Genomic DNA, 72,089 nt, shown 5'->3' with positions numbered 1-72,089 from the left:
CAATTCTGTATGAAAGATATGTGCTTTTTGGCAATTAGGAGAACACACTACATGATGCACATTACCCTTTCCAAGCACTGATGATGTCAGCACCCTATAAGTACAACCGGAGAAGTGGAACCTCCCAGTAATTCGAATAGCACGCTCCGCTAATGCGTCTCTCTCAAGTGTCCTAACATAGTTAGGTAGGAGTATGAATCCTGCAAGTGTGTGTGGGGGGTGTGTAATTGCAAGTGTGAGAGAACAGTTCCTTTTGGCAACTACTACAATACACCAGATGCTGCATATTCCTTCAGTAAACACAGGTGATGTCACCACACTATAAGTACAGCCAAACAGGGCAAATCGTCCAGTAATGCAAATAGTGCGCTCCGCTACTGGGTCTCTTACTACTGTCAGAGCACAGTTAGGTATGTTTTGGAAACCCACAACTGCCACGTGTGTTTGTGTCACACAAAATGCCCATGTGTGGGTTGTTGTTCATAACAATGCATGACATTGCTTAAACCAGCAATGGCAATGCACACATGATGTATGTGTGTGCCACATACACATATATACCTGTGACCTTCAATAGTTCCCGTGTCTGACACGTGCCTCAAGTGAATAAATGGTATTTGCACTGCCTAACATTATGACTGTGTCTTACTGTGCAGGGGCTGCATGCGGTATGTGTATATACAGTGTGAGTTCTATATAGTATCATCCTAACAGCGGGGGATACACATCTGGTCTGAGCCATATAGTCTACATGTAGTCGATGAACAGGTGCTGCATGTTCCCACCTGTTGTGGGAGTGGTAACATGTTGTTCCACTGCAATTCAGTGACTACATGCTAGGAACCTTTCAGCTAGAGTGTTGTAGCTACAGTAATGCTCACACACAATGTTCGTCTGGATGCAGTCCAGCCATATAAAGACATATGTAGAGACCGTCATATTCCCAGTGTTGTTAGGGAGGACAGGTGGGTTTCCTGTGTATGGGAGAGTTGTGTGTGCCAGGCTATGAACCAGAAGGCAGTCCAACACACTGTTAGCTGCAAATGGATAGGCCCTGATGCTTTGTGCTGTGCCAACAACCTGGAGATGTGTGTATCTCTGGTGCCTTGAGATACCACCCCCCTGTTCATGTGTGGTACATGTGTAGGGGATGACAGGCATGTTATGAGGTATAACCTGGCAGTGATGGGTTGCACCTGTGAGCCGTGAATCAGGAATCTGTTACTGCACAGATATTGCAGTTTACCGTGCTGAGGACAGTGTCCAGTGCATGCATCTTGCGGTGTACACTGCTGGTGTTGTGTATCATTACTGTTAGTGTCCTATCCCGTGTGATACCCACGGAGGTGGCTATGTAATCTGAGCCCTGCATCAAAAGGCACTATGTGTGTATCAAGAGGCTTCGCTAATATGCAATGACCCATGGGTGACAAGTGCAAGCTGCCCCTCGCAAATCATTGTGGCTTCCCTAGCATGTAAGCACACGCTGACAGCCATTGGATACCCTATGAATGACATTGGAGATTGAGCAAAATGTAGACATAGAACACCCTTCCTACATATTGTGGTAGCATACCTGGTGAGGGTATGATGGCAACCAAGGTCAGGCTCATAACAGCCCATGGCACATGCCGAGAGAGCCCTTCTATGTTCCCTATCATGTAGTCCAGGGAGGTACGTCTCAGGTCATCCATAGTGGCATGGACAATGACTGAGTCATATGTGTCCATGCCTCTGACTGACCTGTATGCATGCGTTATGTGGTGGACCATAGTGCCCCACAAGCATATCACTGTGACCTTCACCATGTACAGCCTGTTGAGCGGGACCCCACTGCACCGGCCAAGAGAGGTACCTGACACATCTGTAGCAGGTGTGTTGTGTAGCCCTACAGGCTGTGAGTGTTTGGAACACAGGATGTGAGTGCCATGTGTGGCATGTGCTCTGTTCCGACTTAACATATGCCTGTGTGCCAGCTGCGGAGGTGTGTGATGCTCAGGCAGGATGCTATTCTGAAGCTCCAAGTATGCCCCAGTGTGTTCATGTGTTTGGATTGCTGTCAGTGCAGGTCTATGTCAGACTGGTATTGTAGTCACTGTAGTATGTCATGCCACCTGACAGGGTATGCCAGTACTGGGTTCAGAGTGCTCAGTCCCCAGATTGGCTATGTGGTTGCATCTCACACATGTGTTGTACATTCCTGGCCAGGGGAGAGTGTTGACTGCATGAATGTGGCAGCTGTGACATTGCCACATGACTCACATATTCCACAACTGGACCATAGAGGTGATTCACAAGTTACCTTTGCACATGCTACCATAGTAGTGTGATTGCCATGGTGATTACCAACACATAGGGCCAATGGGGAACAACATACTGAAGGTGAGTATGTGTGGGTGTACTGCATCTGATTTCATAGTGCTGGCATTTATGACTGCACACATGGGCAAATGCCAGGTAAGTCATATGCAATGTGTCAGAAGCAACGTACATGCAAACAGGACAGACAGTGATGTTCTGTCAAGTGAGACATTGACATACGTATAGTAAGCTATGCAGATGTCACTAGGAATCCACAGAAGCTCTGTAAATCTGCATTGCAGGTAGAATCAGTGTTCCAGGGAACCTCAAGCAAACATGCATGCAAACAAAGCTACAGTAAGCAGGGCTGGAAGTAGTCCATTGTACAACAAACAAGGGGTACCACTTCCAGTAGGTAACAGTGCAAATATGCAGGCACTATAAACATGTACCCAGGAATGCACAGCTCAGATCTCCATGGTAAAACTTGAAATTATTTAAAATTTAATTTAATATAAATTAAATTGGCACTGCACACATATCAACATGCGCAAACATCCACATTGCATAGTCATTGTGGGCAACATGCCACCATTAGTGTGCATGTCCATCATTGCGTATCACTACTTGCATTACCTTCTCCCCTGTGCTATCTATGTATGTGGCTATCTGTTGACATCCTTACCACGAGTATGCAAAAATGTGCAGCTGTTACACTATGGTACTTACTATGGGTATAGATAACAATTCAGGACAGTCATACAGTTACTGCATCAGGCATGCTGGGATATACACGCAATCATATCAGCACACTGTACTGTTACCAACATGATACTATTAATACACTTCTATGTAGTCACCCTGTGCATCAGCAACATGTTAACCTGTTCCTGCACTGATGTTAGAGATTGCAGGAGGTGGCACAGTTTCATCATATGCACAGGGTGTGAACTAGGTATGCCTGAGTCTGCCACTGATACCACCAATTGACATGTATGTGTATGTGTGTTGGTGAGGAACAGCAGTACAGGGTGGGGCACAGTTGATGCAGTGTGTGCGTGTATGTGGTAGCCCTAGGTGTTAACATTTTGCATGTGTGTATGCATGCACACAGTTCCACCTCATGGCTGCCATATACTGGAGTTTGTGGACAGCCACAGACTGCACCTGCCAGGTCATACAGATCAGTGTCTGTGGCCACGGACACAGTACCTGTGCCTGGCAGGGATGCTACGGACCGTATCCGGTACTAAGCCAGACTGGGTACTGTCATCAGAAGCGGGTGTTCGTTGACTGGACACAGGTCCCTGTTGGGACTGTCCAGAACCACGTGCACGTGGTCTCCTGGGGCGGTCTGTTGACAGCACAGACCCAGCATTGCTGGGGCTGCTGCTGGCACTATGGGGGCATCCGCAGGCCTGTTGTCGTCCACGCCGACTGCCAGCTGCTGCTGTTGCTGGCATACGGCCACGTTGACACCGCAACCATCCACCATTGCCCTGGGTCATGGACATGTAGTTGTGGAACTGCTGTAATATGTCCCCACAATGTCTGTCTATGACATCGGTGAAATTACGGATAGCATCCGCAATGTCACGCATACTATCAGTCATGGATGTGCGACATGCTCTCAGCTCCCTCACACCCTGTCTGGTGTACCTTTCCATACGTGACTGTGCTTGCATGGCAGCCCAAAACATAGCTGAGGTTGACAGACCTCTTTGGGCATGTCTGCCAGAGGCAGTACGCCCATGGATGCTCCCACGAGAACCCATGGGCAACTGTCTGTGTGGTACCATCTCAGGACCCTGCCCATGGCTGCTGTGTGGGAAAGCATGTGCCATAGATACCACATTACCCTGGTCAATGCCCACTGTATCCTGTCCATCACCTAGGGACATTGGTGACATAGGATGTACTGGCAGGATGACTGTGTGCAATGATGGGGTTGACAGCTGTGTACTGTCAATTGGCTGACCAATGATGGACCCTGACACACCTTCCTGTGCCATTACACAGATATCATCATTATCAGTACCTGTGGCACCAGATTCAGGTTCCCTGCTGCAGGACACCAGAGCAGCACCAGAACCTGTGGGAGGAAGACAGGAAACACAGTTTACAATGTCTACACAATGTTACCAGTGATGCACCCATGCACACATGCACACATGCACATGTGGACACATGCACACATGCACACGTGGACACATGCACACATGCACACATGCAAACGTGCACACGTGCACACATGCACACATGCACACCCCATAGTATACACACAGAGCACTACTGAGTTACACTATTATTACTAGCACTATCAAGACTATTATAGGTATTGTTAATACACACTCACCAGCATGGATGGGCTGCCTTGCTGTAACACTGGAGGGACCTGCAGAAATGAGGGGATTAATGTCAGTGGGCACAACTGTGCCATTGATACTACGTATGATACAGTTCAGTAGTACAACAGTTGCCTTTCACATGTCAGCTGCTGATATTGGCAATATCACACCTGCACAATTACATACTATGTTGACAGCTACATACCAAGGACACACCTTACATATGCATAAACTAACAGTGTACAGAACAGTCAAGTGTACATATGGCATATTACCTGCACGCTCCATGTCGTGTTGCTGTGTGGCTCCAGCCTCCATCACAATGCAGGTGTGTTACTGTTGATGTTCCTGGGCTGGGGCCACAACACTTAGGAGTAGCCCCTCCAGTCTGGTGAGGGGGGATGTGTGGCCACCCCACCTCCTGTGGCGACCTGTTGCCTGTGGATATCTGACGCACGCTGATGGACATTTCTGATTAAATCACTGCAGTGATGTCGTACCTGCTCATATGTCCTATTATGCGTGCCAATGTCATTTACCCTACGGACAAGGTCTTCCCACAGTGCAGCCCTCTCCTGCTGATTCTGGCTGGTGCGGGAAAACAATATGTCATAATCCCGCACCAGGCTCTGGTGTATCTCTTCATCTTCTGCAGCAGAGTAGGCAGGATTTCGCTGACGCGCCATGTCCATGAAAGAGAACACAAACAGGATATCAGCAAACTATGACAGCAAAATATGACACACATACTATACATGATACTCAACTGTAGTGATATACTACTACTCCCATATGTAGCACGTGTGTGTCTCTTGGTGGATACACATGTACATGGCCAGATATCAGTGCTCAGCCAACACCTGTGCAACAATACCTGCCACATTCCGTACAACATAGTACCAAGCCCCATCAGTCAGCACACTGAGACAGGTCCAATGCACCACCTCACTCTGGGGGTTCATAACAAGGTACTGTATGTGGAACGTCATCCACTAGTGTGATCTGGACACAAACTAATCAGCCTGGATATACATATCCCACCACCACCACCAGCACAGTAGACTACTTTGAAATATATGTGACTAGACAGATTTTCACTTGTTAGGACTGAGATGGTATCCATGCAGCCCACTGGGCCAGTGGAAGCCACAACCCCCAATGCTGACCCCTTTGCAAATGCTTCCCACGGACATCCCCAAGAATGCATGGAACATGCACACACAATTCTAACTCAGACCCTATGCACAAAGGTTAAGCATCCTGTCTGGTGGACCCCAGCCAGAGACAAATTGTATAATGATAGAAGGAGGCTACTGCAAGACAGAGCAGAATCACATAAAGGGAAGGCATCTGTGGTCAGCACTAGTAAAAAGCTAAGTTCTCTCATAACAACATCCAAGGCCAACTCTGAGAGAAAAATGGCCAAGGACACTAAAGATAACCACAAGGCCTTCTTCAGTTTTGTTAGAAACATGGACCAAAAGCCTCAGATATGCTCAGAGTTAGTACACAACTACATAAAATTCACTGAACCCACAGATATTGGCAACATTCTGTCAGACAGGTTCAGTGCAAATATCCCCCTCCCTTTCCCCCAAAAGAAGAAATACTTATCACAGCTGAATGTAACCTCCCTGTCATCTCAGATGTCCAGGTGAGGGCCACCCTCAGCAAAGCAGAACACACAGCATCAATGGGACCTGATGGTATCCCTGGATGTGTGCTATGTGAACTCCAAGAGGAGCTACAACCGCATATAAAAATGATATTTAACCTTAGCCTTACTACAGGATATGTACCTGAACACTGGCGTACAGCAACAGTGGTCCCACTCCACAAAGGAGGCACCTCTACAGACCCTGGGAACTACCGCCCCATAAGCTTAACCAGCCTGGTCTGCAAAGCTATGGAAAGATTCATTATGGAACTCATATACAGCGACATTGGGGACCTACAGACATTTGATCCCACCCAGTTTGGCTTTGTGAAGGGCTGATCCTGCCTTTTGAACCTGGTTGACTTTTTCAAAACAGTCATTACAGCCATTGATGAGGGCAAAGCAGTCCATACAGCCTACCTGTACTTGCCTAAGGCCTTCAACACAATACCCCACTCAGGCATCATAGACAAGCTCATCAGCTTAAATGTGAATACATATGTCACATGATGGGTTGCAAACTGGTTAAACAACAGAATCCATAAAGTCAAAATTGCGGGAGCCATGTCAGACTCAAAGCCATTCACAAGTGGTATCCCACAGGGCTCTGTCCTAGGACCCCTCTTATTTGGCATTTACTTCTCAGATGTGAAAGCAAACATGGGTGGGTTGTGGATGACAAAGTTCCCAGATGACTGCAAACTAGGCGCCATAGTCGATACACCAGCTGACACACACATCCTACAGACAGGCCTCACTGAAACGGACAACTGGTGCCAGAATCATGGCCTAACACTGAATGGCATGAAATGTATAGTCATCCCCTTTGGGTAAAACAACGTACACACAACTTATCACATAGACATACATATAGATACAGACCAATAACACATATGGAGGGTTCACAGTATGTAGACTATTAAATTGTTACTTTACATTACCTGTGTTTGTCACAGCTGATTGCATTACCATTTGTATAGGTTCCTGCTGCTGCTAGCCTAGCTTGATACTGTCACTGATGACAGCTTCAACTTAGTTTTTCTTAAGTGTAGTTTTTGTTTGTGTTTTTATTTTCTTTTTTTCTTTCTTTCTCTCTCTCTCTCTCTCTCTGCCTCCAGACGGTACAATGAAAGTATTGCATGCGTGGACTGGGAGTACAGGATGCTTTTGTAGGTATCTGCATATGTCCATGTGATGGCCTTTGCACCAATTGTTAGCCAGCATTTGCTGATTGCATGCAGCCAGTTGTGTACTGATTGCAGTTCTCACTGTGATTTCAGGACAGTGCTATAAAAGGGTATGTGAGATAGGCGTTGCCCTTTCAGATTGTAAGGGCGGGGACCATGCTGGTATGCTGTGGACACTGTTCTGTGAGTGTAAAGGTTAGTATCTCTCTCATAATTCAGGCTGTGTTGTACATTAACATTTCTCCATTCATCTCCCCTGTTTCCTGTACTAAGTGTGTATGCAAACTGACACCTACAACTACTACTACTACTGTTAATATGGGTGTGTGTGCTTTCCTGTGGGACTTGTGGTGTGTGGCTTGCAAGGTGCTACACTGACATTATTACCTACTAGCTACCAACTAGCCTGGCTGTTTCTGTTCACACACTACTATTATAGAAATCCACTAGATTTGACAGTAAATATACATGACATGCTTTGTGTACTACACATCCTATATTCCCTTTACATTCATTCCTACCATTACATGATATATTTATTGTAGCACAATGCTCTTATATAACAGTCATGGCTTAGTGGTAAGTCATGAAGACTATGTTTCCAAGGTCCTGGGTTCGGGACTGACAGTGGGATTTTATTTTGCTTTTGAACAGACTACAGGACCTGTCATTCAGAGTGAATAAGGCACTTTTAAGCAGTTGTAACTGGGTTAGCGCTGGTTTGCGCAGAGCTCACGCGTGCGCACTGGCGTTTAGCTCCGCGCACACCCGCTTACAACCGCTTAAAAGTGCTTACTCGTGCGCACACCCGCACTATTTTCTTTGAAAGAAATGAAAATGGGGAGACAGGAAAGTGGTGAAAAAGGGGTCACAAAGAGGGTAAGACAGTAGGGAAACAAGCTTGGGTTTTGCAGGAGGGATGTAGGTAAGGCCCATAGCTGCCCATTTCTTCATCAGCAACAGCTGTGCATATGTTTGTAATTTGGTGTGACATTTGAAACCTTCCACCCCTGAGAGAGGTGTAAGGACAACAATAATATATGTTGTACAGCCAATTGTAATTGACAGTTTCCATGTCCAGCAGACATGTGTACAAAATGGGCAGCTATGTATAGGGCGTAATTTTTTTGTGGGTACAGAGTGCCCTTTTTTTTTTTTTTTTTTTTTTCAGGTGAGAGTGGTATGTCAGGTAAAGGAAGTCGGTATAGCTGGGGAGGTAGGTTGGGTAGGTCAACAGACAAGACAAACAAGACGCATACAGGGGCGGTGTATGACACGTGTGGGGGGGTTACACAATTGACGGGGACGGATGTTTGGATATCCAGAGCCCATGAGCCCACAGATGGCAACAGTGGAACTGATATCCCCATCCATGGGCAGTTGCCACTGTACCTTCACTGCCCAGGACGGGGCTGTGCTGGGGGCTGTGTAGCCCAGGCAACAGGCATGCCCGTTAGTTGTGCCACCTGTGCCTCAAGCTGGCGTAGGGGCCCAAGAACAGCTTCCTGGATCTCCCTACACACCACAAACCGGATGCTATGGAGGGTGTGTGGTGGTTCTCCTCCGGCTACACTTGCAGAGGGGGGACAAGCCCCATCCCCTGCAGTGCTTCCACCCACAGGTGGGACAGGGCCACTGGAGGAGGGTCCGGACTGGGCACTACTGCCAGGTGCACTCACCAGCTGAGATGGGAGAGGTGGGTCCGCTGGAACCCGCCTTCCCTGTCGTCCTATGTTTTGCATTATGTCATGACAGTTTGGGTTAGTAACATACAATACCATTCGCAATTAGTTGTAACAGCATGCATTAGTATTCCCATTAACCAAACACCCAGATATTCACACCATTGAACAGAGAGCATAACACATGCATAATTTGAACAGCAATACACAGTCCAACAACATGCAGGGTTGATTGATGGCAACAGGCCATCGGGTTTGAATGTATGAACAGGGCAGATGCATCAACGTACATGCAAATATGTATGACCCAACAGGACAAATGTTCAGGGGTGTTAATTGTGATTGCACATACCAATTTTACGTGGAATGGATTATATGTGGTTATAGGGTAGGGTGAAGAAAATATAATTAACACCTTCAAATACCAATACATATGCTGTACATTTCTAATAGCTGCAGATATATACACACTACAGTTCTACCTACAGTTTCCTATGTGATAACTACTTCAAGTTGGTGATAGGAATGTTACTGCTACATCAATATACATTTTCATTTTTATTCATACACATTCATATCTGGCTCTGTTCAGCTACATCATCCTGCTACATTTGCTTTATATAGCTATAGACAACTGTGGATGTTTGGTATTTCAGACAACCATACTATCTGCATATTGCAGACTGAGAGCAACATATCCAGATTTTGGGATACACATTCCAGCTGCAGGAACATTTTGAACACATTTCAGTTTGGTTCTGCTTGTCACATTCATTTCATTCTGTACTGACTGCAGTATACCTTATTCAGGAGTTATTACTACTTTATTGGTGGATTCATAACTCTTTCTCACACTCTCTCACTTGTTTTATTTTTACAATTCAGGATGGTACTTACTTCTAGGCTTTATTGACATGTTTTACCTGTAGTTATTACAATCTTTTCCAACAGTCTCACTTCTGTCATGTTTCAGTATTTCAACAGGGATATATTTCACACATGTGATTTGCTCATCTTCTGCAGCTGTACTTTTCAGCCTGCTGCAGGTTGTGTACTATTATATTACAGATGGGGCATCTTTATTTCAGACATTTTCATTTTTCTGTTTGGATTACAGACTGCAACACACTTTTGTAATCAAGCAATACTTGCAAACACTCTTACACTGTTACTTGCACATTTTATTACTTAGTGACTACACTGCACTCTTTTGCTAACTGTCATACTTTTATATTTATTTACCAGGGGCGGCTCGTGGCATCAGGCTGCCAGACTGCAGCCCCCTCAACATAAAAAATAGAAAGGAAAATAAAAAAAAAATATTTTTTAAAATTTCACGCATGCGCAGTAGTCCCGACTACTGTCGGTCTATGCGCATGCTCAAGGCAGTCCCCATAGGGGGACACAAGGAGACGTCTGTGCCCTTTCACAGACTCACTAGGATTATGGGTCACGTCCGGACTGCAAGAGCAGCAGTAGGACTCGGGAAGGAGCATTGGGATCTCGTCGGGCTTTTCTTAGGATCTCGCGGGAAGGATGTACATTAGCTGGATATATTCAGGTAAGTGTATGGTGCTTTTTACCTTTATTTTAGTGTGTATGGTGCTTATGCTTTACTGGAGAGAGAGTTTGTGTGTGTATGGTGCTTATGCTTTACTGGAGAGAGAGTTTGTGTGTGTATGGTGCTTATGCTTTACTAGAAAGAGAGAGAGTGTGTGTGTGTGTAAATGCCCCAGGTGCTTATGGTGGTGTGGTAGGGAATACCTCAGGCTTGAACCCTGTACCCTGTATGCAGGTGTTAAAGACTTGAGTTCCCTACCCACCACCATTTGTAAAAAAATTGCAGATTTTTGCCTCATATTCGATCTGATCTGTTCCTCATAATATCTGTGGTTTGTAAATGTTGCAATGCTTGATATTTGATGGTGTAGTAGTAGCATTGTTGCCTCACAGCTGCAGGTTCTTGGGTTTGATTCTTGGCTGGAGTTCCTTCTTTGTGGGGTCTGTATCTTCTCCCTGTGTTTGTGTGGGTTTGCTTTTGTGTCCTCCCATGTTACAAAGACATGCCTGAATTATTTCTTCCTGGGCCTCTGCTGAAAATTGTTTATTTGTTCCAAGTCAGACTGTCCTGATTAAAAAATGTTAAATAAAATTGACAGGCATTTGAATTTCAGACTTAAGGGTTTCTGAATGTTTAATTCCTTGCATATTTGATGGTGCGGTGGTAGTATTGTTGCCTCACAGCTATAGGTTTTCTGGTTTGATTCTTGGTTGGGGTGGCTTCTGTGTGGAATCTGCATCTCCTCCATGTGTTTGTGTGGATTTGCTCTGGTGCCCTGCCATTTTACAAAGACGTGTCTGCAGTATTAATCCCTGCGTCTCTGCTGAAAATTGTTTTTGTTCTGTCCACAGTAAAATTGACAGGCATTTGAATTTCAGACTTCAGGTTTCTGAATGTTTAATTCCTTGCATAATTGATGGTGCAATGGTAGTATTGTTGCCTCACAGCTATAGGTTTTCTGGTTTGATTCTTGGTTGGGGTGGCTTCTGTGTGGAGTCTGCATCTCCTCCCTGTGTTTGTGTGGATTTGCTCTGGTGCCCTGCCATTTTACAAAGACGTGTCTGCAGTTTTAATTCCTGCTGCTCTGCTGAAAATTGTTTTTGTTCTGTCCGCAGTAAAATTGACAGGCATTTGAATTTCAGACTTCAGGTTTCTGAATGTTTAATTCCTTGCATGATTGATGGTGCAGTGGTAGTATTGTTGCCTCACAGCTATAGGTTTTCTGGTTTGATTCTTGGTTGGGGTGGCTTCTGTCTGCATCTCCTCCCTGTATTTGTGTGGATTTGCTCTGGTGCCCTGCCATTTTACAAAGACGTGTCTGCAGTATTAATCCCTCGTCTCTGCTGAAAATTGTTTTTGTTCTGTCCAGTAAAATTGACCGCATTGAATTTCCAACTTCATGTTCTTCAGAATACATAGTAGCACAACCTTTTTTTAGCAATTTTCTAAGTTTATAAGATGAATATTTTAAATTTGTCCCTATTTTTGGGACTGTATTCCCCCATTATTGGCTTCGTCCAGGTTTTTGTGCTAAGGTTGACAGCTATGGCAAGAACTGAATTCACTGAATATGTTTGAGGGCTGTATTCCCTCATTACTGGGTTTGTCCAGGTGTTTTGTACTAAGAGGTTGACAGCTATGGTCAGAACTGAATTCACTAAATGATAGCCATTTAAGTTTCAGTCTTCCTCTCTTTTACAAAGCAGCTGATGTGGCGTAGTGGTATGTTACTCGGGACCTTGGCAGTAAAATATATGGTGGCAACACAACATTTTATTCTAGCAACTTTCCAAGATTATACAAGCAATGTTTAATGTGTCCCTGTTTTGGGCTTTTGACCCCCCCCAATACATTTTGGCTTTTTCCAGTTTTCTTGAGCTGCGAAGTTGAGATGCAGTTGAGTATTGAGTAGATTTTACAAGGAACTGAGAGCTGCAGGGGAATAGAAGTTTAGTGCTTTGCCAAGTTAATACTATAGCACAACAGGTTGTGTACTTGCTTTTGATGCAGAAGGTTGTGGGTTCTACTCCCACAAGGGGTGGATGCTGCCGTACTGAGAATGTTCTCCTTGGTGAAGATACTAACTATGAGTTCGTTATCAGTTTGCCATCCATTTCCTCTTGCAATATTATTACTAGCTTATCACTTTTTAATGTAATATAGGCAATTTATTCCTGAGGGGCAACAGACACTTTATTTTTCGATGAAACCATGAAATATAAAGGTGATTGCTAGCAGCAACTGCTTCATTAGTTACAGATTTCTTTAATGTGGAATTATTTAGATGACTGACTTCAGAGATTGTGCATATTTACTGATAATGGACTGTAGAATTGTGCATATTTACTGATAAAGGTGGACTGTAGAATTGTGCATATTTACTGATAATGGTGGACTGTGGAATTGTGCATATTTACTAATAATGGTGGACTGTAGAATTGTGTATATTTACTAATAATGGTGGACTGTGGAAGTCTGAGTAGACTTTTTTATGATAAATGTTCTCAACTGGGCAGTTTTGCCATTATGGGTGCATATGGTTTGTTTCATTGCTTACTGGAAAAAATGTTCAAAACAAATTTAAAACACCCTGTAACAAGTGTTCTGTATTGTACAAGGAATATAATTTTAGTACAATGAGGAAGGTGTATCAAAGAGCACATGTATGTTTCATATGCAAGGAGCCTATGATTCGAAAACAGCCCAAAATTAATCTTTATCTGCCACTGGCAAAATGTATTTTCTTTGAATGTGGGTTTCAATGCTGTTTCAATGAATGTGAGTTTCAAGGGCAGAGAAGTTTTAATGCTAAGTTTTCATTGTGAGACTGCATTGCTTTGTTTAACAGATGACTTAGTGTTTGTGCTGTAAAATACAAAATAAAACTTTCAAATGAAGTCCAACTCATCATAGAAGTAAAGCAGTATGCACATTAGTGTTTATGGTAAATGGAGTGAAATAGCCAAGTATAATGGTTCATTGGAATGGCTGCAGAGGCTCCATTCAACCATTATTTTGTCAGGGGGGGGAAGGGCAGCAAACTCAGACAGGCCCAGCTGAACTATACCTCCCAACTGTCCAGATTTTCAAAGAATGAATAGATTTTTGCTTCTTATTTTTGGTTTGTTGTTCATAAAATTTGTAGTTTTAATTCCTAAATGATTTGCCAGAAGTCACTCAATAAGTTTCAGACTTCATAACCTTCAGAAAAATGCATGTTAAAGTAAGAGCTGTTATATCAACTGTCTCAATTTATACAAGAGCAATTTTTAGTACTGTTTATATGTGTCCCCAATATATTTGGCCTTGTTTAGATTTACTGCATTAACAGGTTGAGAGGTACATGCAAATAAATTGCTTTATAGAATTAGGCATAGCCAACCTCTCAACTGTCCCCAATTTTTGGCTCAAAATGTTGCTCTTCCCCCTTATAATCCCTCCGCAAAATAGCAATTTTGGAAGAAAACATGGAGGGTTTACAATTAAGAAATAACTGTAATAATCAAAGTTATAGATTACTTGAAATGCATGTAGATTCTTTTATATTTTGTCAGCTGCTCAAGGTAGCAGTACTAATATTAAAGTGTCCCTTCATTGACAGGTAGCAGCTGTATTGTGTGTCTATTTTATATTTTTGCATCACATTTTTGTCCATTTTTCATAAAATTGTGTTTTTTGGCAAATTAGTGACAAATCACTAAAGACTGAAGTTAGAAAATGACAGACATTTGAGTTTCAGATTTTATACCCTTCAGAAAATTCATACTAATGCAAGACCTATTCTATTATCTTTCTAAGTTTATTAGAGCAATATTTAAATGTTGTCCTTATTGTTGGGCCTTTGTCCCACTTCTGTGTATGGCTTTGTCCAGATTTCTTGCTCTTGAGGTTGAGAAGTATGACAAATGTCAGGGCCATCACAGTCAGCCAGAGAGATTTCAAATTGTGACATGCTTGTTGCACCCCACTCCCCCATGTAGTGACTCTGGATGTGTCCAAGCAAGGCAAGGAGTAGTTGTATCTACCTTGGATGGGGAGGACACACTGCATAAGTACTACAGTGGCTTTTCATCTGTCCTTGATTTTGCAGTATGGTCTGGTTTCTGTCATATTTTTGTACTGTTGATTTATGCTTATTACTCAAAGTGCCTGTTGCTCTGTGTTTTTAAGTAGCAATGCTTTAATGACCATAAGGTAAGCTTGTCTGAGATCGTAAGATGCAAGTAAGCTTTAATAAGCATACTGTTAAAGAATTGCCAACATTGAAAGCCTTTCTGTTGTTGCCATGCAGAGAATACTTGACTAGATAATGTATAAGCCTTGGGTATTAAAGGACAGAATTCCATTATTTTAAAAAGCTCATTACACTTGTTGGAGACTTCCAGTCATCTCTACAGACTTTACCCGTAAACTAAACAGAATGCCAATCATGTGTGGTCCATAACCTGTACAGTAATCCTTTAAGCAATGTATCTTGAGCTTGTTTCTTGTTTGGTTTTCATTTTTTACTTTTATCATGTTTTCCCCATGAAACAAGTTGTCAGGCAGCAGGTCTTTTTTGGATAAGAAACATTTTTACAAGTGGGGGCATCACATAGATTTCTCCTTTCAGTATGTTACTTGGTACTTTAATAAAGCTGAATATATTATAATTAGGACTGCAGTGCAAGGAGAAGTGGTTTGAGTTGAGTGCTTCTGGTTTTTCTTATACTTGATTTTGACTGGCATTCCAGTAATGTATTTAAAAAGTAATTTATTTTTTCATGCCTCACAACCTTTTGTTTCCATCTAGATATTAAGTAAGCTGTCATGCAGCCAATGCATTGAAATATTTTATTCTTCTACACTTATTTTTGTCTTGATTGGACTTTCATAATGATGGTTTGCCACCCAGTGCAGCGTATTTAATTAAAGTTAGTTTTTTGTGGTTTTGTGCATAGCTCCTCCCCTTTCTGGTTGACCACACCCCCTCCCCTTGACCCCACCCATTCAGCTGTCTCCTGCAGCCCCCCTGTGATTTGAAGTCACCAGCCGCCACTGTTATTTACAGTTACAGGGAGAGGATTACTGACCTGCCTGGTGGCGCAACCGCACCAGCCTATCGCCATAGGCTCTGCGGTTCGCAGAACGGACACCTGCAGCTGTAATATAAATAAAGTAATATTGGAATACACATCTCCATAATATCAGCTAGGTTAATTTCTTACATACATAATTAGATGTAACTTACTCAGTAGTGGGGCGTTGGGCATTTGCCGGGCCTCCTGGATCCAAAGGTTCAGTTGGTCCTGCTTACGTCTCTTCAGGTCCGGATGGTGGTGACAGACCTGCTCACCAGTCCTTGGAATCCCTGTGGCACTGGTGAGATCATGAGCCAACCGGTCCCACGCCTCAGCCCTATATGGTCTCCACAGGACCTGGCCCTGCATGAGTTGGGCCTCATGATTGTGGACAAGGAGCCAGACCATATATCTGGACTCCTCAACGCCCCACCTCTATGCTCGGAAGCAACTACCCTCACCTACTCCTGACATTCTGGCTGCAAGTTAGTTCTACAATTGGTTATGCTGTGTATTCCCACCTATGGGGCTTATATATGCCGTTTTTTCCCACACTTATCTGTGATTGGCCATTTTGGAATTGTATCAGCTTCACAAAACCTGCTTTGTCATGCTCCTCTTTCTATTCATTCCTATATATTTGCTATTACTGCATTTCTAAGTACAGCTGTCATGGCTTAGTGGTTCAGTACCTTGACTATGGTGCATGGTATCCTGGGTTCGAACCTGGCCACTGCTTTTTATATTTTATGACTGTCTAAACAGGCTAGGGGGTGTGTCTGTGTAAAGGCAGTTTTGTTACAGCTTGCTCAACGTTGCCTGTCGGTTAGCTTGTTGGCGCGATGCGCAGCTCCGCGCAAATGGGTTACGCTGGTTTACACCTCATTTGGCTGTCAGCACACATATTACGCTCATCTCATCTAGGGGCACACAGTTTCAGTGTGTTAAACCACGGCTCACCTACGGGCACTCATTTTGCACCTGTTAAACCACTGCTCACCTTCAAGCACTCATTTTACACCTGTTAAACCACTGCTCACCTACGGGCAGATGCACTCACCTTGTTAAACTGTAGCTCATCTATAGCACATCTGGCATTTGTTATTATTTTGTTATCTCACATTTCTTCAAAATAAATGGCCTATTTCATTACATTTTACATAAAATATAATTTTATATGTGTATATATATGTCAGGGACTTGTTTCGTGCTTATTTCACTAAAAATAAAAATTGATGTTGTGGGGGCTCGAACCATGACAGCCTGCTCTTCAGCCAATGTCTCTACTGCTACGCTATTGCTTTTTGGCTTACTTTGCATAGTTAGTTCTTATATGCTTTTCCACTTACTGCTAACTGTGGCTAAGCTACGGGCATACCCGCGCAAACGAGCGCACTCACGGGCAAACATCTTTACAATTTAAAAAAATATAACATGTTCATTTATATAATTTTATGTTCATAGTCTGTGGAGGCATGTGTTGTGTTGTGTTTATTCACATTTCCATGTACTCTGTTGTGGGGGTTTACTTTAGGCACTTTTACTCTTCTGGGGGCATGTCCGCTTGCAGGGCTCGGCCTACGGACACGCCCCCTACTGTCTTCCACGGACCATGTAAGCCTTAGGTGTGATTCAGCATGCCCTCATGCATATGCATGACATGCTGACGTCACACCGTTTAACTGCAGCCTCCGTGTAAGCCTTGTAACTCTTACACGGAGGCTTCGTGAATCCTGCCCATAGTGTTTCCCCATATTTTAATGGGGATAAAGAAGGAAAGCTAGACTAGAGTACAAAGATCTTAAATAGCAGATTCTTCTCAATGCCTACAATAAACCTAGTCTCAACAGCGGGGTTAATTATAAAGTGGTTTTGCGTAGGAAAGCAAAGTATAATAAATGTAAGTAGAATTGCAGTTTTTATGTGTGTTTTAAGTCGTTATTTTATGTCATTTTTAGAATAATAGGTTAATTGAATAATTTTTTGTAGGAGGGTATTTAAGTGTTTGCTATAGGGATTATGGGGTGTTTCTGATGAAGGCCATTTTCATGGCCGAAAGCTCTTAAGCTTGTATTTTTGTCAGTAAAGAAGGTTTTGTTTTGGGTCTTACCATTTGGCAGCATTTGGAATTTATAACATCATTTTTTTATATCTATCTTAGGCTGCTCTGCATCCAAAAATGTATTCATCCTCCAGGAAAAATATTCTAAAAACAGCTGGATATAGTAACTTGAATTATACATCTGCCTCTTGACATGCTCTGATTTCAGGGATAAACATACTTCTCTTTTGAGTGGCATACAGTTAATAATCATTTTCCACAAACACTGGTGTCACCAATTTTTAATATTTTTCCCTTATACCACAATCCTGTCAAAAGCAATTGTTTTCTATATGTATGACTGCAGCTTTACTAAAATAGGTCTTAGTGTCTTTCTTCTGTCCAACTTAGAAGCATGTACATAGTGTTTCCTTTCAATTAACAAATCCTGCTGTGGATTACAGTCCAGTTGATTGTTTATACTTACATAAAATTAATGGAATGTGTTTATTCCAGTTTCTCTGGTATAACTGAAAATCTCAGGTTTCCTCTGCATGCTCTATTTTTTTAGAACTACTATTTTCAGAAACAATTCTTCCTGAGAAGCCACATATTTAGCCAGTCTTTCCTTCATTTCAGCCTCTGATTTCCGCAGTTTTATCAGCTCATCTGAATAGCTACTTAATATTTAATGTATTCTTTCCAGCCTTTTGTCATTTGACCATACACATTAATTCACTGTCTCACTTATTTTAAACACCTGTGAATGCATTTGATGTATTTTTCTTCTTAATAACTGGAAGCCCTCTTCTGTACCAAAGCTGAAAAATGAACTAATTTTTGTTGAACAGCTGCAAGTTTCTTCCTCACCAGAGCTTTTTCTACTCCTTATGTAGTGCATTTTCATAGGTTTATAGGTTCATAGGTGTTTACTAGGCTAATGACCACAAGGGCCTTTTTAAGCCTTAAGCCTAGCCATGCATCCCAAATCTCTGGCAAGTTCTGATACCTTTGATAAGTGTAAGCAGGAGTTTGGGAGATGAACCATTTACAGGTTACCTGTGTCCATTAGAGACATAGGTGCCAAACCAGGGATGAATTTCCAGTATCTCATCCAATTGTCCAAATTGCACTTGAATTGGGATAGGGAGGAACTCCGCTTCACATGGATGAGGAGCCTGTTCCATAGATGCCATAATCTCTGGGATACATACTTATTTCTCCAGCAGGACCTATTTATATCACAGGCAAGGTTTAAGTCTTTAGAATGGGTAATTCTGGTGTTGTTTATTTTGTGGATATGCAGGAGGTCCATCAGAGTGGGGTCTGACAATGCCCTGTATGCCAGGCATAGAGCTCCCCTCAAAAGGCTGTAGGCGACAGAATACAGGGATAGGGCCTTGAGGCCATCTACATAGGACATTCTCATTTACTTTCTCCAGATTTCTTCTTTGCTGACATTCAGACAGTGCAGTGACTAACCAATAACTTAATTTTAGTCAAATCGATGGCCTATCCTGACCCCACCCCAAAAAAAGTTTCTGTTTTCTGAATGTTAGAGCTCTAATTAACCTTTTGATCAGTGTTTGGAAGCACTAACTTTCCCATGGATGTTGAGAACTGCAATCATTCCAGTGTGTCCTGGATCTGTCCTGGTGCCTCTTCCCCATGGGGTATACATTGTACCCATTTTCAGAAGCACCAAGGTGGCATCTCATAAGAGGCATAAACCACCTCAACTAAATCCTCTCAGTACGAAGGAGCAATGTCTGTACCACAAAGTCCTCCTTGATTACTGAGGTCCTCGTTCTTTCATGGAGAGGGAGTCCATCTACTCTGCAAATGAACCTCAGTTCTAGTGCCTATTTCTGTGATCTTATCTTTTTGGTTACTACCCAAACTTCACAACTATAGTTGAAGATGGGGACATAGACTGATCGTAAACTGAGAGCTTTAACCTGTGATTCAGCTCTTGCTTTCCTGCCACAGTCTGGTATAAGACCCACAGCACTGCTCCGTCTACAGTAATACACAAGTCAATCTTGAGTCCTTTCTGGCATCATTGGGAATAAGATGCCAAGATTTTTACACCCCACATGGAGGAGCTGGTCTCACTTTACCTACAGGGAGAGAGAGAGAGAGCAATCCATTCTTTTCTAGCTGGCAATCATTTCTTCTGATTTAAAGGTCCTGCTTTTCATCAAAACTGCTTTACACTTGGCAGCAAATCACTTTACCACTTCCTGGCCACCATATTCACTTAGTGCTTAGAGAATATAATCATATAGAGACCAGTTGGCATATTGGTTAAGGTCTTTGTCTCCCATGCACAAGGTTTGATCCTGACCTCTGGCCATTACCTTGTTGGGGTTTGTGTGTTCTCCCTGTGTCTCTGTGTTGTTCCTTCCAGCGCCAAAAAAAAAAAAAAAACATGCTGAGTGCTTCCATCTCAGACTCATACAAAAATGCATATGGTTCTAGGTGATTTTGTCATGTTGACTAATGTCAGCAAAGGGCATGAGTATTTGCCAGTGATAAGTGGGTTGAGGACCTGGCCTACTTCAAACTATGCCAGGGACCCATGCTAACAAAAAGGCCACTTGGCTTGGGATCCAGAGTCTACTACTCAGGAGGTGGATAGGCTAGAAATATTGTGGGAACTGAAGTGAAGGAGATGCTTCAGAAGGCAGTGAGGGCAGAATCTGTGACAGATTTATGGCAATCAGACTCAAGCCTAAATATTAGACAGCATTCATAATCTCAGCCTATGCCCCACTGCAGGGTTGTGATAGTGAGGAAAAGAGTGCATTCAGAAAGCAGTTGCAGAACCTACTACATAAAGGGAGTTGATAATGGGTGACCTGAATTCACATATTGGGACAGACAGAACAGGCTATGAGGACTACCTGGATCCACATGGGTGGGGAAACAGGAATAAAAAAGGAGAGGCCTTTCTAGACTTTTGTCTGGCAATGACTTGATAGTGGTCAAGGCTTGATAGTAGCCAACACATGGTTCAGAAAGAGAGTCAGTTACAAGATCAAATACAAGAGTGGCCAACATGCAACTCAGGTAGACTTTCTCCTAGTAAGGAAAGGGCACTGGGCTAGAATTAGTGATTGCCACAATCAGCTGTAAGCTGTAGTCAGAGAAGGCTATAAGGTCAACAAACACAAGGTGGAAGATCTGGAAACTGACTGGACAGAAAGCACAACAATTTAAGGACTCGTGGCTCTATCACCTCAAGAAGAAGAGGAAATAGGTGGAGTGGAAATAAGTTATATAAATGAAGCTGGTGGTGGAATGCAGAAGTCCAGAAATTCATCAAAAGAAAGAAGGACTTCAGGAAAAAGTGCGAGATTGAAAAGACAGACCAGGCTAGGAAGGAATCCTGGTTGATCTACAAAGAGGTTAAGAAAGGAGCTGCAGTAGCAAAGAATAAGACTTCAGGGGCACTCTACCAGCTTCTGGAAAGTGACTCAGTAGATGGCACAAAGAAACTATATCAGGTTGCAAAGCAAAGAAAGAAATATAAAGAAGATAGTCAGACATCCTTCATAAGGGCTGCCAGCAACAACTTGCTTACCAGTCCACAGGAAACTGAAGGCTGATAGAAGACGTACTTCTGACAGCTTCTGAGTGAAGAAAACCCCACAGAAGCTGTGCTGCCCCACGCACAGCCTACAATAAGAGTGGAGGAGGAGCCGACCCTAGAAGAAGTATGAACAACACTAAGGAAAATGAAGTCAAGGAAAGCAGCAGGCTCAGATGAGGTCACAGCAAATATGATAAAGATGTCGGATGAGTTAGGGGAGAAATGGTTCTTGAGGGTACTCATAGTGGTATGGAGATAAAGTTGTATCCCAGATGACTGGAGAATAAGCATACTAGTGCCATATAAGAACAAAGGGGACATCCACAACTGTGGGAAGTACAGAGGTATCAGACTCCTGTCATACTGCATGAAAGTTCTGGAGATGGAGACTGATAAACAAATATGCAGAGTAGTTGAAAGTAAGATGGGAGATAAATAGCTTGGATTCAGATCAGGATGCAGTACCACTAACCTAAGGTTTGCAGTGAGACAGATAGTTGAGAAAAAGCTAGAGATGAGGAAAGAGTCCAACTGGTCATTCCCAGACACAGAGAAGGCATATGACATGGTCCCAAGAAAGCTGATTTGGGCAGTCCTGCGGTGGAAGTTCCAGAAACATTGGTAGAATTAATGCAAGCTATGCACAAAGAACCAATAACATTAGTACAAACAGTATTCAGTCTCACAGAGAGGTCCCCAGTAGGAGTGTGTGTAGCTCTGAGACCACTGCTATTCATACTGGTGATGGATTACATTAGCAAACAGGTCAGAGAGGACAGATCAACAAAGATGCTGTATGCAGATGATGTACCATTACAGGTAGACTCTGAGCAAGAACTTCAGCAAATGACAGGGGAGTGAAATGCAAAACTGAAGACACATGGGGTGAAACTGAGCACAGATAAGAAAGTTGTAATGGCAGCAAATAGGGAAATCAGAAGAATCCGAGAATTTAGATGGAAGGGAAAATGTGTAACATCTTAATAGCTTCAGGTAGGTGAAAGGGGGTGGTTGAGGAGAAGGGAAGTCTGAATGAGGAGGTCAAAGCTAGAATCAGAGGGGCTGCAGACAACCAGCACAGACTGTCAGGGGAAGTGCATGAAGAAGAATTTCAAAGAAGCTGAAAAGTAAGTTTTACAAAACAGTGGTGTGATCAGTACTACTGTATGGTACAGAATCCTGCACAGTAAAGACAGAGCAGTTGAGGAAACTACAGGTGATGGAGATGAAGCGCCTGAGATAGGTGGTAGGATGCACACAGCAGGACAGATGAAGAAATAAGGACATAAGAGTAAAAGCTAAAGTAGCTCCAATTGCAGAAAAGGTCAAAGAGAACATTTTATGATGGTTCAGGCACATGTGCAGAAAAGCAGAAGACAATCTGGAGAAGAAGATCTGGGACAGACAGAAAGAAGGCAAGAGAAAACAAGGGCATCCAGTAAAGAGGTGGATATTTTGTGTGAAGACCTGTGACAGTCAGGGATCAGTTTTGAAGAAGGTAGGAAAGTGGCATTGAATGGAGAGAGATGTTAACAGTTAACACAACACCCCAGCCTCATGTAGAAAATGGAAACATGGAGTTGAGGATGATGGTGATGATGGTGATGACTGGAGAATCTGAATGTCAGTAAGAGAATAAATGACAGCCCTGAGTTTGCAATCAACAGCAAACTTCATCAGCCTCAAGCTCTTGGTGTTGGCCTCAATGTGAAAGAAATATATACCAAAAAGGAATGGTTCTGGGATCAATCCCTACGGCACACCACTGAAAATTACTCTTTTAGATGAGAGCATACCTTCAACACTAATAGACTGGGGTCTATCACTGATCCAGTGGACAGCATAGGGAGTACTATCATTATGGCAAAATCTTCCACCTTCTGGGAATGAAACTGTAATTTGAGTTAATTTGTACAAACTATATGTGTAGGTTTTAATTCTTTATTCATGACTGTAAACTTTTGACAGAGAGAAGCAAGCTTTTGTCAAGGATATACTCCGTGCAAGTGACTGGTCATATCTGGAGGACAACCTGCTGGTTTTGCAGAGAGGTGGGAAAAGCCTCAAAGTTGACGGGTATGTTGCATGGGTGTGGATAGCTATGGGCTTGTGGGGAGTGGTGGTGTGGTGTGAATGTTATGCATTGTGAAATGGAAAGATTAAGAGTAAAACATGCTCAGTGTGGTTCCTAACAATTTCATCATTGCTTGATTAAGATAATACATTGTCTTGTGTTTGCCAGTACGTTGTCTGAGCACATTGTTTGGAGTATAGTATTACTGCTACAGCTGCTGGTACTGTTTCAATACTTGTGTGTCATGAAGTATGTACATGCCTGTGTGACTTGGGGTAGTTGCAATGGAGAACCGATGAGTAGGACTGTTGGATCGCTTACCTGCATACCCACGAGTGTCCCTAATTTTGGCTTATACTTTTGCTCTGACATACTACAATCCACAATGCTTTTTGAAAAAGGTGTTGGATTCACATGAACAAATAATGACATTCATTGCAATTAAAGAATTTTTTCCCAGAAAAATGAATGCTAATTCTTGTAGTCTTATTTTGTAATCTTACTAGATCAGTAGTATTACTGTTTTCAACAGTATCTGATTTGAAAGCTTTCTTTATGAGTCTGTTGCTGAGAGGATGTGAGAGACATTCTACAAGTATACAACTAAGACAAGTTGCTTAAAGCGATAGTAACAGAAAGTGCTAGGTCATATTAGAGGCTCAAGATGTCATTGTTAAGAAGAAACCAAGAACTATTTCATTGTTATGTAATGATTGGCATCAACTATCATAACAGAATAACTAATGTTAAGATAACTATGAGAGCAGCCAGAATGCAATTCAAAATTAATATTTTACTGTGAACATTTTAAGAAGTAGATAGATTGGCCTAAACTCTGGCTTGATTTGTGGGCATTTTATTAGAAATAATTCCTGGGAAATGCTGTTCAGAAGTGAAGAGACATACAAGGGAACAGTTTAAGTAGCACACCAGGCTGTGATTTGTTTGATGACTCTTGTCTTGCAAAGTTGACTAATTAGTTGAATCTAGCCAAGCTGGAAATGCGAGACTCAAGCTCATTGAAGCAGGGGAGATGGGGAGGAGTAACTTCACCAGGAACTGAAACTTGTCAAACTGCTCTTTGTAAAAAGTCTTTTTATCTAAGTGATTTGTTGATATTTTTTTCAAGCTTCTTTCAGAGAATGTGCAGTACATCATTAGGAACAACATTTGTAAAACTCAGTACAGACCAGTCAATGATGCATGGTCTGCAAACTTTCAAACTTGGCAGTTTTTCAGGTGTTCAATTCTGTGTGAAGGGAAGCATAGTCTGACAACAAATGGTAAGGCTACTTATTCTCACAATCTGTGCTCCCATAGTGCATTATGAGACAGATTTATTTTTTCCAAAGGAACCAGGATGTTTGCCCCTCTGAGTACAGAAAAGGCTAAAAATATAATTAGAAATGAGTGCTTATTTTGCTGCAGGCAGCTCTGGGAGGTGCAGTAATTCATGGAAAGTGTGATGACGTGAAGTATTGGCAGCTATGCCAGGAGAAGTAAGGCAGTGGATGTGTAACATATGCCAGCATAGCCAGCTGGAGTTTTGTAAAGAATTATATGCCATTTGTATTCAAACTGATTGGTACAGGTGTTTGCATTGACAATGCATTTATAAAACTGCTTGTGTTAAAAATGTACAAACAGTGAGTCCTGCTGGACAGAAACAAAATGCACCTGTATGTCAGACTATATTGTAACTGTTGAAATGAATATATTTTAACAGAGGTTACTGAAGGAGAAGAGGTTAATCTCAGTCCAATCAACTTTGCAAAATAGTCTGAAATTAAATTACCTGGATTAGGCCATAAAGATTGTATCTTACAGTTCTGATTGCAGCCAGAGACAAAATATCTGTGAAAACCAGGAGTAAGAATCCTACTGTATCATCCTTAGGAGTGAAGTAATTGGCACCCTGGAAGGGCAGAAATTTTTATAGCTTACAGATGCTATAACACATCATAGCAAAGCTCTATGTGTGTGTATGTTAACACATATGTGCTAGATTCTGGCTCCGTTTCTTTTAAAGGGGATAGTGTGGGAACCAGAGTCAAATGACTAGATGTATGTGATGTCATTCTGTAATCCAGCATGAAATGGTGTTTTAATAGTAAATGAGACAGAAGTCTCAGGGTAGTCTGTGAAACCTGTTAAAGAAGGAGCACTCACCCACTTCATCTTAGATCAGTCAGGAAAATATAGTGAGATTAGTTAAAGTACTGTTTTTCTATATCTGTGTGAATCTATCCATCTGTGTTATTTTTAATATTTTCTGTGATTGAAACTCTGGTGTTTATAGTAAATAGATATTTAATATTTTCATGTTTTTTTATTATTTATTATTAAATGTGCTTACACTTTTCACATTGGCTGGTCTTTTAGAGAATATTTTAACCTTTGAGAGAACTTGTATTTGTTGGGTAACACTGTGGCCACTTCTGAAAGCCTTGCTGTTTGCTCAGCATTACCATTGGTATTAGTGTTAATTTCACTCTATAACTGGGTACTCTTGTAAGAGCCTTAAAGTAGCTGACTGGTGGCAGTGAATCTACACTGTAGTCTGGGCAGGGGGGGCATAGCTTGTAGATCTGTGCCAGCCTTTCCCAGGTGTGTGTCTGTGTGTGTGTGTGTGTGTGTGTGTGTGTGTGTGTGTGTGTGTGTGTGTGTGTGTGTGTGTGTGTGTGTGTGTGTGTGTGTGCGTGCGCGTGTGTGTGTGTGTGTGTGTGTGTGTGTGTGTGTGTGTGTGTGTGTGTGTTTGAAAATCAAATATGAAAGTGTGACTCAGCTACTTGGAGCAGGGACACAGAGCACTGGTTTTACAGAGACGGTAGTGGAGGATTTAGCTTGAAACACTCGGCTGAGGACTCAACCCTACAGCTGTGCCAGTGGGGAATCTATCTGAGCCTGAGAGAGAGAGATCCAGCCCCATGGCTCAGTGTGTTCCCTGTGTGCTCTTAAGGGAAACTGTGCTTGGTGCAGAGAGTTGGATCTGTAAATACTGTGTGTATCTATTTTTGTTCTAAGCAAATGTCCCTTACCAGTGTCCATGGTGAGGATTGAGACTCCTTGATCACTGGCCCAGAGGAGGGGCATCACATATTGGTGAGCAGTGGTGTGGACATTAATTGGACTTCTGTAGCTGGTAAGCAGTTGTCACTGATGGTGTGTGTACTCTCAGCAGCCACAAGGTAAACATACAAAGTTTCATTTTCACAACAGTTTTATTTATTTTTTATTAGTTAAGTTTAGTCAGGGAAAGCAGGGAAAGATGTAAGCAGAGGATTATGGCAAGCTGACAAAGAACCAGTTGGCCAAGGTATGCGAAGCCAAAGGACTGGTGCATGCCAACCTAACTAAAAGGGAAATGATTTCAGCCTGAATCACAGATGCAGCATAGACCAGCAACCTTTGGTAAAAACTCTGTACTCGTGAACTACAACATAGGCGGTAGTATACTTAACACTGAAAGTGTAATAAGAGACCTTGGGACACAGGTGGACAGTAGTCTCTCCTTTGATAATCACATCACCACAGTAGTCAGGAAATCCTTCTATGTGGCACACCTCATCACAAAATGTTTCTCATCCAGAAAAAAAGAGGTCATTGTTCCCCTCTACTCATCACTCATTAGACCCATTATAGAGTACAACTCCTCTTTTGGTATGTACCTCACAAGACATCTACAACAACTGGAAAGGCCACAGAAATACCTCACAAAGAGGATTACTGGCCTCAAACAGATGCCCTATGCAGACCGTCTCAAAAACCTCCAGCTTTACTCCATCGCATATCGCCTACTCAGAGGTGATCTCTGCCTAACATACAAAGCTATGTCAAACCCAGAGCTGTTGGACATGCTCCACTTAAAGAAATCCCAATCCCTCTGAGCTACATGCTCTAGGGACCTAAACCTTGTCACCACAATAAACAGAGCATGCCAGAGGGATAGATTCCTGTTCCAGAGACTTCCCATACTCTGGAATAAACTACCTATCTATATCAAACAAAGCTCTTCATTAGCACTCTTCAAGAAAAATCTTGATGATTGGATGGGAAATATGAAATTCACCCTGGGGATCACCTCTGTGGCTCTGCTTGACAGTGGCACACAAAAATAATTTTCTTGGGTGGCAAAAGACAGGGAACCTTTTTGGCTGGGCTTGTATAGGCCCCAGGGCCAATACCCTAGTACCTACCTATGAACCTATGAACCTATGAACCAGGAAGGCAACCAGTCTGGTGATGGGGACGTGCAGCCATCAGAAACAGGACAGCTCACCTTTTCCTCAGAGGACTTAAAAACCTCCTGGAGTTAAAGAGACTTGAACTGGAGGCCAAACGTTTTGAATTAGAATCAGTGGAGAGACTTTGACAGGCAAAACAGGTGGAATTAGAATCAGCAGAAAGACTGCACTGTTTGGAGGCTGAAAAAAATGAGAGACTACGGCAGGCAAAACATATGGAATTAGAATCAGGAGAGAGAGACTGCAGCATTTGAAGGCAGGAGAAAATGAGAAACAGCACCAACATGAGAGGGAGATGCTGACTCTTCATCAGGGTCATGGACGTAATGAGGTAGGGAATAACCAAACCCCAGAAGCAATAAAGGTCAGTAATTTTCTTCCACAGATTACAGAGGGTGATAACTTTCATAGTTTTATTCATATATTTGAAAGAGTATGTAAACAGTATAATGCTGACCAAGGGCTCTGAGTACAGTTTCTGACTCCCTTACTTCATGGTAAAGCTGTAACTGCTGTTTCTAAATTGTCTGATGCTGGTTGTTTAAATTATGATGATAAAGTAAAACAATGTTTATTGGGATGTTTTAAGTTAACACCTGAAGCTTACAGAAAAAAACTTTAATGAGCATAGATGCAAGGCAGATGAAAGTGCGTGTGATTATATTGTTGAGTTAAGCACTTATTTTCATAGGTGGGTGAGTGGGTGTCAGGTCACCACTTTTGAAAAACTGGCAGAACATGAGAATCTGGTTGGCAGACTGGGAGTGTAACTTTGAAGATGAGTTGGGGAAAAAAGTGGATCTCTACTCAGCAAGCAAGGTATCACTGCACAAGAAGGCAATACCCAGTGCTGGTCATGGATATAAGGGAACACACTGTGGGCAGCCTAAACCACTCCAACATAGTCCACCAGTAACAGGGGAAGCCATTAGATAAGTTACACAGCCAGGATCAAGGCTCAGATGTTTTAAATGTACCCAGTGGGCCACGTAGCATACAGATGTCCACGAAACCAAGGTGGGGAACAAAAGCTGGGGGAGCCAGCAAGTGGGAATAACAGTATTCCAGAGGCAAGTTGTCTGGAGACAACAGGAGTACCACATTATCACAGGAGTTTATATCCTATCTTAGTGGATAGAAAACAGGCCATTGCTAAGAGAGACACAGCCTCTGACATAACCATTGTGAAGCCTGCAGTGGTTAAAGAGGAGCAGTACTTGCTTAGGTAGTCCACTCTAATCAGAGCTTTAGGAGGACTTCATTCCAAATACCTTTGGCCAGGGTTCACATTGATTGGCAGGGTGGAAAAGGAAGCTATCAAATAGGTGTGTTTGAGGATATCCCTGCAGATATCCTGATAGGGAATGATTTTGATAATTCAGTACCTCATGTGCATGCACTTCCAGCCAGGCTTGGAGACAGGCATGAGGGGTTGGTAGGCTGGGGAAGACCTAGACAGACCCCACATCTGAAGCCAGGGCTGGTGAGGTGGCTATTTCATGGAGGGAACTACCTAGTAGCAGTGAGCCTGAAAGTGAGCCACAGCTGCGGGTAGGTACTGATGTTCCCTTGGACAGAGTGACTGCAAATGCAGAGGTGAGTGGTAGTACCCAGGTTGATGGTGAGGCACTGTTGTCAGAGGATACCAGACTTCCTGTGGATGGGAAGCTCGAAACTATCACAAAACGTAGAGTCGAGACAGGTCAGCTCTTGGACCCTACATTATGAGACTTGAGGGAGGTAGCTAGGGAGGCACCTGACTCTCAAGGCAAAGGAGAGTCTGTGCACTGGATCAAAAGGTTACTGTATAGAGAGTGCACCCCTGAGGCAGGGCTAGAGGGTTACTAAAAGATGTATTATGCAGAACTGTTATTGGCCTGGGATTGCAAGGGATGTAACAGAGTACTCCAGGGCCTGTGAGCAGTGCCAACAAGTAGGCAAAGCAGGGGACAAGGTCAAAGCTCCTTTGACGCCTTTGCATGCAATTGAGGAGACATTTCAGAGGTTAGCTATGGATATTGTGGGGCCTCTGAGTACCCCAAGTTCCACAGGGAAGAAGTATATCCTGGTGGTAGACGATTATGCTATTAGATACCCTGAGGTGGTGGCTCTGTACTCCATTGAGGCAGAAAAGGTGGCAAATGCTTTGTTAGAGATTACCAGCAGTGTAGGTTTCCTGAGAGAAATACTGACTGACAGAGGTGCAAATTTCATGTCAGACCTGCTGGCTTGTCTGTGAGAATGCTGTGGGGTAAAGCACCTAAAGACCATCCCCTACCACCTCGAGACTAATGGTCTTGTGGAGAAGTTAAACTCTACACTAAAGACCATGCTACAGGAATTTGCAGACCAGTTTAACAGAGAGTGGGACAAATATTTGCCCCATGTGCTACTTGCATATAGAGAGGTACCCCAGGAATCCTCAGGCATTTTACCCTTTGAGTTGTTGTATGGGCATAGGGTAAGGGGACCTTTATATTTGATTTATGATGAGTGGGAGGGTGAGTGTAAATCCCACAAGGAGTCTGTTGCAGCATATATCATAAACATCAGGACAAGGCTTACAACAAGAACCTGGCTGGAGCCCAACAGCAGAAAAAGTTCTAGTATGACAGGAATGCTTGACCCTGAGAGTATACTGTGGGACAAAAGTTTATGGTGTTCATTCCTGTCAGACACAATAAGCTGCAGGCAGCTTGGGAGAGAGCCTTTGAAGTGGTTATGAAGGTCAGTAGATGTTAACTACATGGTAAACTTGCTAGGCAGGAGGCAGGGGAACAAACTGTACCATGTTAAGATGATGAAGCCTTACCATGATAGAGAGGCCCTGGTGCTGAGTATTTGCAGTGGATGACAGGAGGAGTCTGAGAGGTATCTATAGCTACATCAAGGAAGCCAACAAAATGCCAAGTTATGAAGGAGGAGCCTAGGGTTGCAGGCATATAACATGACAGTGCAGCACTGTAGTGGGTTCAGCAATGCCAAAGCAGATGGGTTCTCAAGACAGGGTATGGGTTAATGTGCTCCCAGACAGGCTCATGTCCCTCAAGCAATGTTTCTCCAGGGTCACTTGAGAAATTAGCTTGAGTCTTCAAAGGATGGAGAATTGTAATGATATGAGGTATTGCCAGCTATGTCAGGAGAAGTAAGACAGTGGATGTACAACATATGCCAGCTAGCTGGAGTTTTGTAAAGAATTATGTCATTTGTATATCAAACTGATGTTACAGGTACTTGTGCTGAAAATGTATTTGTAAAGCTGCTTGTGTTAAAAAATTTACCAACAGTGCATCCTACTGGGCAGTAAAGAAATACACCTGTATGTCAGACTGTATTGTAACTGTTGAAATGAATATATTGTAACAAAGGATACTAGAAGAGAAGAGGTTAATCTCAGTCCCGCTAACTTTGAAAAGTAGTCTGAAATTAAATTACCTGGTTTAGGCCATAAAGATAGTATCTTATAGTTCTGATTGCAGCCAGAGACAAAATGTCTGTGAAAACCAGGACTATGAATCCTACTGTATTATTGTCTTTAGGGGTGAACTAATTGCTACCCTGGAAGGGTGGAAGTTTTGAAATGGTGTTGTAGCTTCCAGATGCTCTAACACATCATAGCAAAGCTCTATATATGTATGATAACACATATATAGATTCTGGTTCAGTGTCTAGTAAAGGGGGTAGTGTGGGAACCAGAGTCAGATGACCAGATGTATATGATGTAATTCTGTAATCCAGCACTGAAATGATGTTTTAATAGTAGATAAGACAGAAGTCTCAGGGTAGTCTGTTTGTGAAACCTGACAAAGAATGAGCACTCACCCACTTCATCTTGCCTTGCTTTAATAAATTCTTTAGATCAGTGTAAATCAATCCATCTGTGTAATTTTTAATATTTCCTGTGATGAAACTCTGGTGTTTATTATAAATAGATATTTAATATTTTCATGTTATTTTATTATTTATTATTAAATGTATTTAAACTGTTCATTGTGGATGTTCTTTTAGAGAATATTTTAATATTTGAGAGTACTTATATTTATTGGGTAACACTGTGGTCACTTCTGAAAGCCTTGCTGTTTGGTCATCATTACCATTAGTATTAGTGTTAATTTCACTCAGTGTAATTGAGTGAATCTACCTTGTAGTCTGGGCAGACAGGGGCATAACTGGTAGATCTGTGCCAGCCTTTCCCGTGTGTGTGTGTGTGTGTGTGTGTGTGTGTGTGTGTGTGTGTGTGTGTGCGTGCATGTGTGCGTGTGTGCGTGTGTGTGTGTGTGTGTGTGTGTGTGTGTGTGTGTGTGTGTGTGTGTGTGAAAATCAAATCTCAAAGAGTGTGTGTGTCAGCTACTTGGAGCAGGGACACAGAGCACTTGTTTCACAGAGAGGGTGGTGGAGGACTTGACTTGGAAATCTCAGCTGATGACTCAACCTTACAGCTGTATCTTTGGGGAGTCTTATTTGAGGCCTGTAGAGAGAGAGAGAAATCCAGCCTCTGGGCTTAGTGTGTTCCCTGTGTGCTCTTAAGGGAAACTGTGCTTGGAGCAGAGAGCTGCATCTGTAAATACTGTGTGTATCTGTTTCTCTTCCAAGTGTATGTCCCTTACCTGTGTCTGTTGTGAGGATTGAGACTCCTTGATCACTAGCCCAGAGGAGGGGCATCACAGAAAGATAAAAAAAATTTATTTTTTTATCATTTGCTCATAGTGGTCCCTTAAGTGTCAAGTATACTGGGGGCATTGCTTCAACATATTTAATTTTGTTGTTTTTGTTTAACTCATTTAATCCTGAACAGCAGGAGGCTAATTAACACATTTGCTTCCTGAGATTTTCTAAGTCAGGAAATAACTTGCTTTCTGAGAGCTTTTCTCCAAACTCCTCTACTGAAAACACACTTCATGATTTACAATATCTGATAAATAACCGAGTTACAAAATATGTAAAATATGATATCTCTTTAGTAGACAATGAGCTATACACTGATGTTAGTATAAAGGTCTGTCTGTATATTCTGATTTTACTTTGCAGATTTATGAAAGAAAAACTGTATTTTGGTTAACACAAAATACTAGTGTCTTGGTCAAAGAAAGGGTTATATCTCTGTAAATGTGCAAGACAGATCCAAAATATCAGTGACAAAATTGTTCACCTGTTCAAGAGATTTCCAAATTTTACAAGAGGGGATAGAATAATGCTCTTTTTGATATTGTCAGAACTATGCAAATTATACATATAATCATTTTGCAATATTTCAAAACAATATTAATCTAAAAACATTTGTATTAGATGGCAAGTATCAGTGACAACATTGTGTTCCTTATTGTTTTGTATAAGATGGCACAATTTGTTCATCTATAGGTCACACAGCTTTCATGAAATGAATGCAGATATTAAATATATATAATAGTCATAATTGCTTTACCAAAAGAGCGTTTATACTTTGGAGTATCTTCATATTATCCACTATGCTTTAATGTAATTTTTTTAAACCACCCCAGCAGGACAGTATCATACAGGGTGCCTGCAGGCAGGTGCAAGGGGGGTGCACTTGCATCCCCCTGGATTTTCTTAAGCTATTGTATGATGATTTGACAGAACAACTTTTCAGCTTTTTATTCTGTAAAGCCAGGCACCGTTCGGAGAGGAGATGTTATTGGAGGTGATTTTCACATGATGCATAATTGACAAGCCTTAATTCCTCCTTAAACTGCATCTCTCAACCGTTAGTTGTATTTGTATGACTGTGGGTGGAAGTGGAAGATTCACATATCCTGATTTGACACACACAGAGAAGGAAAATATTGTTGTGTGGGAGGCTGGTGGTGTGTGCACTTAGTGTTGAAGGAAGTGGAAGGGAACTGAATGAAAGGTAGGTGAGAGGTATCTGTCACTGATTGATCAAAAACTGGGTCAGAAGGAAGAACCAAGAAAGAAGCTCCTAGTGTATGTACAGTACTCCTTCTGACTCCTGAGGTAATTTTTTTTTTTTGTACACTGTCTGAATCATAGGTTCATAGGTTCATAGGTAGGTACTAGGCTATCTGCCCGAGGGCATTTATAAGCCTAGCCAGAGTGTGTCGGCTTTCGCCGCCCCATTGATTAATTAACTGATCCTCTGTCAAGCAGAGCCAATGAAGTGATAACAGGGGTGTATTTTCTGTTACTCATCCACTCGTCAAGGTTTCTCTTGAAGAGTGTTAGTGAGGGGCTCTGCCTGATGTAATTTGGAATTTTGTTCCAAAGCATGTGGAGTCTATGTGACAGGAATCTATCCCTCCAGCATGTTCTATTTATTGCTGTGGCAAGGTTTGGCTTACTAGAGCACGTGGCTCACAGTGACTTGGATTTCTTTAGGGGAGCATGTCCATCAATTCATGGCTTCCAGCTTGGTGCTGGCGCACTTGAGATGGAGCATGGAGCTTCGATGAGTCAAGTGTGTGTATCGAGTGTATTGTATGTGTTTGAAATTGCATGTCCAGTATTTTCCCCTGGTGTCACTCACTCACTGTCCAGGTATTTTTTTTCCTTAAACTGACTGAATCATGGCTTCCAGCATGTCGTCTTGTTGAGTTGAATAGTCACTTGTGTTTTGTGTCCAGAGAGAGTATTTTCCTCTGGTGTCCAGTGCCCCTGCCCTCCCCATTCCCAATCCCATGCCACATTGGTTGCCTCACTTGCCTGTGCAGACAAAATAGAGTAACAACTTCTCCAACTCCATTGTCGCATCCACGATGCAATGCCTGATAGTGGGGCCTGCAGCCTGCCCAAGAACCATGAAAGAAGCTACTCCTCCTCCTCCTCCTGACTCTGTCCTGTGTGTGTCCTGTCCTGACCTGAGGTAATTTTTTTTTACAGTGTTGAGTCGAGAGTGTATTTGTGTCCAGTATTTTTCCCTGTGTGCCCTCCCCTCCCCATTCCCAATCCCATCTCATGCCAGTGCCTTGCCTCTACAGTGACTGAATCATGGTTTCCAGGCCAGCTTGGCACCAAAACATGAAAGAGGCGCACTTGAGATGGTCCAATGGAGAGTGTGTGTGTTTGTGTCCAGTATTTTCCCATTCCCGTGGTGTCCAGTCAGTTCCCCCTCCTGCCCCCCATTGACATTGCCTTAACTGCAGACAGAAACCTTCAGCTACTAGGCAACCCGCCTAGGGCACCATACATCATCCCATTCCCGATCACATAAAGGGTGCAATTTTAGTTATTTATTTAAATGAATTTTTTTATCCAGTCTGGGTTTGTGCAGTGCTGGAAAGTTGTCTAGTGCCAAGGAGATTTAGGAAGGATTCATAGCAGCCTTGTTATTATTTCTCTGCAAGACTATTAAGTATATTAAATGACATTTGTTTTAAACTAATGCATAACTGAATGAGATCAACCTAGTGTATGCAAATATATCATTATTGCTGCAGGATTTGTTATTACAAGAGATTATTGTGCATAAATTGTTTAGTTTTTTTTAAACTCAAATAAAACAAAAAGACAGCAGACTGGGTAAACTTCTTGCTTCAAACAAATTTAATGTAAGCGCTTTCATTCATAAAAATGCAAGGAACTTCTTTGGAATGAACAAAAACACTTACATTAAATTTGTTTGAAGCAAGAAGTTTACCCAGTCTGACGCCTTTTATTTTTTTTTAATATGAATTATTCCAGTATTTATGCAAAAGAGACCTTTTCAAACTCATACTGGACATTATTCCAGATGCCATCTTGCACCCATCTTGCACACCACAAATGTGGTTTAGCTAAAGGTCTGATGATTAGTCTCTCTGGGTTAATCACAGATGATTAGACAGTTTTAGAAGAGATAGATAAACTAAAAATTATGTTAACCAGCACTGGATATATTTCTAAGTTATTGACTAATGCAGCAGCCTTTTGCTATTACTGATAGAGATGGATTATATAAACCTATTTTACATGATCCAAAAATGGTCAACAAATAAAAGAACAGAGGATTTCTGTTTGTTTGATGTTTTTAAAACCACATTTTCCAAAGATGCTAATAACATTAGAGATAAACCTCAAAAACAACTGGAATAAAGTGTTTTCTGCTTCCATCAATATGTTTACTGGTATGGAACCAAAAGTTATTTTTAGAAAACTTTATAACATGAAACAATTGCTTGAGAGTGATATAAATATTTTTGGCAATGTTTAGGTAAAATGTCAAAATGTGGCAGGTGTAAGCAATGTAGATTTATTTTGGATACTGTGAAGTTCACTGTAAAAAAAAACGATAATGTTATGACTTGTCCTGGTAGATTTGATTGTAGCACTAAATCAGTGGTTTATTTAACACAGTGCTGTTCATGTGAAGCATTTTACATTGAGAAGACTGAGTGAGTATTCAGGTCTGAATTTATGAACAGTGCACTGGCATAAAGAATAAAGTAGATAGGAAGGCGTTATTTAAACATTCACTAGTTTGTATCAACTTTAAGAAATTTGTATTGTTGGTTATTGACAAAATCAAAAAGGCTGAAAGAGGAGTGCCCTGGAAAGAAAGGTTAGAGAAAATGGAATTAATTTGTCCATTGAAATTGTGTGCTGATAAATCATCTGGGTTGAACAATCATTTGTCTTCAGTTCTATTTTAAAACTGAAATAATGAAACCGACGTATGATAATAGTTATTTATGATATGTAAAAATACAGTTTATGAGTTTATGATGATAGTTATTTATGATATGTAAAAATTACAGCTTTATTATATAAAATTCTGTTTGTAATTTTTAAAATAAGTTGTTCATTGTTTTGAACTTTTTGCATTGGTTTTGATTGGGAGGTTTAATCACACCATATGTTAGCAAGTCTTTATTTAAGGAATGCATGTATGGAGTCAAATCAGTTTTGATGAAGGATGAAAGTGCTTAACTGGATTGAAAAATAAATAAAAACAATTGGGTTCATTTGTCCTGTAGCAGTTTTCTGGAGATTTTTTTTTTAATTTTAAATATTGGCCTAAAATTGTACAGTAGCTTGAGAAATTTCAAAATGAGTGGTATCATAAGGATATTCCAGAGGGCTGTTCCTGCAGTACCAGATGGAAAAAATAACTGCTGTATTGTTTAGTAGGTGTGTGTGTGTGTGTGTGTGTGTGTGTGTGTGTGTGTGTGTGTGTGTGTGTGTGTCTGAAATGACTTACTTAGAGTTAGCAGGTGGAATTTATTTTCAAGGATTTGTGAGCTTCAAGGAAAGAGAAGTTTACTGCTGCTCATCATGCTAGGTTTGTAAAAATGTGCAACTGTTTTGTTTAGCAAATTGTATCATTGTAGTATATAATTTTAAAGCAGTGTTAGTAGCACAGCAGGTAGCATAATTGCATCTTGATACAGAGGGCTGTAGCTTCTACTCTCACAGCATGTAAATGTGTATTTTAAGGGGGGTGGGGTGATGCAGTCCTGTCCTGAGTATGTCCTCCTTTGGTGCCTAGTAACTATGAACCTCTTTTTCAGCTTGTCGCATATTCCCTGTTGCAATATACCAGCTTACCATTTATTTTAATGTAACAATAGGTAATGTATTCTTCTAGGGCAATGGGCACTACATTTGTAGATGAAACACTGAAATATATGTTTTATAGCAACAATCTCTTCATTAGTTTCAGATCTTTTTAATGTGGAATTCAGATGACTTCTGCAGACTGCAAAGATTGTGCATATTGACTAATATTGGTGGATTATAATGATAGAAGTTTGAGTGGCCTTTTATGATTGAAATGTTCTGAACTAGGCAGTTTGTCATTACTGGTTCATATGTTTTGAATTGTTTCACTGCTTACTGGAAAATGTTCAAAACTATACATTTAAAATACACTGTAACAAGTGGTGCAGGTGCTATATTATACAAGGAATATAATTCAATTATTATCAGGAACATGAATCACCATACTTTCGCATGGGCCTAAAAATGTGTGCATTTGATATGCTTTGAAAACAACCCAAAGGTAAACTTTTTATTTATTTATTTACATTTGTTGACCGGGAGTGTCCGATTGGACGTAGGTCCATTTTCAGCGGAGGCCCGGGGAGAAAAGTTCCAGTTAAAATAAACAGACAGTAGTTACATTGGATTACTTAACCCACCACTGCCCAGATGCATTCTCTTTGAATGTGGGTTTCAATGCTGTTTCAATGAATGTGAGTTTCAAAAGCAGAGAAGTTTTAATGCTAAGTTTGTTTTCATTGCAAGACTGTTAGCCTTGTTTAGCAAATGCGCGCCTCAGTGTTTGTGCTATAAAATTTGAAATAAAAGTTGTAAATTAAATCCAAATATCTGTAACCATTGCAGAAGTAAAGCATAAAACAGTATGCACACTGACAGATTTGAACAGTGTCTATGGCAAATGGGGAGAAATAGCCAAGTAATGGGACACTAGAATGGCTGGGGGGGGCAGGAATGCGTGGGGAGAGGGGCACTGCATGGGCAGGGTTCTGGGTTTTGCACCCCCCTGCAAAAAATCCTGCGGGCTCCCAAAGAGGAGTATTTAAAATTTGTCCATGGTTTGGGGTCTGTCCCCATTAATTCTGGCTTTCTCCAGGATTTTTTTGTGATAAGAGGTTGAAAGGTATAAGCTAAAGACTGGATACAGTGTATACAAACATTTTTGGGATTAACTGCGCCACTGTGGAAGTATCTATAAGTATAACTCTTGCCACCGGCTGACACCATTCTGCCTTCGTAAATATCACTGTAGATCAACAAGTGGACGCAGTCTCTCCGCTTTGTTTACCCCTTTTCGCTAGTCATAACAGTTGCCCAATCCAATTGCAACAGCTTATAGCCCCGCCTCACTACCTTGCCGATAAGAATTATGGGTGAAGAATACTGAAGCGGTTGCTTTGGCAATGAACCATTGTGGAAAAGACGGAGATTGGATAAAAGTTGAGTAGAAAGGAAGCGTGTGCAGGTTTTGCAGAGTATTGAGGGAATGTTACTGCTATTCATTGCGCAATTGTTAGTATTTCGGAAAGAGAGTTAGCAGTATTAAAGTACCGTTTTGTACCTCTGTCAGATCTGTTCATGGCCAAGAGATTTTCTCCCTTGTCTCAAATGACTTTGAAGACGGAGCAACAGATTGCGATGGCCATACCACGGAACCTGAGTTACATATCTGGCCTGTACTGCAGTGTACGACTAGCCGAGGACTTTTGTGGTGCTCCGAAAGGAGGTATGACACAACAACCAGGCAACGACCATATTCAAAAAGGTTCTCAATCCGCAAGAAGAGGCAGGAGCTGTGATCCTGAGTTGAAACCTATAATGCAGCTTCGCCGTGCCAGATCTTTGCCTAGCTCCCCAGAGCGAAGAAATACTATTAAGCGCCGTCCTTCATGCCACCGGGTCAAGTTCGCCGACTCTTTGGGACTCGAACTGGTGGAGGTAAAGGTGTTCGATCAGAAAGTCGAGCCATCAGTTCCCCTTCATGTTCTTTCTCGACTCTCCATTAATTCCAGTTTATGTTGCAGCGATCATGATTTGGATGCTTCTATTCAGTATTTAGAGCCACAATTTGTACAGCCTGCGGAGTGCAGCGATTTTTGGGACAGGGTACGGCAGCAGCTTGTGTCCCTGGAACGAGTTACACTGTCTGATCTTGGCATCTTGGGCACTGTCCGTGTTCTTAACTTGGCATTTGAGAAAAAAATAACTGTGCGCTACTCTTTCACTGAGTGGAAAAATCATTATGATGTTCAGGCAGAATGGCAGGCAAGTGGGGATGAGCTGAACCCAGAATTCGACAAGTTTTCCTTTCAAATTTTAATTCCATCATTTGTTTTGCAGCTTTTTTCTGCTATTCAGTTTGCAGTTCGATATCGGGTACTCGGGACAGAATACTGGGATAACAACAGTGGCGATAACTATAAACTGCTATGCAAGAATCACCAACTTCATGTGCCAAGGGAATGCCAGGAAAGTTGGATACATTTCATCTGATATTCTTTTGACTGGGGAAGGAGACTGCCTTGTTACTGGGACATAATTGCATCTTTGTGAGTCAAACAACTGGTGCAGAAGAACGCCTCCGATAATGAGGTGTTAAAAACCTTAGAATGTATTAAAAAGTGCAAAGACTGCTGAATTGCGATTTTTTTTTTTTTTTTTTGGGGTGTGGGGGGCAGAATGACTGTTCACGTTCGCTGATTAAATGTGTTTTTTTGGTTCTCATTTCCAGTGCCATTTGTCTTAGCTTTCCCGAATAGCATAAGTGGTCTTATGTTAAGAATATATGTATTGCCCATGTAGCTTTTTTATTTAATGTTGATTAGGCGTTCCTGTTTCAGTAATGGAACCTCTGAACTCGGTATAAGTGATGATCATTTAAAGCAGTGGCAGCGGTTTCTGGAAATAATTGGTCAACGACGACATTACAGCTGTGTCTGCATTTATTCTCGGCACCATTTACTTGATACTGTTTTGTCTTTTTCACAATTGTTTACTCCTTGGATAGTTTACAGAATTCAGCATATGTAGTTATGTCTCACAGTTTGCACAGTGCTAAGAAGTTTATTTTCATTTGGGTATGAACCCGTAGTATACGGCTGGTTATTTATTATTTAAAAATTTGAAGATTAAAACATTTATTCTGTATTATAAATAACGTTACTAGCACACGTATAAGAAAGAAAATACTTTTTGCAGCTAAACTGTTTTGCTCTTGACCGATATATTTGCTCTGTAATATTTTAGGGCCTTTTGAAGGCTAGCTTTTCTTAATACACTAAACGGATGTAATCTAGTTATCTGAAAAGCTGCATGCTGCTAAAGTGATCCTCTATTGCAAGTACATGTGCTATGCAGATCTCCGCATCTATGCTAATTTTTAGTTGAGCCAGTTGAGGTATGGCTTGATTGCTCTCTGTTTTATGACAAAAGCTATTTTTATATAGGTGTTAAGAAAAAAGTTTTAAGACATTTTTTGAAAGAAATTTTTTATGCATTTTTTCATAGTGATTTTAGTAATGGAAACACATGTTGTGTGTGTGTGTGTTGAATAAATTAGATGGATGTAATGTGTGTTGAATAAATTAGATGGATGTAATCTAGTTGTCTGAAAAGCTGCATGCTGCTCCGCGGTTTACTCTCTCTATCATTTGATGCTAAAAAGTGTCAGGTGCCTGACAAAGGCTGCTTTATATACATGTTAAGAAAAAAATATAGTTTTAAGGTATTTTTTAAATAACTTTTTTATGCATTTTTCATTGTGTTTTAGTAATGGAAATGCGTGTTAACTACTGTGTGCGTGTGTGTGTTTTGCAGATAACCAAGGGCTGCGTGGGGGGAGGGGGAAGCTGAAGCTTCCTATGTGTGGTTGTTAGCCATTCCATTTTGTTTTTTTTGTCCCTTGTGCACTGCCTTATAATGAGCATGGACTCCTTTATGGTCTTATCAGGTGTCCATCGTTTAAATACACTGTTCACTTGCCGAATGATTAGCCGTATGACATTTTCACGTTCTTCCTCATGTTACATGCAGTCTTCATTAGACTTTATTTCAACCTCATTCTTTGGGCTCTTGTGCCATACAAACATACTACACTTCACTACCACAATTTCAGCTGTGTTGTCCATGTGCACCATATCTTCCACATAACAATTTGGTGTATACCCTACTGTGTTGTGTAGAGGTATATTGTTCCTATTTTTGTTTTAGATATGTGCCATACAATTCTTCTGTAGTTCCACCTTGTAGTTCACTCTTTCTCTCTATGCCAGCTTCTAGTGCAGTTTTCATTTTGCAATATGTTTGCTGTAATTCTAAGCATATTGCTCCCTGTGTTTATGTGTTTGTGATGTACTTTCATAGTGCAGTTTCCTCTTTGTTGTAGCTATCTGTACCATACTTTCTTTGTGCAATTTCTGAGTTGTATGTTTGCCATATTTTCCTCCATATGTTGTGTATGTATGGCATACAGTGTAGTTTCTCCTCTGTTGCAAGTAGATATGCCATACTTGCCAAATAGCCATAGTACAGAGAATCTCCACTGTTGCAAGTAGATGTTCTATGCTTGCCAAATAGCCATAGTGCAGAGAATCTCCACTTCTATGCTAATTTTAGTTAAGCCATTTTTTTATCATTGAAATGGTTGTTGAGGTATGGCTTGAGTTCTTTTTTTTTTTTTTTTTCCTAGCAACACAAAATCTTAAGCATTGCACTGTTTTCATTCTTATAGGTAGTACGAGGTAAAATGTGCAATACTGATCACTTGCACTATAACTGGACTTTTTGCTGTTGTGTACTGTATTGTACGTTTACTGTTTCTGATGTTTAATATTGATCTTCATTTCCTATGTAAATTATTTACTTCATTCTTATAGGTAGTACGAGGTAAAATGTACAATACTGATCACTTGCACTATAACTGGACTTTTTGCTGTTGTGTACTGTATTGCACATTTACTGTTTCTGATGTTTAATATTGATCTTCATTTCCTATGTAAATTATTTACTTTTCTTGTCGTGCTTGTTTGTGTGTATAGTTACAATGTTTTTTTAAGACCAACATTTGACCATAAGAGCTGACCATAATATGTTAACTTTTTAAATTAAATTTCCAAAGGCTAAACTTACCTGGCTTACAGAGGCTCCTTGCATATAGTTTTCATAGAACCAGCCAAAGCCTTCCAGTTTAGCACATTCACTACTTTATTTCCTTAACCATTAAAACATGCTATCTAAGTTGCCAGTATGGATATGTGGTAGTATTTATTTATTTGTCATTTGCAACCTAGACCACGTGGTAAAAAACACATTTGCTGACAGTAAGTTTTAATGCAGAACTGAGCAAATGATATATGTAGTAGTTTGAATACGTTTGTATGTTTGTTAAACATTTTGAAACATGTTAAAAGAAATGTTACTGACAAAAGTACATTTCAAGTTGCTACTGTGCATTCCCAACCTTCTGACATCTCACCACTGTGTAGAATGGGAAACCAAGCTCCTTGCTGTGGGTGATGCACCTCTTCTACTGCAGGTGCCACCAGTGTAGCAAGCCAGGCTGCCTCCCTATCCCCAGAATGGGCATGTCAGTGGTAGCCACTCACTTCCATCCTTTTGCACCATGGTTTTGTGGCTAATTTTTAGTTTCTTCAGACTAGGTAACTAATTCTTTCAGGTTACTTGAGTGCTTGAACAGATTTGACATGCTTTTCTTTTGTCACTAACAGTTACTTCAGTGTTTTGCATTTTTAGTAGCCCCAGAAATAATGGGCTTCTGCAAAACCTTTCTTTTGGGCCATTTCAAATTTGTGTGGAAAATGTTAGTAGACTTTGTCTAGGAGACATACAGTTGAGTCCTTAGAGTTGTGGGCCAGCTCCCAGGGTTTTCTCTCTTTCCATCTCTAGTCCAGGAGTGGAATGTAGTGGTGTGGCATGCTATTTTCTTAGCAATACATCTGTTTTTCTTTCTCACATGTCTAGTTAAGTGCGTATAGATTTCAGTAAACAATATTTCTAACCCTGTTTCCTGGCACCTCAGTTACCTCCTTGCCCCTGTTAGTAGCTATGTCTGCTGTTTCCAGTGGCAGGTTGTGGTTAGTATGCCTCCACCTCTTTCACCTTTTCCCTACTGATAGTATAATTTGCCCACAAGTTTGAAGCCCTAGTGGGCAAGTTTACGGTAGCTGTAGGAAGTGCTCTCAGATGAGTATTTGTTATTGTTGTTATAAATAGTTGGAATTCTTTTTTTTTTTTTTCTGTGAATTAGCTGCTTGTAGAACTGAGTTCTGTTTTCAGTAGTATCATGGTGGGGTATTTGCATAGCCAATGTCCATGTATGTGTTCATCTGCAACCTTGTATACAGTTGGCATTTGAGTTATTGTTATGCCACAATTTTTTATTAATTATTCAATAAGGAGCAGCTTCTTTACATCTCATTGGATGTGTAAAGAGCATTGAGTGTATATTTTTGATTACATTAGAGCTCTTTCTACATGGCGGCTAATGGTGTGTTTGCTTGACTGGTGTGTCTTGTTGTATTGCTGAGATCAATATGGGCTTCTGTTTCACCTATTCTCTCTTGGCTTCATTTCTAAAACCATTTGATGTCTGTGACAGTCCATTTCTTTTTCTCTGAAGTCTTACGCCATTACTGTGTGGAACATGACCATGGGTTTAAAAATGTTGGTAATGTGAAGTGTGATTGATCATCGCTCAGAACTGCTGAAAGCAGTTGATGAGTTCACAAACTTAAATTGAAGGTTACTTTTATGAGCTGTCAGTGTTTTACTGTACACATTATTTGTGAATGTGTTTATTTCATTTGTGAAGCAAGTCTTAATAACAGTTTTTTTGATATGTAGTTTGCAGTATGTCTAAATATGACATGGTGTAGACCCATTGTAAATTGTGATGCCTGTTTTGCAGGGGGGAAAGGGCTGTATTGTGTGAAAAACTGAAAAAGTTTTAGAGCACAGTAAAAAATCTTTGCTGCCGCACATTATGCTTGAATGATCTTAATTTAGCTTAGTACTAGCCTGTACACCTAACTGCCCTTCCAAGCCATTTTAAAACTGCCCTTCCAAGCCATTTTAAAACTGCCCTTCCAAGCCATTTTAAAACTGCCCTTCCAAGCCATTTTAAGCTTGCAAGGTATTTAAAATTTAACCTCTTTCCAAGATTAATATTTGTATATTAACCCAGTGATAATTACTAGATCAAAACATAGAGATTTGGGGGGGGGGGACATTGCATTGGGCTAAAGCAATTAGAAGCTGCCTTGCTCCTTTCTGCATGAGTGGAACATGACAGAGTCATGTGATTATTTCCCACCCATTGATCCAAGTTGCACTTGAATGTGGTCAGGGATAGTTGTATTTTGTGTATGGGGAGTCTGTTCCAAAGTAGTGCTATCCTCTACAAGGTATATTGTCCCTCCAAATTGTTCTGTTAAAAGTCGCAGAAGAGTTTAGGTCCCTGGATCAAGTATTTCTGATACCATTAGCCTTGCACATGTGAAGCATGATCGTCAGTATAGGGTTGTAGGATGCCTTGTTTGCTAGACACTGGTCACTTTTTAGCAGTCTGCAAAAGACCAAATATAGCAATAGGGCTTTGAGATTCTCTGTGTAGGACATATTGTTTAGTCTTTACTTTTTATATCCATTTTTGTAAGGTATCTGTGCAAACCTTTCCAGCTGTTGCATGTGTTTGGACAGATGCATGCCAAAAGGGTGGCAACTACATCTTCAGGTCTAGAAATAATCCCTTGTTTATGAGCTGCCAAGCACTTCATGGCCATGTCTGTATTTTTTCTGTTACATATTTTGTACATAATGGATTTATTCAAATCAGATTGATCACTGGGTACATTGAATCCCACTGACATTGTTGAGATTTATTTCACCAACACAACAGACTTCTTAGATAAGCATACTAGTAAATCATTAATTGTTGTTATTACTTCTAAAGCTTTAAAATACATATTTTTAATATTCGGTTTACCCCTCCTAGGTAACCACTGTTTTGTCTTGTGTTTGAAATTACTACTGGCATTTTTTGTTAGTCTTTGCAAAGCACTGGGACCTAATTAAAAAAAATGCTTTGCTCGTGTTATATTGTTCATCTTTGTTGCACTAAATACTGTGGCTAAAGAAGTGTTTGCATTTTCCAAACTAATAAAATTGGTTGACAAGCTGTAACTTGCACTAGTGTTATTTGGAAAGGTTCTTTTTATGTATTCTGAATGTCTTTATTGGATTGTATTGATTTAAAAACACGTTTGCTGTGGTAATTGAGATTTAACATGTTTAAGGAACCCAAAATATTTGGGTGTAATAATAAATTATTTTCCTTAATTATCCTGCATAGTTGATTATTTATTTATGTAGTTTGTTCTAAACACTGTTCAGGATATGTACTTTGTTGCAACTTTTAAGCAAGCCTGTTGGCAGCTTCCTTCTGAATATTGCTAGTCACGCTTTCAAAAAAATTGCTTAAAAATAACTTTTTATCAGGCTTGCTGATGTATATTCAGACATTTTAATAGGCACACTTTCTAGCATCTATTCATCGCTATGTTGCAAGAGTCCATTATTGTACAATTATGGGGCAGTAGAGAATGACATATCCCTCCTCTAACTCTCTCTATGGCAGTAGAGAATGACATATCCCTCCTCTAACTCTCTCTATTCAAAAGTCTAGAGGAGTAACCCTTTAGGACAAGTTGTTGAGTTGAAAAGAAAATACGAGTATATGTACATAGTGATTTGTGTTTTAAGAGTGAGTTCAAAAAGAAGTCAAGGAGCCACATTAGGAAATAAGGCTATAGTTGCTGTGATATTAAGCCGCATTCAGAAGTTAGTTATTTCAATCTGTTGTCTAGCACAAGTGTACGACCCAAAATTGTGGGTCCCAGAACTCCTGAACAGGATGGTTAAATGGAGATTTCAGAATTTGCTGTTGACATGCATACCCACATCCTTCATAGTTGCCTTAGCTCTGCCTCATCTGCCTGAGTTGGATTTCAGGTTACCAGTAAAGAAGTTACAGAGACTGCCCCAAAGTAATAAATGTAGAAATAGTATGTTTCAAATATTTATTTATTATTGCATTTAAAAGCATTATAACAACTAATCCTAGGTTTTACCTGGTATTCAGAATGGTCACAATCCCAACCAGCCATCCTCTGTTTATTGTGCATGCTTGAGGAGCACTGATGTTCATTATCAGTGAACGTTGCGGGCAGGTGTATGCAACATGCATCTTATTAAACATTCTGGCTGCAGCTTTAGCAGGGGCTACAAAAAAGAGAGTGTTAGAGTATGGTGTAGCCACAGGGAAGTACAAACAGCAATAATTGTCATCTGTCAAATGCTAACCTCGTGGGTGCTCACTGTGATCTCACTTGCGCAGTTGCAGCAAGAGAAAGAAATTGTGGCAGTCTTGCAGGGTCATGTAGGGGCTGTAGTCTGGATGCTGCTGCATGTAAATGCCATATAAACTGAAAAGAAAGCATACATGGATAGGGGAAGGGAATAGTACAAATAATGGTGACAACTGCAGGCAGAATTTTATTATTTTATGTATTTATTTATTTACATTTGTTGACCGGGAGTGTCCGATTGGACGTAGGTCCATTTTCATTGGAGGCCCGGGGAGAAAAGCTCCACAGTTAAAATATACAGACAGTAGTTACATTGGATTTACATAGCAATTAACAATTTGATCAACATAGCAATTAACAATTACAAACACAGTTCCAGATGAAGAACATAGTACATCAGTAGACAACTATAATCTTTATCATCTGCGAAGTAGATAACAGACATTAACAATTGTTACAATACGAACAAAAAGGAGGTTAAGAGGTTGTTGGGTTCGTTATGAGGGTAAGACTGACAGGATGTGTAGTATATTATTGGAATCTGACCAGTTTGTGTACTTTACACAAAAAGGAGGGTAAGAGTGTTGTTAGGTTAGTTAGAAGGGTAAGACTGAAAGACTGATAGGATGTGTAGAATATTATTGAAATCTGACCACTTTGTGTACTTTACACAAAGGTCAGAAAACGACCACCCCACCTTAAAATTGGTATACCTTTATGCAACTGCTGTGGGACTTTAAACCCACGACCTTCATCACTTGCTTTGTACAGAGTATTTCATTTATAGGCTGAGCTACAGCAGCTCTCAGACAAAGGCCTTCAGGAAAAGCCAGCAGTTGCATGCCCCATACACAGAATGAAGGAGTAAAAGCGACAAAATTATTCAGTCGTGAGAGAGAATTATATTTTATGAGATAGATGCCCATTTTAATGCATAAGGAGAAGATAAGTTGGGGGAGAAAGTGAGGAAAGTAAGGGGAAGGTAAGAGGCCACTCAGGGTTTTAGCACTCTGTGCAACCAGAGTAAAGTCGACTTAGTGTGAGTTCAGTTAGTGGCTCAGGTGACTGACAGAGCAGCAGATAGAGAGACTGATGCTTCCATCCCTGTGGGCAATCTTGAGGGTATTCCCCAAACTGTCTCTGGTGGAGGCCAAGGACATGTGAAAAAGGAGACTTGGTTCTAAGAGGGATTAAGGTGGAGTTGTTGACTGAGCTGCCACTGAAGCAGGATGATACTCCAGCACATCCCCATGGTGACCACTCTCTGAACAGTCCCAAGAGACCACAAGGGAAAAAGAAATGGGGTAGGGTATAAACCAAAAATCCCCCACTAGATGGGGAGATAGCCAGATCCCCCTCCCCAGGATGCCCTTAGACTCTGTGATGGCCCCATATCATACAGAGAAAAATCTAGGGTGTTGCAAATGGCTGTTATTCTTAATTATTACTTTCTTCATTCAGTGTACTGTTATATGCAGTAGCAGCGTCAACACCTAATTGTTACTTTGATTTTCTTCAGTGAGGCATTGGAGGAGGGAGCCAAGATTAAGCAAGAGGAACAAAAACCAAAAAGGAGGGTAAGAGGGTTGTTAGGTTAGTTAGGAGGGTAAGACTGAAAGACTGACAGGATGTGTAGTAACATACAGTGAGGAAAAGGGAGCATAATGGTGAAGGAGACTCTGGGCAAATGTCAGACAAATGGAAGCAAGACAGTGTTGAGGGGAGGATTGAACAACTAACTACAATTGGCACTGACACAAAAGGGATGGGAACACTAAGATGGGGCATAGGATGGAGTGTCCACAGCAGTCTCTGTCAGCTGCAACCCAGTAGGATATTACTCACCATCTTAAGTACTGTCACCACTGGGCCCTGTGATGCTGGAGACAGTGATGGACAGGGAGGAATCTCAGTGAGTTGCCATGGGGGGGGTTCTCCTCCTGTCTGATTCAAGCATACAACCTCCTGTTAAGTCTCCCAAACTATGTATGCCAGCTGCCAATAGGTGATGAAGGTGTCCCCTCCAGGCACTTCTCCCACTGAGTACAATAGTCCCAATAGTCAGTGAGGGCTTTCTGTAGTAGGTGGTGCAGGTAGGGCAGGGTATGTGGTAGGCTATGATTCAAATGTGCTTGGTGCTTCGTGTGTTGGTGATAATGTTGATGCAGCTGTTGCCATTTGTGAGGGGGCCGACAGGCCTTGTCTGAGGGATGGGTTCAGGTTTTGATGCTGCTGCATATAAAAGTAAACTAAATGGAGAAAAGCAAAGTAATAAAATTAAATGTATGTAATAGAAAATATATCCACAGGGAGGAGGGATCAAATACAGTGAAAAAATAAAGCTGATATGTACGTATCCTGTGATTGTTACACCGAATATACTCCAATGAGCAACAAACACACATCCCGGTTTAACAAGGCTGTTAGCATAGACTGGTGAGAGGGGACCTGAACCCATAGCCATCAACACCTGCATTCTAAAAGGAAAAGGATTGATGTGATGCATTATCTGGGCAAAGCAACCCTGGTCTGTAGTACAAGATGCATTATCGGAGGTCTGAGACAAATGTACGTAGACAAAGAAAAAAAATACATACATTTCTCACTCAGGTTAAAAGTGAAGGAAACGGGTATATTGACAGAGTATCCTTGGTACAGATGTTAACCACCCAAAAAATGTTGCTCATACGTATTTCCTATGTCTAATGCTACGGCTAATGTAATGAGACAGAGGCTTCATCTGAAAAATTATGAAAATACACATGGGGAGATTGAACCCACAGGCATCCTCACAATGTGGTAGGACTGTCTTTACATCCTTACCCATGTCATGTATATGGCAAGATGCATGCAGACACACACATACTAATGACATTCAACAGTCATACTGCTACCTGTGAATTATGACATTTATCAGAGAAGTAAGATGAACTATGAAAAGTATGTTTAATCTGTGGTGTTACAAGCTGTACATTCTGAACCAAGTATACTCACTCTGGCACATTCTTAAGTACCCCATTCTCCTGCTTTGTAGCTGTCTATTTTACTTCAGTGTTTTCTAGGGGTAGAGAGATAAAAATAGCACCATGTAATAACCAAGGTAAGTTATATGTGTAGCTAACATACGTTTTACTTACAGTACGTAGGTGGTACCTATTGTTTAACTTCTTCCCCCTTTTAACCTTCAGAGGTCAGGATTGTGGTGCTTCATGTGTCTGTAATGGTGACATCACTGCTACCCCATGCATGGGATGCCAGTGGACTACTGAAGCCCTTGATAGTTGCAGGAGCCTCTGGCTGTTATCCTCATGGAGAACATAGAGATTTTTGACGACTCCACACAATGTCTGTGTTCTAAAGGCAGCACTACACTGTCCTCCAGTCATGATGTCTCAACTTGAAGAATTGCAGTGAAATCATGGTAGAACATTTGCACATAAAGCAAGGCTCATATGTCCTATTTGTCTTGCAATAACCAGCATTGACAGGTACCTCATTTGCTTGAATCGTGGCTGGCTATGGTAATATAGATATTTAAATATATATAGGTGTTGTATTATGGTTCACAATGATATATGGCACTTTATAGGTGTGAAACATGGCAGTTTTGTATCCTTGTGTATGCTGTAACTCCATTTACAGACATTGTGTTTGAAATTGCATATTCCTCCTGGAGGTATGGCCTGAACTGCACATGGGCAGTGCTGCCCACCAGTAACCCAGGTATGTGCACAGCATCAAGAAGACTAAAGTGCAGTGGTTAGAAGGTGTGCTTGTCACACAGATTGAGCAATTCTGAAACAATAAGGAGTGAGGCCTAATTTGCATAATCATCACACCAAGCCAAGTGAACCTGCATGATATAAACTGTAGAGTACCACATTCAGAACCTGCAACTTTTGCAATTCAGAAGAATTGTTCAGGCAAAACTAAAGCTCTGCTTGTACAAAATAGGTGCTACTTTTTGCAAGTCTATCTTTTGAAGTATTGCTTGCTTTTTACTGCAGTTGAACTTGCTGTCATTGTAAGAGGTAGGTTTGTCAGTGTTTTGTATTTGCATTGGGAAGGTGTATTGGGAGGGTCATTGCAGGGATAAAGTACTTGTAGGGCTGAAGGATTGTAAAGCTTAATGGGAGAGACATCCATCATCATCTACTTGGACCACATTCAACATGTTCTTGCTGAGCTTTTGTTACCACTTTCAGTAAATACATTGAGAGTGATATGCTGTACACATCATTTGCAAAACTATTTTTAACACTGAGTAAACAGTCATGGCACCTTGTCTGCAAGACTAGGTGCTGTGTCCATGGTTTGTGCAGGGAATGCAGTGAGCATTTCTCGGTAAACTTGTGTGCCTGGCGTTAATTAGATTGTGGATACAGATATGTAATTGTCAAGCATACAAACAGCATGCTATATGACTGGGGAGGGGGGATGGGCAGGTGGCTGTAGGATTTTGCAGGATTGTACAGGAACAAGACCAATGTCACTGTTTTTATTATGTACAGAGCAATGCCTAAAAAAAATGGGGAAGCAGAAGATTCATTTCTTAGATTCATAGATTAGTACTAGGCTAACTCCCTTGTGACAATTATCCTCTGTGAGATTCAAACCCTGTACCTTGTGTTTGTAAGGCAAACACCTTAACCATTAGACCATCCTCCCAACTCCCCCAGAAGCACACTGCAAACTCTTTCAAGAAATCTACCCATAAGTCAAAGTTCTCTGATGCAGACAGTGAGATGCTGCTCCAGGTCCTCTGTCTCCATGAGTGACCACAGTTTGGCCTGTATGCAGCTGACCAGGCTTACCAGGACCATGCTAGGATGATGTGGTGGCAAATGTCAGTGTAGCGCCTGTGACATTAGTGGCCAGGTGGTGCACAATCTCGTAAGTGCTACTGAAAAAAAAAGAGCTCGACTCCTGGCATGAGAGGAAACATCACGGGGGGGGGGGGGTGAGGGTCATTGAGTGAACCACCTCCCGCACCGATTAAGTTCCTGCTGTCTCTCACAGACACTGGTGCCTCCACACAGTCCCAACAGTGTGGCGCTGAATGTTGGGGCAAAACTAGACCAGCCATTCAGATAATCTATCAGAGAATCCCCGGGTATGTAGATCTATTTCTGTGTAAGGATGTCGGTAAGTCTTATGAACCCCTTAAGTCACTCTACAAATTATTAATATTATATGATTAATGATATATAGACACACAGCATCATAGGAAGTTACTAGCTACTGACCCTGAGGCTCTTATAAGCCTAGCCAAGAGTGTAGCCCATGTTTAAACAAATCAGCACCTGATGCCCCTGTCCAGCAGGGACACAGGTGGAATCCCAGGGATGTATTTTCTATTTCCCATCCAGTTATCCAGGTTGCACTTAAAAAGGGGTAAAGATGTACTCTGCTTGATGTGGAGAGGGAGTCTATTCTACAGATGGGGGGGAGTCTCTGGGACACAAATTTGTCCCGCCAACAAGTTCTATTGATGTCACAGATCAGGTTGAGACCGCATGTGTGGGATACTGGAGTTTGACTTGCGGATATGCAGCAGTCCCATCAAGCTGAATTCCGAGATCGCCTTGTATGTCAGACAGTGGTCACCTCTGAGGAGTGTGTATGAAAGTGAGTAGAGGGATAGGGTTTTTAGCCTATCTGTTTATGGTATATTTTTGAGGTACTGGACTCTTCTGGTGAGGAACCTCTGTGGTCTCTCTAGCTGCTGCATGTGCTTTGCGAGGTACATGCCAAATGGGGCATTGTACTCAGTAATGGGCCTTATAAGGGAAGAATACAGGGATTTTATGACTTCCGTGTCCCTGGATGAGATATACCCTTACTTATTTGGTGGGCCATGTAGAAAACTTTCCATACAATGGAAGCAACATGGTGGTCAAAAGTCAAGTTGTTTTCAGTCTGGGTGCCCAAATCCCTCATGACTGAGTGCATGCTTAGGACGTTGTTATTAATGTAATAATTTGTGGGGACATCACTCTCCCCAAAGGGAATGATGATGCACTTTTTGGTATTCAGCTTGAGGCTATTTTTCTAGCACAACAGGGATTCACCCTCCATGGCCATCTGCACAAGGTCTGCAGTTAAATTATTTTTTGATTTTATGTTAATATTTGTAAACCTCAGTTGCATGCTGCGCCTGTAACCTCTCAGAGCTTCAAACAGTGACCCAAACTGCTTTCTCCACCACTGAAAACTGGATGCTCCAAAACCACTTCTCGCTGAATGCCAATAAATCCAAAATACTATTATTCTCTCCCTCAAAAGCTTCCCCTCTTAATAAAAACTTGTTCCAAATTATTAGCCAAAACAACTCTACTATAGAGGCTGTTCCCTTCGCTAAACTACTTGGGGTTACTATTGATGAACACCTAAAATTCGACACACATCCAGCAAAACATTAAGAAAACCCATATAAAACTTGGTATGCTATACAGAAACATCCACTTTCTCTCTCCTTCCACCAGACAAACTCTCGCCACTACCTATCTACTCCCCTCACTAATGTATGGCGCTCCTCTACTAACAAAGTTATCTGCCCCTCTCTCCTCCGAATTGTAAGTCTGTTATAATAAGATTTCTAAATTTGCAACCAAAGCCAAATTCTCCTCCCATCATTGTACTGCCCTTCATTTGTTAAATTGGCTTGAACTCTCCAACCATCTAGACCATGGGTGTCCAACCTTTTGGCTTGCCGGGGCCGCATTGAGTGAACAGAAATGGTCTTGGGGCCGCTTATAAAATATATCATATAGATAACTCTTTCGCTGCCGCGGGAGACCAAAGTCGACCTCCTGGCTGTACTGTAGGTGTATTTGAACAATGAATAAATGCCTTAATGTTTGCCTTAAAAATTCTAATTCTTGTTCTAATTCTCTGATCTAACAGTTAACTCTAGCATCTTAGTTAATATATTTTTTTATAAGTAAACAGATATTCACTACAGCACTAACAGTTCTCACTTGGAAAACCACTCCAGCAGTCCAACTATGTAAAATGTCAACATTAGCAGTCCTACAATACTATAATCCACAAAAATAAGCCAACAAATTTGCAATAAAGTAAAGAATTCACATTACTGACAATAAAACAATTCTGAATAAGCTACAAGAGGGTCTCACCCAAACAAATAACTGGTGCCAGAAACATGGCCTCAAGCTAAATGCCAAAAAATGCATCATCCCCTTTGAGGAGCGTGATATCCCCACAAATTATCACATTAATAACAATGCTGTAAGCACACAATCAGTCATGAGGTGCTTGGGCACCCAGGTTGATAGAAACCTGACTTTTGACCACCACATTGTCTCCGTTGTATGGAAAGCATTTTACATGGCCCACTTCATTAGTAAGGGTATCTCATCCAGTGACAAGGAGGTCATAACATCCCTGTATTCTTCCTTTACAAGAGCCATTGAGTGCAATGCCCCTTTTGGCTTGTGCCTTAGCAAAACACCCTACCAAAAGAAAGACTACAACCATTTCTGACAAAAAAGATCAAAGGACTAAGTTCACTTAATTATGCAAACAAACTAAAAAACTTGCTTTCTTCTGTCTTTCACTGGCCTCTATAAATTTCATCACTGGCTTGCTTTCCAGGCTAAGAAAGATCCTGCCTTAAGAGACTTCCTCTACCCCAGAAATAGTGGTTATAATTAAAAGGCTCACTACAAAGACTACAGCCTTCACTGCAACATAAACGAGCCACTTTGTATGGACAGGTTCTTGACACAAAAACCTTCAACTTCTGTAAAAAGCCCCTCTCATTATCAAACAATGTAGTTCAGCAACACAACTGAATGGCTAGATGGATAGCCATAAATGTACTCCTTGAGTAAGTAGCATAGCCTTCATCAAACCAGATGGAAAATCCGCATACTAACCTTTCCTAGCTGGATAGGTAAGATCTTATATTGGTTACTCAAGTCTACTTGCCCAAGAAGAGGGGCCTATTTAACTAAGAATTCCATTTGCAAAAATATATTCAGTTGTTGTTGTTTGTCTTTCAGCTTTTCCCGGTTAGGGGTCGCCACAGCGGAACTCCAGTCCACTAATGATTGGCAGTAGATTTTCACGAATGCTGAGGTGCCAGTTCGACGTCCAACCTTCAATGAAGGCACACCCATTTGTGCATCCAACCCCAGGGAGGACATGCAGACTCCACACAGAAGGCACTCCCCGCACTCCAGCCAAGAATCGAACGGGAGAACCTGCTGTGAACAACGCTACTGCTGCACCACCGCAGATTGCAAAAATATATTAAGTATACATATTAAATCTCTCAGTCCTGCCTTCTTTTGCAACAAAGAAAACCATGCTTTGAAATGACAAATGCATTAAAAATAATAAAACACATTGCATCAATATCCTGCAACTTCCTACCTGCAAACAACCACAGAGCTTTCACTGAAACTAGGGCTGCTTATTTCCCCAGAATGACAGCTATCGCTAATAAAGTCTAATGATATACAATCTACCAGGATCTGGACTACCTAAAATAAATTAAATTATGGCCTGTAAATTGCAAGTGCACTTTGTTTAATTAAACTATATTTCTAAGCCCACTTATTGTATTTTTTCAGTAACATCCCAATATCCATTTCCAGGTCACTTTACAAGAGATTGGCAGTGGTAGACTTGGCATCCTTCAGAACCCCACAGGCCCACACTAATACTGCTAGCATTGTCCATTAAATGTAAATATCCATCCACTGCAAATGGCAAGAAGCTATGTCTTACAAAATTTACTTTTGGCACGCCTAGTGCCCAAGTATCAGGTTTTGAAACAAAGAAACATATTCTCCACAGTTTTTAAGTCTCGTCTTTAATAATCATCTACTGTTGCAGCACTCCCAACACATAAGCAAAGACATACACACTAAACCCCCAAATTTAAAAAAAATGACTTTGTGCCCACCTGATTTGCCAGTATTGATGATCCACCAAAGCTATGCTTACTGTTGTCCAATTTGCCACTGCTAAGAACCCACCAATGACAAAACAGTACTGGGTGCTGTTTTGTTTGTCAGAAAAAAAAATACAACTTTATATGCTACAGCCCCACACGGTCAATCCACTACTGACCCATTAACCCTAGGCTGCTGTCTCCTTCTTACTCCCTGGAACTGCATTACCTTGGATGACTACTTTTATTTCCACAGCAAAAGACACAACTTGGAATATGAGGCAAAAATCCAGACATTCTTCGAAAATCCATACAGTTGAGAGGTATGATTTCATATTCAATACAACATTCTCCCTGTCAGAAAAGCCGCAATTTAATGAAAGTGTACTTTTAATGTAAGATATATTTGTGAGCTAACTTGTTTGTGTTCAGTAGGTAGAGTGATCATTATTAGCCTCTTTGAGCATGTGTCTCTCTCTCATGCACACATATACACACACACTCTTCTTCTACTTTCACACACACAAACATTCTGCTTTCATGCATGTACTCACTCACTCCGTACTTACCTGTTAACACAGGTAAGTGCTGTCCCTTTCAAAGGCAATGGTGACAGATCCATACACGAGTCCCTCTTCAACGAGAACACACACTGATTCTTTGGTGCAAAATATTGGTGTAAACACACCGATCCTTTTTTGGTGCAAAAACAAAACTAGAAGGGTGCTTTGGCACATGCGCACACCAACGTTAGAGTTACAAGTCACAGGAGCGAAAAACACAAAACAGAAAAGTGTTTTGGGGCATGCATACATCGATGTTGCAGTTAGAGGTCGAGGGCCGCATGGAAGAGATCTGAGGGCCGCATGCGGCCCATGGGCCACAGGTTCGACATGTCTGATCTAGACTATCTCCAAATTACTATAGCCGACAAACTTATTTTTCAACTTTCTAAGTGCCCATCACTAACCAACATCCTTCAACCTTACACCCCTCAGAGAACTAAAGATCTACTCACCAAAACCTAATCATTGTGTGCAAACCCAATCATCCTGCTGTTCAGTTTCTTCTATCCTTTTCCTTAGCTAAAAAATGGAATTATCTTCCTTCCTCTCTAAGGACTTGTGAAAACTTTAAAACTCCGCTACATTCTTACCTTTCCTCTAACAGGAAATGCACCTAGCCTAATAATCAAGGCACCCCTTAAACTCCTGACTAACTCTGAGTACAAGCTAACCTAGCATAAATGTAGATATTGTAAATAACATAATTGTATATGTTATAAATAACCCATCCCACCTTTTTTTCTTTTTTTTTTCTCTTTTCCTTCTAATTCTTTATTCTCCCTCTCCATTAAGTTACCACTGCCATTCTGAATATTTAGGTACTATGTAACCAAAGAATTTATTCCTGTGCTCTAGCATGCAATGAAATTGTAATTGTGTCTTCTTTACTATGATTGTATATGTAACTAAACTATGTAATGCGGAGCTTTTCGCCCCGGGCCTCCACTGAAAACGGGCTCCCTGAGCCCAGTGGACCTCCCCGGTCATCAAAATGGAAATAAATAAATAAATAATATTTCTGGTGCCTTGTGTCATACCTGTGCCTGACAATGTGCATTGATGTGTACACATCTGATTTTTTATCTGGTATCAGTACTGAGGAACTGTGCCTGCCTCTAATAAGGATGGCGGGGATGAACTGGCACAGGCAGGGAGTACAGAGTGTGTGTGAGTTGGACACAGGGAATCTGATTACTGTATCCACTGCACAGACCATGGATACAGCTTCCTAGACCTGCAAATACCCAGGATACTCGCACCTCATAAGGAGTACAGGTTAATAGACACACTGTCAGTCAGGAAAGTGTGCAGATCACTAGTAGACATATATCATAATTTGTTCATAGTATTCATGATTAGAGAGGTCCACATGGGGGGAGGAGTACTATTGCTCATTGGAGACACAGTTATCACCCTCTACCCTGAGTTGGTATCTCAGTGGCCACAGCACAGTGTATGTGCAGCACCATCATGGAAGCAGAAGCTAGTATCACCATAACCATTACAAACCTAGTGAGGGTGATGCAGGGTGTGAGGGATGACCTATGGGAGCGCATGGTCTTGTATATGTGATTGTATAGATAGCTACATTCTGGAATGTGCCTTGCCCTGTCAGGCTCACCTGCCAGGGATAAGGAGCCATCAACAAAACCATTCCACCACTACATCCAGAGATGGTCACCATCATGAGCATGGATGACCAAGATCCTGCTTCTGCTGTGCTAGTACTTCTATGGGTATGTCTGTTGTGGAGATGCCTATACTCTGGAGAGGGCATCATCAGCAAGATTCCCCATGGGAAGTCACCCCTTGCAAAATGTTAATACAGGTCGCAGGTGTGCAATTTATGGGAGTCAAAAAAACTGCCTGGTTGGTCTGCACACACATTGTAGATGTTATCCTATGTTATGTTATCCACAGCAGCGGTAGAGATGATTTTTCTATTTTCAGGCCCACAGACTCATCACTCACAAGGCTAGACAAGTAAGTTAGTTAAGTTGTAGTGAGCTGTCTTTCAGGCACCAGAATCTGAGACATTACAAGGGCCCTAAGGACCCTAATTCTTGATGTATATACTATGACATGGTAGTGGTATAACTTGAGACATAAAACCCAGAGGGTTGTGCAGAGAGACATGTTAGAACTTTCCATGGATATTGCAAATGCATGTAAGATGGTCGTCCTGAGTGGAATCCATCTGTCACCATGACTGATGCTTCAATGCAAAAAAAAGATCTCAATTAACATTTATCCTCAGTAGTTCGATATATTTTCTTCAGAGCTCTTAGAGAATGATATTGTGCTATTGCATATAAAATGTATGACAAACATATACAATGTATATGTTAATATGTAAATTTAGTCCCTGTTGCCATTAACCACCACAAATCTTCAGAGCGATTCAAGAACAAACCCTGTCTTTAATCTATTATTTCAGTGCCTTTTCATTCTCAGTCTCTGCAAGTTATCCCTCAGATCCATCAGGTGCACTTAAAAATCAATAACTATATATATGTATGCATATATATATATATATATATATATATATATATACACGTGTGTGTGTGTGTGTGTATATGTGTATATATATATATATATATATATATATATATATATATATATATATATATATATATATATATATATATATATATACATACATATATATGTATACCAACAATTCAGCATTTTCTGCAAAATACTAGATAGTGGGGAGACATGAATAACCTAGTGCTTGGTCCTCTGGTTTAATTTCTTCAAGTCTTTTGTGTTTCTAATACCATGATGGGAATGGACCCATTTTTAAGTCAAAGTATGATTGTTTCAATCTTTGATGTTAGCCAAAAGTGTTCTTTGCAACACCTGCGGTATGCCCAGAAATGACTTGTTCCGCAATTCATACAGAATTACATGTATCGGTAAAATACGACTGTAAATTCTTTTTTATAAGACCCGTGGCTCTTACTACTGTTGGAAGTGTCTGGGTATCCTTTGACATTGCCCTCATTTCTGTCTGCAAATCCCAGTATTTTACAAATTTGTCTCTCTCTATATCAGACACACCGTAATCACTGTGTTTAGCAGTTTCAGTAATTAATGCTACTTTTATCTTCTTTTCATTGACTTCTGTATCTGTTTTTCTCACATCTGTTTTTAAATTGTTAGTAATGGGTAATTCCCTGTGATATAAACTTCATCATTTTCTGTAATGCATTGTGGTTTGTTTCTAGTGCTTCTCAGCTACTTTAATATCGTAATGTTTGCACAATCCCCAGTGCAACAGTCTTCCCACATTATTATGTCATCCGGTATACAGGCTGTCTGCCATTAGCATATCACACGCAGCAACAAGATGTGTAGCTGTTTCCATTTCTGTTTTACAGAACTTGCATTTGTCTGTTTCTCCCATATGTTCAATGGACTTTGTAAACCAGTGTGTACATAGTCCACTATACTAGGCCACCCTTATTAACTTTTCATCTTTTGGTTTAAATTCGTCTCTCCTTAACCATTCCTGTGTTGGATCCTGCTCAATATAAGGCTGTTCCAGGGGTTTTATGTACTTCCAACTATATTTATGCCTTTTCCACATTTCTTGCCTTCTTAACTGATCCTTCTCCTTATATTCTTTCTTTTTTTTTTGGCACATTGAGTTGCTGCCTAATTTTTAGTCTACTTCTGGTTTGATTTCCATTCCTACTTTACACCAATATACTTCTGCCAAACTAAGCAGGGAAGTCAACTTAGACTTGTTCTCCTCACATTAAAACTTTCACTATGTTTGGATCTGGTGAAGTCAGCAGATATATATATATATATATATATATATATATATATATATATATACATATATATATACATATATACACATATATATATATATATATATATATATATATATATATATAAAACAAACGACCGCTGAGCAATGCAATGAAGGGTACCAAAAGAATAGTTTCCAAAGACCTCCAATGGATTCGTTTCAGTGAAAAAATAATTGATCAGGTCTGATGAAGCTATTGCGAAAGCGCTAACCTGCTTTAAACAAATAAAATTGTTTTTACCATTTCTCGTATATACTTGGACTGCTTGGGTTATTTTGATTATTTTATCACTGAAACGAATCCATTGGAGGTTTTTGGAAACTATTCTTTTGGTACCCTTCATTGCATTGCTCAGCGGTCATTTGTTTTTATTTCGTTTTTGACTTCTGCTTTTCTGCTGAGCATGAACACCGCTGGATTTATTTTTAGTTTTGATTATATATATATATAGTCCTACAATTGCAGATCTGTACATATAATCAATTTGAAGGAGGCCCATACCTCCTTCAGAATGAGGAATATATAATCTTGGTATACATGATTTTAATATGTCATTTGAAAAGTGAGAAGCATTTATTTTATTTTCCTGTCCAACTGATCTACTACCTTCTGGGGCCAGTTAATCACCTCAAAACTGTAAGTCAGAATAGGAAGAGCAAATTGATTTAAAGCTTTGGACCTTTCGTATATGTCAGGGCTGTTGAGTTTTTTAACATTTTTTCATGTTTTATTGTCAATCTTTTATCAGTTCCCAAATATTTATACACTCGCTCCTATTCAAGTTCCTTTATATCACATTCCTGTCCCAGAGTGCTACTTTCTTCGTGCTGCAGCTTTCCTACTTTAAATGTTGCTTTTGCACATTTATCGATACCAAATGACAGTGGGCCGGATTCACAATGGCTTGCACGGAGTGTACGAGTAGAATAAGACTCCATGCAGCCATCATGTCCGATGAGCGATCCAGGAACAGCTTGTAGGGGCGTGTAAGAGAGCTCCTAAAACGTCTCCTACACGGACATGGCTGGGATATGCAGATTACCTCACTTGCAGCCGAAAGGCATGCAAATGAGGTAAATTTGCGATCCAGGAAGCACAAACCTGTCCGAGTAGGAGCCGTGTTAGCTGCAGAAATGTACTCAGTTGACAACTGAGTACCATTCTGCAAATAGCACACTGGAGCCTTGTCAGCTCCAAATAAAGGTTGCATATGGTTGAGGAAGCATGCCAATGGCCAAATATACGGCCAATGGAAATGTTGCCAGATGCAAAATTAAAATAAAAATACTTTTTTTTTTCGGTGATTTCCGATGTTGTAGCGCAGCGCTGCGCAAACGGGGTGCACTAAAAAAAAATCATAAAATAAAAGCCACAAACGTGGAATCTATGAAAACTGTTAAATTACAATGTAAGGGAATAGCAGGCTGAAGACAACATGGCCACCGAGTAGGGGTTGCTAAGGGGAGAAGCCCAGTCTAAGACATGTAACCAAGCATTAGTAGGCAATCCTATGTAAATGAGTGTTAGGATAGTGAATCGCAGGTTTACATAGCAAATGAGCACAGTCAGTGGAGTTTAGGAGTAGGATATGGGGAGTAACAGAGTAGGAGATAGGTGCCATCACAAGGGGGGGTATGTATGAAAGTAGTGAAGCTCATAGGAGCAGAGTGGCATGTGTCAGCTGTCAGTTCAACATCATGGAAAGAGGTGTGTCAACAGGTAGGCCAGGGAAAGCCAAGAAATGGAAGGTGTATACTGCGAATAACACCAAAGTTTCTTGCTGAGTGGGTATGCACGCATGTGCACGCCTGTAAAATCGAGTAAGACAGAGTACGCATGTGAAAGCGTGAGTGCGCGTGTGTAAGCCGGAGTAAGCATGTATAAGGCTGTTTAAAGACCTGTAAGCGCGTTTGCACTGGTGTGCATGCATTTTAACCCGAATAAGCAAGTTTTAGTCCATCTAAGCATGTGTGCGTGCATGTGAGCTGCTGTGAGTGTGTTTGCGCTTGTATGAGCATCGCTCCCCCCCTGAGGAAACAGAAAGGAAAAAGGAAGCACAACAAATAGTAGGAAGCTACCAGGGAATACTAGTAGAGCTAGCAAGTGAAAACAATCAGAATCAGGCAATTACACAGGCAGAACACTAGCCCAGCCCAGCACTTAAAACTCTGCAAACAACAGTGCAGTTTCTTTCTCTTAAGAGACACTGCAACACTGGAGTAAGCTACTAGAAGTGAAAACTGAAAAAGCTTCACTCAGACAGAAAATGCTAGGGGCTGCCATTGCTGTTATAAGGCGACATATGCAACATGCTGAGGGTGGTGACAATACAAATGCTGCCAGACAACCCACAGTGAGGAGACGGAGAAGAGTGTACAGGCCCAGGGTCACCTACCAAGGGTTACATGAGCTGGAGATAATGGAGCGCTATAGAGTGGACAGAGACCTCCTGCAGCAAATTGTTGAGCTGTGCAGGCCACACCTCACACACAAAACCAACAGAGGGGAACCCATCCCAGTGGAAACCAAGGTATGTGTTGGCCTAAGAATACTAGCAACAGGTACCTTCCAGAGACCAACTGGTGATATGATGGGGATATCACAGGCATCAGCATCCAGGGTACTGCACCAGTTCCTGGATGCCATGTCAGCACATGTCGGTGATCATGTATATTTCCCCAATTCCCGTGAGGTACTGGCCAGCAATATGCGTCTCTTCCAGCAAATAGCAGAATACCCTGAGGTAGTGGGTGCAATAGACTGCACACATATACGCATCAAAGCACCAGCCGGTGAGCGGGGTAGGGCCTACATTAACTGCAAGGGCTTCCCCTCCATCAACTGCCAGGTCGCGTCTGATGCCCAGGGCATAATAATGAATGTGTATGCTGGCTGCCCTGGAAGCTACCATGATTCCCATATCTGGCATCTGATGCAGCTGTACCAGACATTTGCCGATGGGGACATCCCACATGGTCACTTAGTGGGGGATGCTGGCTATGCACTGGAGCCGTGGCTGATGACACCCATCAGAAACGCACACACACCTGAACAGGAATGCCATAATGAGGCACATACACAAACACAAAATGTAATTGAGCATGTGTTTGGGTTGCTCAAGTCACGGTTCCAGTGCCTAGACACATCTGGTGGAGCCTTGCAATACTGACCAACTACATGTACCCAAATTGTCATGGTATGTTCTGTGCTACATAATATGATTCTGCGAAAACAGCTGCAGCAGGACCAGCATAGGCCTGGGCCAAACAGCCCCCCACCATTGCCAAGGTCATCACAGGCAGAGCGTGACCCGGAGGAGGAACAACCTGAGCCTGCCCCAGTAGGCAGAAGGAGGCATGCCCAGTATGCCTTGGCCTTGGCAAAGAGGCAACGCATAGCACATACACTGGCTCAGTAGGAACCCTGGAAATGATACCTCTCCCACATATAGTAAAAGGGATGCCTAAGTTGACACAACCTACTTTCAAACGTGCAAGGAGTGTAGTATGTGCATCCGACATAGGCAGCCCTGCAGCACCACCTGAGGCATGATAGCCATGTGTTAAGCAATGTAAGGTAGTGCTAAACAGAATTTACCACCATGTAGTATATGCAAACTTGATGACCTTGAGTATCATCCTACCTTTACCAAACATGATGCCACAATATGAAGACAAGATGATCAATTACAACAATTGTCTTAAGTATTGGTGTCAGTGAAAGGGGATCCAATGCTTGTCAGCCTGGGATGACATGCTCGACAAGACATGATGCTTTGCTAGGGATAGCTTTCACCTGACACCTGTGGCCTTTTGGATATTGCCAAAGGCTCTTGTCACCCCCATAGTGCCTTTTTTTAGGTAAGGCTCAAAAGACAAACTCAGCTCCATAGGTATCACAAGGGATAAGAAACTAGAAGTAATGCTACTCAATGCCAGAAGTCTAAACTGCAAGATGCATGCACTTCAAACTCTCCACAGCATGGAGAATGTTGATATCTGTGCAGTAACAGAAACCTGGTTCAAGGCTGCCAAGAGCACCCTAGCACTAACAGGTTACACCTCATACCATGCTATACAGCCGCAAAACATGGAACAAACTACAAAAGTAGGATGAGTATCAATATTTGTCAAAGATACCCACACCCCCAGGTTGGTGGCACATCATGAAGCATCAGAGACTATCCATGTGCAACTAACAGTGGGTAAAACCACCTTCCAGTTCATAGCCACACTTGGAACCACACTTGGCTGACTGGAGAACACATGAAACTATGAAGGTCTCCCCAAACACCATTATATTGAGCAACTTCAACTACCCAAACATAGACTGGGAGCATTACCCTAGCTGTAACACCCTAGCTCAAAGGTTCCTAGAATTTATAAACTCAAATGCTATGGAACAACTTGCTACCACTCCCACAAGAGGGGAAAACATACTGGACCTGATCATCACCAACATGGGGACTCTATGCCCAAGACCAGAAGTGTATCCCTCACTGGTAAGATCAGACCATAGAGTAATCTCACTGGATATTCACATCCCGACCCCAGCCCATGGCCAGAAAACCACAGTGAAAAATTACACTAAAGCAAATGTCACACTCCTCAAAACCAAGGTGGAATCCTTCACAGCCCCTGTGCCTGTGGAAAATACGGCCCAGACCTCAGAACCCATTATAAACGCATTCTATGAACACCTTCAGGAATCCATGGATCATGCAATCCCATATAAAACCAAGATCCAATCCTCCAAAGGCAGGCATCCTGTCTGGTGGACCCCAGCCATAAAAAAAATACAATACAAGGAGGAAGCTACTATATGATAGAGCAAAATCCCAAAAAGGGAAGGCATCTCTGATCAGTATTATTGAAAAACTATGGCCACACATAAAATCGTCTAAGACCATCATTGAGATAAAAATTGTACAGGACACTAAGGATAATCACAAGGCTTTCTTTAGTTATGGTAGGAACCTAGGTGGGAATTCCCAGATATGCTCAGAATTAGTCCAAAATGAAAAACAATACACCAAACCCACAGACATTGCCAACATCTGAGCTGACAGGTTCAGTGCAAACTTCTCCCCCCTCCCTCCCCACCAAAAGGGCAAATATCTATCCCAGCAGAGTGCTGGCCCCCTGACATCTCAGATGCCCAGGTAACAGCCAGCCTCTCCAAAGCAAATCACACAGCATCAATGGGACCAGACAGTGTCCTGGGTTGTGTCCAACATGAACCCCAAGGAGAATTGAACACAAACATAAAACCACTGTTCAATCTCAGCCTTACCACAGGATATGTACCCAAAGAGCAGTGTACAGCAACAGTGGTCCCTCTCCACAAAGGTGGTTCCTCAATGGATACTGCAGACTATTGGACTAGAAGCCTGACTAGCTTGGTCTGCAAAGCTATGGAAAGGATAATCATGGACCTCAGAAATAAAGAATTGGGGACCTACAGACACTGGATCCTACCCAGTTTGGCTTTGTTAAGGGCAGATCCTGCCTCTTAAACCTGGTTGAGTCATTTGAAACAGTCACCAAGGCCATTGACGAGGGGAAGGTGGTCCACACAGCCTACCTGGACCTCGCAAAAGCCTTCCATACAATACCCCACTTGGTCATTATAGATAAGCTCACCAGCTTCAATATAAACCCCTATGTCACTAGATGGGTTGCAAACTGGCTCAAGGACAGAACCCACATGGTCAGAAATGCTGGAGCCATGTCAGACCCCAAACCAGCTACAAGTTGCATCCCACAAGGCTCAGTCCTGGGACCTCCCTTGTTTGGTATATATTTCTCGGAGGTACAGGCCAACACAGAAGGACTGTGGCTGAACAAGTTTGCAGATGACTGCAAACTGGGTGCCATAATCGACCCTCCAGCTGACACAAGCATCCTACAAAAGGGCCTCATAGAAACAGACAACTGGTGCCAGAGCCATGTCCTCAAGCTAAACTCTATAAAGTGTATAGTCATCCCCTTTGGTGAAAACTAAGTGTCCACAAATTACCACATAGGTGGTAACCCATTAAATATGGAAGAAGTGATAAGGGACCTGGGGACCCAAGTTGATAGCAATCTCTCATTTGACAACCACGTGGCCAAAGTGTTTAGAAAAACATTTCATATAGCCCACCTAATCATGAAGGTATTCACATCTAGATCAGGGGAGGTCATCGTGCCTCTTTACTCATCAGGCCCATAATTGAGTACAATGCCCCTTGTGGGATGTACCTTATCAGACACCTGCAGCAGTTGGAAAGACCACAAAAGTACCTCACCAGGAGGATCAAAGGGCTCAAACACATGCCATTTGCTGCCCGGTTAAAGAAACTGCAGCTCCACTCAGTGGCATACCGCCTGCCCAGAGGTGATCTGTGCCTGATGTATAAAGCCATGTCCAACCTGGAATCAATGGACATGCTGCACCTTGGAAAATCAGAATCCCATCAAGCTATGCGCTCAAGAGACCTGAACCTCAGGACTGAAATAAATAGGACATGCTGGAGTGTCAGATTCATAACCCAGAGGCTCCCTCCACTCTTGAGTAAACTCCCACTCCAGGTAAGCCAGAGTCCCTCATTGACTCTCTTCAAGAGGAATCTGGATGAGTGGATGGGAGATTGTAGGTTTACCCTGGGTATCGCTTCTATGTCACTGTTAGACAGAGGCACAGTATACTAACCTTGAAAAATGTCATGGCAAACTCCACTTAAAATGTGTGTTGAAAGCCAAACACACTCTGGCTAAGATTATAAATGCCCTAGGGCAGATAGCCTAGTATGAACCTATGAACAGAATCACACACACCAACTAGTACAACTGTGGAGTAATGTAGGGCAATGTCTACCCAAGTTGGTGAATACACAGCAATGTCGGACAAGCCTGGTTTAAGTAGGCCATAGCTGAACAAAACGCAACATGCTCATAGTTGCCCAACTAACCCTTAACCACTCTGGTCAGTATGACCATTTAAAGTAGTGATGGGACTCAAACCCATGATACTGTGCATCATAGTGAAAGTACTGAACCACTACACCATGATAGTATTCAGCCAGTATGAAAGAATGTTGACAAGTCTTTGCAAACTATCCCATGGAAACCCTGCAGGCACAGCACAATCCCTGTTGAGTTATGACACAAAGGAGTCTGGCAGTAAGAGCACAACATGACTTCCAACACACACAGTATAAATGTCAATATTGGTCATGTTCACACACAGCCACAAATGTAGTGGACTTCAGATCACAACATATGGAAAGGTCACACTGGGCATGCTCACACACTTGGATAAATGAGACATATGTCAGGCAACAAATCATGGAAAGCCTGAACTGGGCATGCTCACACACTTAGGCCATGTCTGAGTATAGCAGTCGGCCACACATATCTGGCAGTTGTATGTGTTAAGCCAGGAACCTCCCACAATCCAGCAATCTGCCCTGTGCACACAGTTAAATGACAACAGACACATATATTAATATACTGGAACCCTGTCATGATCAAACATGTTAAGCAGATACACAAGTTGTTCATAGAAACTGGGAAAGCTACGGCAATAAAGACCTGCAAACAGTATCAGCAACAAATATTGTGCATCCCCAACATAAACATAGGTGCAGAGGTCGATGCTAGGCTGTCTGCCCTAGGGAATTCATAAGCCTAGGCAGAGTGTATTTGGCGTCCGCCTCCCCAGTAGAGTAGCCTACTGTGCCTCTGTAAAGTAGGTCACAGAAGGCACCCTTCAAGGCTAGCTTGCTGTGCCTCTGTCAAGCAGGGGCACAGTGGAGATCTCAGGGGTGAATGTGCAATTTCCCATCCATGCGGCTGGATTTTGCTGGAAGAGGGTTGGCGAGGGGCTATGTCTAACTTTAATTGGGATTCAATTCCAGAGTGAGGGGAGCCTCTGGATAATGAATCTGTCTCTACAGCATGTCCTATTTAGTTTTGTGCTGAGGTTTAAGTCCCTGGAGTGTGTAGCTCTAAGGGTCTTGGATGTTATGAGATGGAGCATGTCCATTACTTCTGGGTTTGACATGGCTGTGTACGTCAGGCATAGACTACCTCTGAGTAGGCGTTAAGCAACTGAGTAGAGCTGGAGATCCATTAGTTGAGCTGCATAGGACATCTGTGTGTAGCCCATGATCCTCTTAGGGAGGTACTGTTGTGGACACTGTAGTTGCTGCAGGTGTTGGGTAAGGTACACCCCAAAAGGGCCATTGTAGTCAAACATGGGCCTGATGAGTGACTAGTAGAGGGCCACAATGACCTCCCATGATCTACATGCAAACCCCCATGTGATAAGGAGGGCTATATAAAGGTCTTTGCAATGACTCTGTCAATGTGATTAGCAAAGGAGAGGTTACGATCTATGTTGGTCCCCAAATCTGTAAATACATCTTCTGTACTTAATGGATTACCACTTATGTGGTGATTTGTGTGCACCTTGTTTTCCACAAAGGGGATGACTATGCATGTCTTAGCATTTAGCACGAGGCCATGGCTCTGGCAACAAGCATCCATCTCTGTGAGACCCTTATGGAGGAAGCATGTGTCAGCTGCAGTGTTGCTTATGGCCCCCGGTTAGCAATCATCTGTGACGTTTGTTAGACATAATCCACCCGTGTCTGAACCTCAGAGAAGTACATACCGAACAGGACAGGTCCCACAACTGAGCCCAGTGAGACACCAGTTGTACCTGGTCTGGAATTGGACATGGCACCTGCAATTCTGACCATGTGGGTTCCATACCTGAGGCAGATAGCAACACATCTAGTGATATAGGGGTTGATATTTAAGCTGGTAAGCATATGTATGATGCCTGAGTGGGGTATTGTGTTGCAGGCTTCTGCAAGGTACAGGTAGACTGTGTGAACTACCTTGCCCTCATCCATGTCTTCAGTAACCGTTTCAAAGATATGAACTATGTGTAAGAGGCAAGATCTGCCCTTAACAAAGCCAAATTGTGTATGATCCACTGTCTGGAGGCTCACAATGTTTTTGATTATGACTTCCATGATAATACGCTCCATAGCTTTTTCTACCACACTAGTCAGGCTTATGGGGTGATAGTTCCTGTGGTCTGTTGTGGCACCACCTTTGTGGAGTGGGAACACTGTATCTGTATGCCATTCTCAGGGTACATATCCTGTAGTAAGGCTAAGTTGGAACAGTGACTTAATGTGAGTGTTCAGTTCTACTCAGAGCTCATGTAGGATGCAGCCTGGGACACCGTCTGGTCCCATGCATATGCTGTGTTATTTGCTGTGGAGAGGGCACCTGTCACCTGTGCATCTGTGATGTCAGGGAGGTTACATTCACTTGGGATGGGCATCTGTACCCTTGGGGGGTAAGGGGGGGGCGTTTGTGCAGACTCTGCCAGTGTGTAGGCTATGTCCCTAGGTTTGGCATATTTTGTGCTGTTATGCAACAATTCAGAGCATATCTGTGTTGTTTCCACACATATTCCTGACATAACTAAAGAAGGCCTTGTGATTATCTGTAGTGTCTGGTCAATTTCACTGTCAAAATGTGCAAGTGATGATTATATGAGGGATTGAAGTGTCTTGCCAATACTGTTCAGAGACGTCCTCCCTCTGTGGGATATTGCTCTGTTATGTAGTAGCTTCCTCCTTCTGTTGTACAGCCTATATATGGCCGGGGTCAACCAGACAGGTCTCCTGTTTTGGAGGAGTCATGGTTTTATTTGGGATAGCATGATCAATGCATACCTGCAGGTGCTCATACAATGCGTTTGTAAATGATTCTGCAGATTGGGCTGTATTATCCTCCAGCACAGGACTTTTGAAGTATTCCACCCCAGTCTCCACAAGTGCAAAGTCTGCTTTTGAGAAATTCTTTACAGTGATTTCCTTGGCTGGGGATGGGGACGGGATATGGATGTCCAGGGAAAGTTGTTTATGGTCTGATCTTAACAATGAGGGTTCTACCTCTGGTGTGGAACATAGAGTCCCCATGTTGGTGATGATTAGGTCCAATATGTATTCCCCCTTGTGGGTGTGGTGACTGGGTGTGCCATAGCACATGGATCCACAAATTGTAGTGGCTGTAGGGTGATGTTGTTGAGGGCCTGAGTATCCCCAGTCAATATTTGTGTACCTGAAGTCAACCACTATAATGGTGTGTGTGAAGACCTTCATATCCTGTTCCCAGGAAAGCTGGGTGCAGTTCCTGGGTATGGGGGGGTGGTCTGAACTACACACCAAACCAAAAGGCGGTTTTGCACAATGGTAGTTGTATATGTATGGCCTGTCATGCTTAGTGCAGTGGTACCAACCCAGAGGTGTGTGTATCTATGATGTATATGGATACACCCCCTGCTTGTGTTGTGTGTTACAAGTCCTGTGGTCACGAAGCATGGTATAGAACATAACCTGGCAGTGCCAGTGTGCATATGTGACCCTGAACTAGGCGTCTGTTAATGCACAGATTTTGTTATCCCCCATACTGAGGGATAGTAAAAGATGTACATTCCTCTTTGGAAAGACTGATGATGTCAGCACCCTATAAATACAACAGGAGAAGGGAAATCATCCACTAATGTGAATAGCGCACTGCGCTAATGTGTCTCTCTCAAGTATCATAACATAGTTAGGTAGGGGGTTGAATCCTGCCAATGCTGTGTGTGTGTGTGGGGTGGCAGGGGTGTGTGTTATATATTCAAGTCTCTGTGAAAGGAATGGCCTTTTTGAAGACTGGGGTAACACACTAAAAGATGTACATTCCTCTTTGGAAAGACTGATGATGTCAGCACCCTATAAATACAGCAGGAGAAGGGAAATTATCCAATAATGCGAATAGCGCACTGCGCTAATGTGTCTCTTTCAAGTATCATAACACAGTTAGGTAGGAGTTTGAATCCTGCAAATGCTGTGTGTGTGGGGTGGCAGGGGCGTGTGTATGTATGTATGTAAGTCTCTGTGAAAGGAATGGCCTTTTTGAAGACTGGGATAACACACTAAAAGATGTACATTCCTCTTTGGAAAGACTGATGATGTCAGCACCCAATAAATACAGCAGGAGAAGAGAAATCATCCAGTAATGCAAATAGCGCGCTGCGCTAATGCGTCTCTCTCAAGTATCATAACATAGTTAGGTAGGGGTTTGAATCCTACATGTGTGTGTTTGTCAATGTGTTGTGTGTTTTGCTTTTATTATTGTATGACATATTATTATAACAGTAATTTCAATGCACACATCAGGTATGTACCTGTGACCTTTAATAGTTCCTATGTGTGAAGCCTGCCTCATATGATTACAGTTGTTACCTTTGCCAGCATGTGCCGCAACTTACCAGACCTTAGGCCATACATGTATGTTGGTGACAATGCAGGCTACTTCAGTGATCTGTGTCCTAGGCCAACTATGTGACACACACCCATGAAAGCTTTGATAGATTAATGTGGGTGAGGGTTTATGTCTGGAGCATATGTCAGACATGTTAAAACACAGCAAAGTCTGTGAGTGATGGACATCCAGTGTAGGTGTATGGCAACTGTTGCCGATATGCATACAGACACCGTCTTGCTTAGGTGATACACCGAGGGACTGCAGAATACCTTTGGAAATGTGAATATCACAGGATAGACAAGATAACACTTGTCCACATGTACACACCATTACCGGTTCTACATGATGGGTGCTACCACCTACATGGTACTGTTGGAATACTATGTTAACTACATGCCGATGACAATGCTACAGTTGCGTTACTGCAATACAGCGTGGCTTGGACAACAGGTATCTGTCTGTATGATACCCTTGTGGTGGTTAGGTGTGTCATGTGTAGAATGCATTACACTGTATGCATTTGCAGTCGTGGATGGACATATCCGTAGTGTGTTGACATGTACGTGAGACTGCTATATGCCAAAGAGTATTGTTCCCAGGGATGTGTGGGGCTCAGTAAGAATGGCTAATGGTATAGTGTAGTACTGCAGGGATATCACTGACACCAGGTTCCTATATCTGTGTATCAGTTGAGGAGACAGCATGTAATGACCACGGAATGTCAGGCTATGTAGGCTGTGTATAGTACCAGAATGCAGACCATTGACATATGGAAACCGTATCACCCACAGCATACTGTCAAACCATGTCATGTTCCATGCTAACCATGTTCAAAAATGTACACCTGCAACTCTGTGCTGCAAACATCACACATG

General features: G+C 41.7%; 1 protein-coding gene across 1 annotated transcript; it reads left to right on the top strand.

Moving 5' to 3' along the window:
• The first annotated feature begins 38,598 nt into the window (after positions 1–38,598).
• On the top strand, positions 38,599–45,399 carry PPP1R3D (protein phosphatase 1 regulatory subunit 3D). The gene has a single exon (XM_044089990.1). It carries the CDS (start codon positions 38,779–38,781, stop codon positions 39,691–39,693), a length of 915 nt encoding a protein of 304 aa, XP_043945925.1. The 5' UTR covers positions 38,599–38,778; the 3' UTR covers positions 39,694–45,399.
• Positions 45,400–72,089: the final 26,690 nt, after the last annotated feature.

Source organism: Protopterus annectens, chromosome 12.part0, assembly GCF_019279795.1.
Source record: "Protopterus annectens isolate FY-2018-M chromosome 12.part0, PAN1.0, whole genome shotgun sequence".
NCBI lineage: Eukaryota > Metazoa > Chordata > Ceratodontiformes > Protopteridae > Protopterus > Protopterus annectens.
The sequence above is the reverse complement of the archived record's forward strand: the minus strand, read 5'-3'. Positions and strand labels throughout refer to the sequence as shown.

Excerpts from the sequence above, each read along its gene's own strand:
- PPP1R3D (XM_044089990.1), top strand. The coding sequence starts at position 38,779 with ATGGCCAAGAGATTTTCTCCCTTGTCTCAAATGACTTTGAAGACGGAG.